This window comes from Ranitomeya imitator, chromosome 1 (genome assembly GCF_032444005.1).
Source record: "Ranitomeya imitator isolate aRanImi1 chromosome 1, aRanImi1.pri, whole genome shotgun sequence".
Lineage (NCBI taxonomy): Eukaryota > Metazoa > Chordata > Amphibia > Anura > Dendrobatidae > Ranitomeya > Ranitomeya imitator.
The window spans coordinates 832,494,812-832,566,900 of NC_091282.1; the positions used below are offsets into that span (position 1 = coordinate 832,494,812).

The 72,089-nt window shown below is 46.5% G+C and overlaps 1 protein-coding gene across 1 annotated transcript; it reads right to left on the reverse strand.

The window, feature by feature from the left end:
* Nucleotides 1-17,659: 17,659 nt before the first annotated feature.
* Nucleotides 17,660-57,518, reverse strand: LOC138658149 (uncharacterized). The gene is made up of 8 exons (XM_069745684.1): nt 57,435-57,518; nt 44,444-44,530; nt 42,363-42,582; nt 42,144-42,292; nt 29,641-29,751; nt 28,230-28,334; nt 27,698-27,806; nt 17,660-17,785 (listed from the first exon to the last, which is right to left on the reverse strand). Exons 1-8 carry the CDS (start codon nt 57,474-57,476, stop codon nt 17,781-17,783), a joined length of 828 nt encoding a protein of 275 aa, XP_069601785.1. The 5' UTR covers nt 57,477-57,518; the 3' UTR covers nt 17,660-17,780.
* Between the last annotated feature and the right edge of the window lie 14,571 nt (nt 57,519-72,089).

Consider the following 72,089-nt stretch of genomic DNA (forward strand, 5'->3'; position numbering starts at 1 on the left):
ACTATTCTGAATGCCTTTTCCAATCTCGTAATTTTCTGCACCTGATTGTCCAGCATACGACATGTTTACACCTCACTAAATGGCCAAACTCCCCACACGGGGCCGTGGTATCGACACTTGGCGACAGCACCCGTGAGAGTGCAGTTTGTCTGAAGAGGTGGGTGAGCCCGCTTTTGGTCGACGGCACTGCCACTGGGTCCCTCCTAGTACAATAAAGTGTCTCTGGCGGTGGTGGTGCGCACCCAACGTCAGACACACCGTTGTAATATGAGGGGCCCTGGGCCTGTACCGCCGGCCACAAGACAGTTTCCCCCCACCCCAGCTCAAACAGTGCTCTACCACTTGCAAAATTATCTCACAGCTCCACCAATGTTTAGTCTATGCGCTGACATCCTTCAATGCCTGCCACTGACAATACCATTGTATTGACATTTTTGTTATGTTAGGCCTTCGATGCCTGTCTGTGGTCACTCCTTCCACTAGGCCTCCACTGACCACACCACTGCTGCCCGTGTACCCCTGTAACCAATTTAAAATTGCCTACAGCCATGTGTTATTATTTTAGGCCTTCGATGCCTGTCTGCGGTGACTCCTTCCACTAGGCCTCCACTGACCACACCACTCCTGCCCGTGTACCCCTGGAACCAATTTAAAATTGCCTACAGCCATGTGTTATTATTTTAGGCCTTCGATGCCTGTCTGCGGTCACTCCTTCCACTAGGCCTCCACTGACCACACCACTGCTGCCCGTGTACCCCTGTAACCAATTTAAAATTGCCTACAGCCATGTGTTATTATTTTAGGCCTTCGATGCCTGTCTGCGGTGACTCCTTCCACTAGGCCTCCACTGACCACACCACTGCTGCCCGTGTACCCCTGGAACCAATTTAAAATTGCCTACAGCCATGTGTTATTATTTTAGGCCTTCGATGCCTGTCTGCGGTCACTCCTTCCACTAGGCCTCCACTGACCACACCACTGCTGCCCGTGTACCCCTGTAACCAATTTAAAATTGCCTACAGCCATGTGTTATTATTTTAGGCCTTCGATGCCTGTCTGTGGTCACTCCTTCCACTAGGCCTCCACTGACCACACCACTGCTGCCCGTGTACCCCTGGAACCAATTTAAAATTGCCTACAGCCATGTGTTATTATTTTAGGCCTTCGATGCCTGTCTGCGGTCACTTCTTCCACTAGGCCTCCACTGACCACACCACTGCTGCCCGTGTACCCCTGTATCCAATTTAAAATTGCCTACAGCCATGTGTTATTATTTTAGGCCTTTGATGCCTGTCTGCGGTCACTCCTTCCACTAGGCCTCCACTGACCACACCACTGCTGCCCGTGTACCCCTGGAACCAACATCAGAAAATATAAAAATAAGTATTTTGCTTATAAAAAAGAAAATACTGGAGAGATATCAAATGCAGACATTTTAACATTAAAAACAAACACATACAACAAAAATCTGGTACAGTACTAAAAATGGCCACCAGCTACAATAACTTTCTCCTGCAAGTAGTTAACTGAAAGGTTTTTTCAATTTTAAACACAGATATGGCATCCACCGAGTGTTGTCCTGTCGCGTCTTCTTTATATTATTGCCAAGAAGATGCAAAACAATGAAAATAATAAAATCATTATTTACCAAAAAAATAGAGTAAGTCAAAACCACATTGCAAATAAACATTCATTACAAATAAAGAAGCAGGGCGCGTCCGAGGGTGAGTATATACCTAATAAGAATATAATCACCCTCGGACGCGCCCTGCTTCTTTCCGACAGCCTTCCTTCCTAAGAATCAGCCCTTCCGTGGTGTAGAGAGAGGGTTTGTTACACTCCAAGGTGTTCCCCAGGTTGCCTTTCCTGAGCTTCGATCTTCCGGCTCTCGTTTAGTAGTTGTTGGAAACTACGCTGCATTAGGCCTACAAATTGGGTATGGGGTGTAGAGAGATGGTGTGTTCCACTCCAAGGTGTTCCCCAGGTTTCCTCGCCAATGCTTCGATCATCATGCTCTCGTTTAGTAGTTGTTGGAAACTACGCTGCATTAGACCTACAAATTGGGTATGGGGTGTAGAGAGATGGTGTGTTCCACTCCAAGGTGTTCTCCAGGTTGCCTTTCCTGAACTTCTATCTTCAGGCTCTCATTAAATTGTGGTTAAACGGAACAACTGCATTTGGCGTACTAGTTGGTTTGGGGCCTACTATCGGTGTCTGCCGCTCCTTGCTGTTCTCCTGGTTTCCTGTCCTGAAATTCCGTTTTCAGGCGCTCGTTAAGTAGTTGTTAATGTTAGACTGCATTTGGCCTACTAGTTGGGTTGGGGCCTACTATCGGTGTCTGCCACTCCTTGCTGTTCTCCTCCACTGAACAAAGCTGTGCCGCCTGTTTACTACTGTTGCCAATTTTGAACTGCATTTCGACTACTTACTGATTTGGGCCTACTCTCTGTGTCAGCCTCTCATTCCAGTTGTCCTCCACTGCAATGCCCCCTGGTTAGTCCTGTGTTACCAATTTTGAACTGCATTTAGCCCACTTTATTCTTTGGGCCTATATCTGTGTTTCCTCCTCATCCTGCCCATTGCCCAGCCAGTGATGGATGAGTCTGCTGGTACATTGACCCATAACGCAACATTTCCCGTGCACGCTACACTGCAAGATTGTGACCCTGCTGAAAGTCAGGTCCCCCTTCCCGCATACCATACCACCTTACACGGGGACAAACAGGAAGGTGCAGATGAAAGTGCAGGTTCCTTCATCAGGTGGGGGGAGGAATACTAGTTGGCGACGTCACTGGCACAGGGCCTCTCATGGTACGCAAAAGTGTTGCTGCCGGTGGGAGGCGCCCCCGCCGTGCAAACACACCGCTGTACTTTGAGGGGCCCTGTGCCAGTGCCAATGCCAACGAGTGGGCCCCCCCTGCTTGCTCAGGTTCACAGCACTTGCAAAGTTGAAATACTTACCTCTCCCTGCTCCACTGCCGTGACGTGGTCCAGATTTCCTGGGCCCACTAATTACTTGAACCAGCCCTACCCACCACAACTTTAGCCAAATGACCCCCAATTTCAAATGCCTTCCAATTATTATAAGGTAAATTACGCTTGACAAGCTTCATTAAGAAGAATGGATGGTTTTGACATTAAAATGGGCACTCTAGGTGTTTTCCTGGCCCCCACTCACTGCCGACTATGCTGCCCCATTGACTTGCATTGGGTTTCGTGTTTCGGTCGATCCCGACTTTACGTCATAATCGGCCGATTTCACTCGACCCGACTTTTGAGATAGTCGGGTTTCGCGAAACCCGGCTCGACTCTAAAAAGGTCAAGGTCGCTCAACTCTACTGATGATGGCTAACCATCTTAGTAGCAATTTCAAAACGATGCAGAAAGGTGAAGAGGTTTCTTAATCTGTGCCCACTCAGTAAATGTGATATGCGCCACGTCCATACTCTGTTGGCCCATGCCATACGACATGACATACTGCATCAGGGTTCATTGCTTCTGCCACAGTCGCTGTAACATGTGCAGAGTGGAATTCCACCATGTCGGCACATTGCATATCAACCTGTTATTTGGCATGGACAAAGAACTCTGTATTGATGCAAGTCGATAAGCAGAGGGGTGTGAATGGCCAAAATGAACACACCACTTACGCGCTTTCTGAAGCAGGTCAAGCAGGCCAGATAAGTGGCGGAAAAATTGCTGTACCACCAGGTTAACGACGTGAACCATGCAAGGTACGAGTGTGAGCTTGCCTCGCCGTAGGGCCGCCACCAGGTTCGCACCATTATCGGACACAGCCTTTCCTGGATGCAGGTTCAGTGCAGACAGCCATTGATCAAACTCAGCCTGGCGAGCAGTCCACAACTCTTCAGCTGTATGACTGCAATCTCCAAGGCATATCGGTTTGTCCTGCAAGCCTAGGGGATTCCAAGACTTGTAGAGCAGCACCTTCCCCGCCTGCCCCCACAGCCACCAGAGTCACACAGCGCCCAGTCAGTGAGATGTAATGCTCTTGGCAATGCTTACTCGTCCAAGTGTTTGTGATGAAATGCACCCTGGCAGACAGATTTAGTCAAGGAATGGGTGATGTTGTCTGCAACATGATGGTGTAGTACAGACATAGCATTTTTTGAGAAGTGTTGGCGACTGGGCTACTGGTATTGGGGGACTGCAACGGCCATCAGCTTTCGGCAACAGTCTGTATCTACCAGGTAAAGGCAGCATTTCTGTGGCCAAAAATTGGAGAAGGTGGAGTTCAACCTCTTAGCTTTGTCATGCATAGGAGGAAATAATCTTTTGCATGACCACAACTGCAGAATTGTGGGCTGGCTGCAGTGCTGAGATAGGGCGGAGTATGATGACCCGGAGAAACTGCTTGAAAGTGAGAGAGGTGCAGGCAGAGATGTTGTGATGGATTGATAAAGTTGTGGTGTGCTCGTTCTCTGAGATTGGTCAAAAACAGCAGGCTTCCATTACAGCTGGTGGTGGGCTCTCAGTCAGCATGTCTGGAGCAGGTAAAGAACCCGAGGTTCTGCGGTCGAAGACCTGCGTCTCAATAATTGGCATGGTAACAAAGGAGGAGTAAGAGGCAGCAGATGCGATTGATGGGATGGCTGATGGTTGATGAGGTCCGCTGGTCCGCATTTTTGCAAATTGGGATTCCCATAGTAACACATGTTGATTGCGCATGTAAAGGTTCATACATGTAGTAGTCAAATTATTGCACTTTTTACCTCGAGTCAGGTTTTTTGTGCAAAGTTGGCAGATTCCATGAGTTGGCTCATCCTTTGCACTGTCAAAAAAGGCCCAGGCTAAGTAACCCTTACCACCCCTATGAGCTGCAGACCTGCGGACGCTGCTGGTCAGAGGCACAGTTGTGGCTCAGGATGCATCGCACGTCGTGGCTACATCACTACTTGTCTTCGACGTATGGCACAACGTAACCGTCATGATGCAAGCCGGGGTTTACTTTCTGCCTTCCTTCTCCTGCCTCTCTTTGATTTTTGGGTGGCTATTTATTGGTGCTGTTGCTAGCAGCCTTTGTCAGCGATAATTCTGGTCCTTGACTTGAGAAACACACCAGTGATCCTTTTGCTTCTAACTTCCGGTATTGGTGTCTGACCTGTTCCCTATCCCTGACTTAGCGCTCGTTTGGTGATTTCCCTATAGTGTATGACTCAGCTTGAACATTGAACCCCACTTTCTGTTTCCCATTTTTGATACTATGCTCTCTGACCGGCTTTTGACTTACTGGCTCTTAATCTGACTCCTCTTCCCGTCTTTCGTTTTGGATGTCATCCTCCTTGTCCGGCTTTGACTCTCTGGCTAGTACCCTAACTCCGCTTTCCGTCACCTGTCTCTGGCACCGCACTCTCGACTGTTAACGACCTGGTTAGTTTTACGTCTCTCCAGCCGTCTCGTGGTGGCGCCCATCGCTGCACCTGTACTCCTCTGGAGGTGAGCTATGGTCATCTTCCAGTGGTTGCCGGTGGTACTGCACCCTTGGCAACATGATATTATCGCTGACCTTTCTCATTTATGGGGGATCCCTTCTTCTCCCCTTCACTGTGTGTTGTGGTATGGATCTGCTCCGTACTCTAGCAGACCAAGTGACCAACCTTACTCAGATGATGCAGGAATTATCTGTGGAGCACAGGGATTTGGCTACTTCTCAGAAGCAGGTGCAGAGGGAGCTGGCTGAAATAGATGAAATAGCCCGAGGGACTCTTTTTGTCAGCAAGGCTGGTGGGGTGACTGACATGTCTCTGTACACTCCTGAGTCTTCGGTGAAACTCCTTGACATTTTTTCTGGTGAGAAGGATAAGTTCCGCACGTTCAGGGATGGTTGCAGACTATTGTTTTCCCTTAGACCCTGATCTTCAGGGGATGAGAGTCAGCGGGTGGGGATAATTATATCTTTACTGAGGGAGGGTCAGCAGTCTTCGGCTTTTTCTTACCCCGACTAGGGTTGAGCGAAACGGATCGTTCATTTTCAAAAGTCGCCGACTTTTGGCAAAGTCGGGTTTCATGAAACCCGACCCGATCCCTGTGTGGGGTCGGCCATGCGGTACGCGACTTTCGCGCCAAAGTCGCGTTTCGTATGACGCGCTTGGCGCCATTTTTTTCAGCCAATGAAGGGGCGTGGGCAGAGTGATGACATAGGCGTCCACGCCCCTAAGACCTATCGCCATGTTGTCGCTTGTGCGCTGTAGCGATTTGCACTGTGTAACACCAGCTTTTCAGGAGAGAGAGTGTGAGTGAGTGAGTGAGTGAGTGAGTGAGTGAGTGAGAGAGAGAGAGAGAGAGAGAGAGAGAGAAAAAAAATCCCATTGGCTTTGCATTGGGTTTCGTGTTTCGGTCGATCCTCGACTTTTCGCCATAATCGGCCGATTTCACTCGACTCGACTTTTGAGATAGTCGGGTTTCGCGAAACCCGGCTCGACCCTAAAAAAGTCAAGGTCGCTCAACCCTAACCCCGTCCGCTCCGGAGATAATGTCTGTTGATAATTTCTTTGAGGCTCTGGGCCTCATCTATGTCAAACCAGACCAAGTCAGATTGGCAGAGGACACTATTATGGGTCTATCTCAAGGAAAGTGGCGATGGTCCCCAGAGGTGTCCAGGAAAGACTTGGCACTCAGGTGTCAGTTCTGGAGGCGACGGTATGATCATTTGAAGGACACTCTGGTTCTTCATCCTCCTCCCCGCTCTCTGGAAGAGGCTATGACTCAGGCCATCTGAATGGATCAGAGGTTATGGGAGAGAGGAGTCATGCAACGGGTGACTATTTTCCTTCCGGTTGATTTTAAAGTCAAGTCCCCTACTGTATGAAGTTAATAACAGAAGAATTTTGTGTGGCCTCTGGATCAGGCCTCTATAACACACTAGATGCTACAAACTATTTTAAAGTCAGGTGCCTTACTGTATGACGTTAATAATAGAAGACTTTTGTGGCCTATGGATCAGGCCTCTACAGCTTAATTTCAACCCAACCAAATGACAAAGTGTGATATGGTGGGTTGTCCATCTTTTTTTTTCAAATTTAAAAATCTTAACTTTTTTAATGTGCCTTAGGTCTGCAGACAGTTTTATAATCACCACAGCACTAAATGACAAGGTGGGATAAAGCAGGCTGTTTAATATATTTTCACTAGCTACATCTGAATTAGAATGCTATACTCATGCAAGGATCACAAAAGAAGCTGTGCACAACACGTGCCATGCTGGCTTTCTTTGTGGACCTCAGTAATGTCCAAAAAAAAAAATGCTGGAAGGCAAGTTTAACAGCCACACTGGACAGTAGCTCCCTACATTATCTGCCTCATATACAACCACCTATCTAACTAGCTAAAATGTGGGATACGACTTTTTCACATTTAGCTGCTGAAAAAATATTATTTAGAATGCTACACTCATGCATGGAGCTCAATAGAAGTTGTGCACAACACGCTTGTAGGACATGTGCCCTGCTGGCTTTGTCTGTGGACCTCAGTAATGGCCCACCACCCTAAAAAAAAAAAAATTCCGGAAGATAAATTTTACAGCCACACTGGACACTAGCTACACTATCTGACTGATATGTAACTGCCCAACTAACTAGCTAAAATCTTGCTTTTAACAGTGTCAGCGTCAGGAGCAGCCTCTGTGCTGTTACAGTGTCAAAATGGCACTAAAACAAGATGTCTACTATTTTCATGGAGAGGGACATGTGATTTTAGCAGCCAATGACAAGCCATAGTGTCAGGACATTGTGGGTGTTTCCTGTGCCCTGATTAGATAGCCACAATGTGCACGCATAAAGTTAGGGGGAAAAAAAATGAGTTCGGCAAACCCCCTCTCCTCAAACACATGTCAAACGCTCATGATATACCACCATTATCGTTGCTAAAGTGCTGAAAATATTTTTGTTGCAACACAAATATTTTCCCACACTTTTACCAAATGTTACCGATTTTTTGCCGATTTTGTAAAATTTTGCTTGGGTTTCCGATCGTGAATCCGAATGTGTCATATTTTTGCCGAATTTATGTTTGACGATAGGTTTCTGAACAAATTCGCTCATCACTATCCATGGCCCCCATTGATCACTGTAAACCACCCTTTTATGGCACCTGCCTATACAGTCCGGAACATAGATATATTGTTATCCCTTCCGCATCCTCCTGTGCTTCCATCATGTAGATGACTGGAATAGTTATGCTGATGATGACATCATCAACTCTAACCATCTTCAGCCATTTAGAAACTGTGCTTTAGGGTGCAGAGGTCCTTCATCTGTGCCCAGTCCACAAGCGTGATTTGCACCACGTCTGGACTGCATTGGCCCAGGCTATGCAAAAAGACATAATGCACCAGGGTTTCTGCTGCCACAGTCTCTGCAGAGTGGAATTATACCATGTCGGCACATCTCATATCAACCGGTTAAATGGTAGGTCAAAAGACCTCTGTAGCGATGCAAATTGATTACCTTCGGGGGTACGAATGGCGTAAGTGAACACACAGCGAGCGTGCTATCTGCAGCAATGCATCCAGGACAGAATAGTAGAAATTGCTGTGCCACCAGGTTGAGGACGTTAGCCATGCAAGGCATGTGTGTGGTTGCTCCGGCATAAGACCGCCACCAGGTTTGCACCGTTATCGCACACTGCCTGCCCTGGATACAGGTTAATTGAAGACAGCCATTGCTCAAACTCGGCCTGGATAGCGGTCCACAACTCTTGAGCTGTGTGACTATGATATCCAAGGCATATTAATTCAAACAGTGCCTGATTGTGGTGAGCCAGGGCTGCAGAGTATGGAGGTGGGGTGGGAACTCTCTCTGCACTATTGTAACACGTTTCATTAAGGGAGAGTTTGAGGGCACATGTGGAGAAGGAAGAAGATCTGGAGGAAGTGTTGGATGCAGAGGTTAACCACGCAAACCTTTGGGATTCCATGACTTGTAGAGCAGCCACTTGACCACCACTACCACAGCCACCAGAGTCACCCAATGCCCAGTCAGTGAGATGTAGCGCCCCTTCCCATGTTTGCTCATCCAGGTGTCAGTGATGAAATTCACCATGGCAGACATAGATTATTTTTCAGGGAAAAGGTGATGTCTGCGACATGCTGGTGTAACACAGGTACAGCTTTCTTAAAGAAGAAATGGAAACTGGTACTGGGAGACTGCAACGGCCATCAACGTTTGGAAACCGACTGTATCCACCAGACAGAAAAGCAGCATTTTCATGGCCCACAAATTGGAGATGGTGGAGTTCAAGCTCTTAGCTTTCTCATGTGTTGGAGGAATCATTTTATGTGACCACAACTACAGGAACGAGGGCTAGCTGCTGTGCTGAGTGAGGGTGGAGTACAGAAAACAGGAAAAACCTCTGGACTGAGTACGGTGCAGGCATTGATGTTCTAGTGATATGAGAAAGATGTGTTGTGCTAGGTGACACAAAAAAGCTGGCATCTCCACTTCCATAACAGCTGAAGGGGCTCTCACTCACCCCAACTGTAGTGAGTAAAGAAGTGGACTTTTTACTGCTGGAGACCTGTGTAAGAATACTTGGCACGGTAACCGAGGAGAAAGCAGCAGCAGATTGCAAAGCACATTAGTCAGCATTTTAGCCCAGTGAGACTCCCAGACTAAGGCATGTTTTTTCATGCATGTATGTATTTGTCAAGTTATCAAAATTTTTTACTTTTTGCAAATTTGGCAGATAATGTGGGTTGGTCATCCTTTCCAGTCTTCATAAAAAAAAAAAAACACCCCTGCAAACTGCACACTTACAACCGATACTCTCCACAGCCCGAGTTGTGGCTGAGGATGCAGGGGTTGTATTACTTTGTGTCTGTGTGGGAGGCCGCAATGTAATCTCCTCATCTTCCTCCTCCTCTGCCGAGTTACTCAGCTGCATACTTCTGGGTTCACATCAGGTAGGATCTACAACCTAATTGTCTTTCTCTGTCTTCTCACCATCACCCTTCTCTTTCTGCCATGACATCACAGTACAGTGCACTTGTGTCACTGGACTCAGTCTCTTTATTATAATTGCCAGACCTGAAATAAGCACTTTTCACCTATTGTGTCCCCCCATTTCCTTGTAGATTGTAAGCTTGCGAGCAGGGACCACACTCCTAATGTCACTGTTTAAATTGTCTTAAAGGGACACTGTCACCTGAATTTGGAGGGAACAATCTTCAGCCATGGAGGCGGGGTTTTTGGGTGTTTGATTCACCCTGTCCTTACCCGCTGGCTGCAATATTGGATTGAAGTTAATTCTCGGTCCTCCATAGTACATGCCTGCACAAGGCAAATTCAGGAGACAGTGTCCCTTTAACTCGCACAGAATTTGTCTGTACATGTCCCCGCTTATTTGTAAAGTGCTGCGGAATATGTTGGCGCTATATAAATAAAAATTATTATTAAATAAAAAAACAAAACAAAGACAACTGACATCTGTTTCTGAACGGTTTACTTGACTCCTTTTCTTTAGCAGCCGCACAGCGGTATGCCTCGTAGATGAGGGCCAGAACGAGCGTGTGCTACATCAAGTGGCCTTTCCTCCACCTTAATGTCATACACAGTACAATCCTCAGAGGTGGCACCCCAATCACCCTTATTCCCCCCCACCCCTTCACTCTGGTCACAAGGTTTTCAACCTCCCAACTGATCGTTGGGAACCACGGATGGGCCAATCTGCAGAACTGCTCACAGATTATATTCCATGGGCTTCTAAGGTCTGCTGCAAAGATTCACAGAATCCAGAGGAAAGCATCTGCATCAATGCCCAAAATATCTTTGTGTTGGTTCTGGACAAAATGGTTTTCCGGCAGAATCCAGACCCTCGTAAACAGACGTTAACCACCAGGGACGGAGGGGATCCTAAATAGGGATTTTCATACACAGCTTCATGATCCGGTCATTAGTGCGTGTGTTTAAGTGCAATAGTCAAGTATCAAGTGCAGTTATCATGTGTATCGAGGGTGTGGAGACAGATGAATAGTAGGGTGCAGATTCAGAGTAATATTTGGAAGGAGGGAACAGGGCAAAGTTAGTTTACTGAGTAGTTGAAGGTAGGCTTGTTTGAAGGGATGGGTTTTCAAAGCGTGCTTGAATAGGTCAGGGCTAGGTATCAGTCTGATCATCTGGGGAAATGCAATCCAGAGAGCTGGCGCAGCATGAGAGAAGTCTTTTGGACGGAGGTGTAAGGTTCAGAGTACAGGGGATGTTAGTCTTAAGTCATTTGTAGAACGGAGGGCTTGTGTAGGGCGATAGAGATGAGAGAGGAGATACAAGCTGGTGCAGAACTGTGGAGAGCTTTGTGGGTGAGAGATGAGTTTATACTGGACCCTGTAGCGAATGGGTAGCCAGTGTAATGACTGGCACAAGATGGAGGCATCGGTGAAGTGGCTGGACAGAAATATGACTGGCTGCAGCATTCAAGATGGATTGGAGAGGAGAAAGTTAGGTAAGAGGGAGACTGATCAGAAGAGAGTTGCAGTAGTCCAGACAGGAATGAATGAGAGCGACAGTAAGGGTATGTGCACACGTCCGGATCTTTAGCGTTTTTTGCAGAATTTCGCAGTAAAAACGCTATAAAATCACTAAAAAAAAAAAAAAAAAAGCCAACATTACGCATCCTATCATTTAGAATGCATTCCGCATTTTTTGTGCATATGTTTGCATTTTTTTCCGCAAAAAAAAAAAAAAATGCATACTGCAAAAAAACGGACATGTTATTTTTGTGGATTTTTTGCAGATTTCCCATCAAATTAGAGTGTCCGAAAAAAAAAAAGTCAAAAATGCGCAAATTACGCACAAAATCCACGCGGATTTCTGGCAGAATTCTCAGGATTTTGTCAGGAAAAAATCCTGACGTGTGCACATAGCCTAAGAGTCTTAGCAGTTTCAACGGTGAGTAAAGGTCGGATTCTGGAGAGGTTTTGGGTCATATGAGCGGAGTTTTCAGGTGTTTGATTCACCCTTTCCTTACTCGCTGGCTGCATTCTGGCCGCAATATTGGGTTGAAGTTCATGCTGTGTCCTCCGTAGTACGCGCCTGCGCAAGGCAAGATTGCCTTGCGCAGGCATGTACTACGGAGGACATAGAATGAACTTCAATCCAATATTGCAGCCAGCAGGTAAGGAAAGTGTGAATCAAACACCTGAAAACTCCGCCCATATGACCCAAAACCGGTCCCGCCAAATTCAGGTGACAGGTTCCCTTTAAGATGCAGGTGATAAGAGCGAGTGAGTGATCGGATATAGGGAGTAAAGGAAAGTTCGGTGTCGAATATGACCCCAAGACAGCGGGCATGCTGCTTGGGAGTTATGGTTGAACCCTCCAGGGTAATTTGGATGTTGGGTAGAGTGAGGTTAGTAGAAGGGAGAAACACAAGAAGTTCCGTTTTGGAGAGATTAAGTTTCAGGTAGAGGGAGGACATGATGTTAGAGACCGCAGACAGACAATCCTTGGTATTTTGAATTAGGGTAGGGGTGATGTCGGGGGAAGAAGTGTATAATTGGGTGTCATCAGCATAGAGATGATACTGGAACCCAAATCTGCTGTTTGTCCAATAGGAGCTGTGTAAAGAGAGAAGAGGAGGGGGCCTAGGACTGAGCCTTGCGGAACCCCGATAGTAAAAGGGACGAGGAGAGTAAGAGGAGCCAGCAAAAGATACAGTGAATGAGCGGTCAGAGAGGTAGGAGGAGAACCAGGAGAGGGCTGTGTCCTTGAGGCCTATAGAGCGGAGCATAGTGAGGAGGAGCTGGTGATCCACAGTGTCAAATGCGGCAGAGAGATCCAGGAGAATCAGCAGAGAGCAATGACCTTTGGATTTAGCTGTTATTAGATCATTAGAGACTTTAGTGAGGGCAGTTTCAGTGGAGTGTGAAGAGCGGAAACCAGATTTTAAGGGGTTAAGAAGAGTTATCCGAGAGATAGCGGATTAGACGGGAGTGGACCAAGCGTTCCAGTTTTTTTAGATGAAGGAAAGGTTACAGACAGGTCTGTAGTTAGCAGTGCAGTTCTGGTCCAGGGATGGCTTTTTAAGTAAAGGGGGTTATGATGGCATGTTTAAACGAGAAGGGAAAGATACCTGAAGAAAGAGAAAGGTTAAATATTTTAGTCAGGTGAGTGGTGACCACTGGTGAGAGACTGCAAGATATGTGAAGGAATGGGGTCACTGTTGCAGGTTGTAGGCCGAGCAGAAGCGAGGAGCTTGGAAACATCTTCTTCTGAAACAGGCTCAAAGATGTCTAGTGAGCTTGAGGTGCGGCAGAGAAGGGGATCCAGGCACTGAGGGGATTGCGCTGAGATATTCTGATGGATGTGGTTGATTTTTTCTGAGAAATAAGTGGCCAGATCCTCACCGCTGAGGTTGGTGATGGGGGCCTGTACTTTAGGTTTCAGGAGGGAGTTTAAGGTTTCAAAAAGTCGTTTTGGGTTGTTGGATAGTGAGGTGATGAGGGTGGTGAAGTAGGATTGTTTGGCCAGAGAAAGGGCAGAGTTATAGGTTTTGAGCATGAATTTAACACCTAACCTACATATATGGTGAACACCAAGCCTATTCCCCTTCTGCCACAACCTCGCTTTCCCCTCCCGCCAATGCTCCATGTAGCCTTCCCCCCCTTGTAAGCTGCTTCACAACCTTAAGCCCACATTGTCAGTAAATGAATAATCACTATTTTCTTAGGTATAAACCGTGTCCTTCAGGCACGGGAAGTGAACATGTGGCCTTCTGATTTCTCACTAAAAACAGTTTTATGACAAGCAATCTGTATTAGCTAATGAGGCCTCCACTGTTTTAGAACAATCTAGTTAGATGCTGGAAGATCAATTTCATACAGGACAGGAGTCTATGAAGCTAACTGACAAGTTATTTCAGCAGCACTAGCAACCTCTCTGCACTGTGACACTGAGAAACTGGCACCAGCATAACAAGATGTCCACTTTTTATATGGCCAGAGACATATGACTTTAGGAATATACACATTAAGTGAGAAAAAAAAATAAAAATAAAAAAAGTACATGCAGCGCCCCAGAGTCCTGGTCATTGCAGTAGTGTCGTTCTTCCACCAGGGGGAGTGATGTTGCATCTGAAGGCAATAAAGGAGATCACCTTACCAGGTATCACTAACCACACAACACTTCACACTCCAGGTCGCCAGGGGGTGCCATGCTTCTATCTATTAGGGCACTCCTCACAATTAGGCAAAACTGGTAGTCTGGACAGAAAGTTAGGCAGATGCAACCTGAAGCTGAAGCTGGCTGGAGTGAGGGAGCCAGATGCAGACTGAGGTCTGCGGAGAATGAGGGTTCACAGAGCTACGCCTGCCCCACGTGCAGCAGCATCCAAAGAAAGACATTTGAAGGGAATTGTCTTGTAGTGAGTGAGAAACGAAGTCATAGCAAAGGAGAGGAATATCAGAGGGAGACCAGCCAGGAGCAGGCTGCTTCCTTCTGGAGCCGGTAGCCAGAACACCGAGGGAGTAAGGATCTCTATGCTTTACTTCAGAGACTGGCAGGACAGTTGACTCCACGTTGGCTGCCGACCTTAGACCCAGGAGGCACGGTGGCAACTTGTGGGGCTGGGGCGTTGTAGCGTCCCTGTAAAAAGCCCCAGGCCATCAGTCATACGGGTTTGTCCTATCCATCAGAGGGACAGAGAGAAAGAGAATAACCACACAGTTGGACAGGGTTTGGATTCGCAAGTGGGAATGTGCCTGTAACACCCCAGGTAACCGGTTGTTAGTGATGTTTCCTTCCTTTTGGGGAGGGCGATAAAATTCTTGGAGGCAAGGAGGATTCCCTTTACCAGGTAACGCACCTACATACAACACATTCTGAATCCAGGCCAGAAGGGGGAGCTCTGAACCCAGATTCAGGGGAGCTTCCCCAGCTTTAAGTGTTCTGGTCTGGAGGAGGAGTTCGTTTAGTCTGGAGCAGACCAAGGAAGTGAGAGGATGGAAAAGTAGAGGGGCCGTGCATGCACGAGAAAGTGGTGCAGTCCCTGGAAAGAAAGTTGGACAGAGATTGCCAGAGAGGAGCTTGTCTGGGAACATCAGCTAGCTGGAGCTGGTAAGAGAAGTGTGCAGCTGAGCAGACGTGAGAGTCTGCAACTCCTGGCAGAAAGTGGAAGAGAGCAGTGAGAACAGATGGGGCCGTGCAGCAGATGTGTGAGCTGCAACTCCAGGAAAGGAAGATAACTTGAAGGGTTGCATGGTAGTGAGCATCTGAGGAATGAGCCACAGGCAGCAGGAACCTCTCATACTGCACGTGAGAAGTAAGGCTTATGGACCTCACCTGGGAGAAGGATCTACCTTTGCCTCCAGGCCGGCCGGACCACATCACCATCTGTTCCTGGTACCCTGACTGGACTGCTACCATCAGTAAGCCAAGTAAAGATGTTACAACTCTGTCCGTTTATTTGCTGGCATACACCATCTCTGACCAGCACACTGGGTTCCTTTAAGCAGCATTGGTCCCCTCTGACCGAGAACCACAGGTGGCGCCACAAACAAACTTTATTACAAATCTCTTTAAAAAGACCTTTCCCTTTTATTTGGCGCCCAGGGCAATGGACTGGGTTGCAACCACCGTGACATCCCTTTAAGTGTGATCAAACCCATTACAGAGTGCCCCAGGCCCTGAAGGGCGACTCACACCCAAATACAACTGATCTAAGCACCAAACAGCTCAACTTCTCTTGGCTCCTATCTGCAGGACATCATTCCTTGTAGTTCTCATAACAAAAATGAGGATGCTCTCTCCCCTTCGTGACTTCATCCCTCATAAGATCAGCCCTATTTCAGACATCACCCAGGGCATAGCCATGTTGCAAGCCATCCGAGAGCAACAAAACATACTCAAGAGCAGTGGACCTACACCAGGATGCCTTTAATGGCAACTAGGAGGTAACCTAGGACTAGAGTTCTCCTTTTTGAGGGCAGTTTTGTGCCACTATAGCAGTTCATATGCAATTCATAACTGAAAATAATGTGGCATAAGATCACATTTTGATTTTGGGAATAAGCCTTTAATCCAAATGCAAGTCAAGTTGAAAATTGATTTGTGCAGGTTAATAAAACTGGGGCAGGAGGAAAAAATAAATAGCAAGATGCGCCACAACTAGGGATGTGCAGATATGTGAATGTTAGTGTTTGGTCGAACTTGAGTTTAAAACTTTGTTTCAGGTACCCCATACAAGTCAGTGGGGACCCAAACTTTGGTGTGGTAAAATGGTCGAAGTAAGTAGTGATGAGCTAGCATGTGCTGATATATCATTATCTGAGCATGCTCAGGCGTTAGAGCATCTTGGGTGTGCAGGAGTAATATGCTAGTCCCCATGGCTGCATGATTTGCAGCTGTTAGACAGGCACACGTGGGGGTTGTCCAACATCCACAGAGAGTCAAACATTTTACTTGAGCATGCTTGAGATTCTAAGATATCTGAGCACTCTCGCTCATCACTAGTAATTAAGGGAGCAAAGCCGAAAAGCATTTCTGCGCATGCGCACTATGTCCCGGAAGTATTTTGCTGTGTTCCAGGACATAGTATGCGGGCGCATGCGCAGTAATGCTTTTTGGCTTTGCCTGCAGCAGGGCAAAGTATACTGCGCATGCGCCACTGAAGGCTGCATGGCACATGCGCCAACTATGGCGCACACACACTCTTATTTACTAAAACATTGCAGAAAACCGTGACGGAGTGGAGAAATGACGAGGATATGCCGCCCATCTGACCAGTAAAAACTCATTTTAATATCCCACCAATTTGAGGCGACAGGTTCCCTTTAAGACTGGGCACTTCAGCACCATCAGTCATGCCAGGTAATGACATGGCTGTAACTAGCCAGCACACCACATGACCTGACCTGTCATTGTAAAAACTTGCAGTCCCCTATTCTAACCAACCAAGGGAAAGCCTACAGCTGTGAGCTGGTCTTATTCTGCAGGGAAGGGGCCAATATTCATGGCCTTTCCCAGCCTACTAATATCAACTGGAAGACATGCGCTTTGCTTTAGCTGAAAAAAAATAGGGTTGAATATCATTATTATTATCAAGCAAAGCAGACGTTTGCAGGCTTATACTAATAGGAAGGTCCATGGATATTGGCCCCTTCCCAGTATAACTCATGGATGCATGCTTTCCCTTAGCTTGTTAGAATAAGCTGACAGCACGTCAGTTTTTTTTTTTTTTTTTTTTTTTTTTTTTAACATAGTGAGGGTGGGTCACATGGTATACTGGCCAATCACAGCCATGCAATTACTTGGCATGACTGATGGGGTTACAAGTGCCAAAAGTCTTTAAGCTTGCTGACAAGGCTGCAGTTTAGCCTTTCAACAAGCTTTATTAGGCTGCCAAACCTGGACAGTATCATGATATACAGCAAGAAGTCAGTGTTCAGTATACTTGTGTCTGGTACAAACCCTGACCTTTAGTTTGGATTTGCTCATACCCATCCACAACATTGAGAACTTCAGAACATTTACGCACAACATCCATAAAACACTTGATGGCAGCATATGGATTATGCATGAGCAAAACTTAATGTCAAAATATGCATGTAAGCGTTTCAGTAATAGCAACTAAAAACAGACTTACAACTGCATAAAATAATAAGGCCTGATTTACTTTACCCACCAGTATGCAATGATGCAACAAAAACATGATCATTGAAAAATATTTTATTGTGAAAAAAAGAGGTTTGTTGCAGGCAAGTAAGAACACGCATGTAATTAGGTAGCGAACTAGATCCAAATATAGGGTTGATTCATTTCCAAGGGAAAATATCAATCTGTTAGGTAGAGAAAAGAAATTGCATTAACAGTATGAAAAAAACAAATATAATTAAAAAGAAAAATCTATTATATGCATACATTGAAAAAGTTTCAGGAATAAGATGCTGAACAGAGAATCCTTTCATAGACTGTTGGAGTTGGCTGGTCCAAATCGATAAGTCTGCAGTCACTATAGATTTATAATCCCCAGTGCACTATGGGGATTCAGCAGTTTCTGACCTGGGACCAGAGGGCATGTATGAGTTCTACATCATCCTGGCCAGGATCCATCTTGTGGGTGTGGCATCACTCAATACAATTGTATAGAGTGAGGCAGTGCCACGTCTAGCGATGAGGCTGACCAGTGGGCATGGCTGAATTAAGGGCACAGCCTCGCTCCATACAAGGTGTGTGGAAGCAAGGCCACGACCACTGACCATGGGTGTATGTTGTATTGCATAGAGTTTTCACAAAAGGAAAATGAAGTAACACCATCTCCTTCCCCCATACACATAGTTAGTTTAGCAGAGTACAGGTAGTATCAGTGGAGAGAATAAAGCAAGTCACTGCAAGACTTCTGGAAGTCAGTAGTCACCCTTTCCTGAAAGCCGTTAACAGGGTGTGCTCATAAATCCCACATTGGGCTGTGCAGGGTGGACTGAGCAGTAGTGAAGCAAATGCCCCCCAGCAGCTGTATAGTGCCAGACGAGTGATTAACATGGCCGCAGTAAACTTCACACGGCCGGGTCTACTGTACTGTGATGCAGCTGGCGGTAGATAGAAGCCGCGGTCTGCAGTATGAGACACTGATGCACGTGGCCCTGAGACATCAGCATGATCACACAGCCGGCACAACAACGTCATTGTCTCATGCCACTACGTCTGTAGAAATAACAAAGACACATTTGACTTCATACATAGTATGAAGGTCCCCACTGTCCCATATAGTAGGATGGCCCCTACATATTTATATATTGAGGCCATCCTACTATATCTGTGGGACAGTGAGCACCTTCATACTGTTATATATGTGAAGTCAAATGTGTGTTGTAATTTCTGCAGACAAGTTGTGGCTGGAGAAGGTATCAACATGGTCTGGGCCAGATGGAAAAGACAGGAAAGGTGAATGACCCGTATCAGAAAGAACATCAACTGCAAGTTAGTGTGTACTGTAATCACATGTTCTGCAGGACTGGTATCTACCAATATGCAGTTATTGTAAGGTGGCAAAATTGCCCTTTACTAGAGTTTTTTTTATTTAGCAAAAACTTAATGTATTTCAGTCATAGTAGAAGGTGTATGGTGGCATCATTGGTCTGTGTAAAGTTATGTAGAGGTAATAGTGATATATTATGTATTCACTGTGTAGTGGACCTTGTGTAGCTTTACTGTTTTGGTCTTGTAGTAGTTTTGATAATATTGGTCTTTGCCTTGGATTTTTGTTAGCAACAGTGGTATACTGTAATTACACATGTATAGATGCCATTTTAAATTACCAAGGGATTGTATGGGGGAGACATGCACTTTAGGGCTTGGGCCCCTGATTTTAGGACATGAGCAATGCCTCTGCTGTACTGTGCATTTACAGGTCAGTGTTTCTGGAGTTGTATGTAAAAAAAGCTCAGTTATGGTAACCCCATCTAAGCAGTAAGCTTGGTTCTGTTGCTGTAGCTATGTAATAGACTTAGTAAGCTCCATGCTGCTCCCTTATCTCTGTAGTAAGCTTGATTCTGCTCCCTCATCTTTCAATTCCCATATCTATGTAGTAATCTTGGTTCTGTTAGTGTCTATGTAGTCAGCTTGCTTCTGTTGCTGTATCCATGTAGTATATTTAGTAAGCTTGGTTCTGCTCCTATAGCTCTATGGTAAGCTCTCTTCAGTTCCTGTATCTGTAGTAATCCTGGTTCCATTATTGTGTCTGTGCAAAGAGTTTCCTTCTGTTGCAATATCTCTAGGCAGTAAGCTTGGTTCTGCTCACATATCCATGCTGCAAGCTCTGTTCTGTTACCATATCTATGTACCAGCCTGTTTTTTGTGCCGCTTTAAAGCAGTGGCCAAAGGTGGGCCACCACCTTGCGATTGCCCCCATGCAGAAACGGGACTGCTAGGAAATTAATTGATTGGGGAGAACATTAATATTTTTAGTTTGACTAGAGAGATTTTCCTTGTGGATAACTTAGATGGGTTGTCTGGTCCAAACTGGTACGTCTGCAGATTTATGAATTTCCTCAGCCCCACTGCTGCAGGGATTTCAGACCCAGGAACCGAGAGCATGTACGAGTTCTACATGCCAGTCGGGGCAGCATTGCTCCATACACTTGTATTGCGCAAGGCCATCTAGCTGGCGCAGTCTTGCTGTATACAAGTGTATGGTAGCATGGCCACGACCACTGGCCAGGAGAATGTACAACTCATCTTCTGTTCCCAGGTCTGAAACCAGTGAATCCCTGCAGCATTGTGTGCTTGGGGATTAATAAGTCTACAGTCAGAGTGACTCGAGACAAAGCTTTGGACCAGACAAGCTCCTTTAAATGTATATTTTTATATCAAATATGCAAAGTGAGAAATCAAAATGATAGTTTGCCGTGACCATCCAAGCATTAATTCTTTAGTACACAGTTCGGTGCTTTCTCTCCAAGATGTTTGGAACACCCCTCCTACAGAGTTCTTAAAAAAACAAAAACAAATATTTGCTGTATGTTTGGGGTAGTTGACCTGCTGCAGAAGAAGTTTGGGGCCGGATGTCTCAAGAAAATTTAGTCCAGCAGATGAAAGACCTCATGCTTACTTCCCTTTGATATTGGAAGATGTCCAAAAGGGTAGTCAGCTCAGATCTCACAGTAACCAATGGGACACATCTAGAAGTTGAAGATTAGCCAGAAAATGTGCTCCTGAAAGAGTTGAGGCTGAAAACATTTGACGTTGAAAAAAAGATCTAAGTGACTCAACCATGCAGAAAAACTGAGGTGCAGAAAAGTGGCTGCAGGTGCTCTGGACAAGTCAAAATGTGAAATATTTGGCTGTAAGAGAAGACAGTTTGCAGAATGTCAGGAGAGTGATTTGATATTCTGTGCAGTAAGTGAGGCATGGAGGAGATTACTTGGAAGCTTGGGACAGTTTCTACAAATTGAGATTTCGATTTGGTCAAGATTCAAGATGGGGGCTGGAACAAAGTGCAGCTGGGAGGAGGCCCCCCCATGACTGCTTTGAGCCGGGCGGTCTTTTTAAATGATGCTCCAGCTGGGGATAGGAGAATGGAAAGGGGGGAGGGGTTTAGAAGGGGGAGGTAGTAGGGAAAGTGCGGGAAAACCGCCATTCCCTACCTTAATCCAGAAGAAGGAAGAAGCGCAGGATGGCGTCGGCGGAGTCCATGCTGGCCCAGCTCCAAGAGATGGCCAGATCCAGAAGAGGGGGCTGGCTTGAGGCCCAGCTGGCCTCCATCATTGGTGCCGCAGGAGGATCCGGGCAGAGCTCCAGGCCCCCAGAGAGACTATCTCCGGATCTCCCGGCGCGTGGCAGGCGCAGGCTCCGGAGCCCCTCCAGGGACCCTGCGGGCGGCGAGTCCAGCAGCGCTGCCTCCCCCGGCCGCTCCCGCTCCGGCAGGAATCCAGGCACCCGGCCTGCACGCGCCGGGCGTCAGACTCAGGACACCGCCGCTGCTGCCGGGAGCGCCGGACCGGAAGTGCGGCCTGCGCGATCCAGGCAGAGCGCAGCCGCAGCTTCCTCCGCTCCTGGCAGGTCCCCAGCTAGCAGCGGGCGTGCGGCCGCCGCTCCACCAGCTCCATCCGGTGTCCCGGCGTCCAGGGGCAGAGCGGCTGCCGCTTCCCCTGCCCCCACCAGATCCACAGCGCCCAGGGGGCGCGCGGCGGCAGGAAGAGGGAGAACAATGCTGCCAGGAAGAGCAGCCCAGCCAGGCAGAGCGACACAGCCAGGAGGAGCAGCAAGAGGAGCAGCAAGTCCAGGAGGAGCAGCACGGCCAGGACGAGCAGCGGCAGCAACAACCAGGAATCCGGCCCCTTTACCTGCGGCAGGCACCCACAGCCCATCACCTTCCAGGGTGCCTGCTGGGATGAACACAAGGAGTACACAGGCGGCGGACGGTCAGCGGTCAGGAGATCTTCTACGTCCCGCCTGTACGGAACGGCGCAGCGGAGGGAGAGATGCAGGCAGCAGTGTCGAGCTGCCTGCTATGGAGCGAAGATCGTTACACGACCAGGCGGGCTCGCCCGGGTTGGAACGCGGGGACCGGTCGCCCAGGAGATCTCCGGAACATAGAGCAGCGTTTACCCGTTACCCATCGGACGGTGAGGTGGCGGGGGATACTGACGGCGGACGGAGGAGTGGATCGGTACGGCAGCTACAGTACGCTCGGGTCCCCCCTGGTGACGAGGAGGCCAGGGGCGCGGGCCCAGGGCATCGACGCGGTGAGGAGGTGTCGGAGTCCAGCGGTGATCGTCAAGGGAGGTCGGAGCGACAGGGATCCGGAGGTCTGGCTGGTGGGGACACAGCACCCGCGCAGCGTTGTGAGTATGAGTCTACGTCTGGTTTGTCGCCCGCAGGGGCCGGGTTGCAGGAAGCTAGGGGAGGTCGGGTGGCGGTGTGTGAGGAACGGCAGAGGAGTGGGCCGATTGTGGCAGAGGTGCCAGGTATGCAGGATATGTCGCAAATTTTGCGTAGATTGGAGGGGGGGGGGGTTGGCAACTGGGGTTGCCGCATCGCCGGTGGAGGCGTGGTTGGCTGGGCGAGGGGTGGTACCCCCGTCGGGAAGTGGGTTGGTAAGCCCTAGTCGGGTATTGGAGGTGGCATCGGCAGGTGTATCAGTTTTGGTTCAGACAGAGAAGGAGAAAGGCGATACGGTCAAGTTAGATGACAGAGCGAAAGGGGAAGTTTATGTGTGCTTTGAAGGGCCGTTGGGAGCGCATTAAAAAAAGGAGGTGAAGGAGAAGATTTGGAGAGACGAGTATGTGGAAATTTTTTCCTTGCTCCCGTTGGAGAAGTTTAACTTGGATAAAGGGAAAAAAAGACGATAGCAGAAAGGAGGAGGAAGAAAAGCGGAGGTGGCAGTTAATCCCGCAGACATTTGTGAATTGGTTACAGGCATTCGCAATATTGGCGAGCGTAGTGGGGGAGAAGGCGCCCGAGAATTGCTCGGGTTTGTTTTGCTATCTAGACTCGATTGGGGAGGCGCATCGTACATACGGCGGTCAGACGTGGCTGCGGTATGATGAGCAGTTTAGGCAGAGAAAAGCGGTGAGGCCAGAAATTAGGTGGGACCAGAAGGATATAGGCCTTTGGCTGAAGGTTATGGCCCCAGCTAGACATGGGCAGTCCTTTCATGGGTCCGGGGGTGGTGGCAGCCAGCAGGCGGGACATGGAAGCAGTAGTCAGGGTGCACAGGGAGCAAAGGAAAAATCTGGAACCTGCTGGCAGTTTAATGACGGGCAGTGTAAATACGGTAACACCTGTAAATTTAAGCATGTGTGTTCCCACTGTAACGGAAGTTCACACGGGGCTTCAAAGTGTTTCAGGAAGGGAAAAGGAAAGCCAGTTGTGGGTGCCGGTCAAGGGGGAGAGCCCGGTGAGGCTTCACGAGATGGCCCCCTATCTAAATAGGTACCCTGATCAGGTGAAGGCAGGTTTTTTTTAATGGTTTTGCAGATGGTTTTAGGATTCCTCCCCCGAGTCACGAGGTTCCTTTTTCAATTAAGAATTTGCGGTCGGCAATGTTGCATGCCGAAGTCGTTGATGTTAAACTCAAGAAAGAAGTGGAGTTGGGAAGGATGTCTGGGCCGTTTTTGAACCCGCCGATGGAGGGTATGGTGGTTTCCCCCTTGGGGGTGGTGCCTAAGAAAGAGCCGAATAAGTTTCGGTTGATTCAACATTTGTCGTATCCAAAGGGTCGGTCGGTAAATGATGGTATCGCCCAAGAGCTGTGCTCTGTTGAATATACATCATTCGATGCAGCGGTGCAGTGGGTGAGAAGGCATGGCCCGGGGGCGCTGTTGGCAAAGACGGATATTGAATCGGCCTTCCGTTTGCTTCCGGTGCATCCGGACAGTGTTCCGTTATTAGGTTGTTTTTGGAATGGTGGTTACTATTTGGACAGATGTTTGCCAATGGGCTGCGCCATTTCTTGTTCGTGGTTTGAGACATTTAGTATGTTTCTTGAGTGGGTGATTAGGGACGTGGCGGGAGTTCAGTCGGTTATCCATTATTTGGATGATTTTTTGTTTATTGGGCCGCCTGATTCTGCAGTGTGTCGTAATACGTTAACGGCTATGTTTTGGGTCGCAGAGCTTTTTGGAGTTCCATTAGCGGCGGATAAGACAGAAGGTCCCAGCACGGCGTTGAGTTTTTTGGGAATTTTAATTGACTCCGAAAAAATGGAGTGTCGGTTGCCGGAGGATAAGTTGGCCATGCTGCAGCAGGAGGTTGAAAGAGCTAGAAGAAAGCGGAAGTTGACTTTGAAAGAGTTGCAGTCTCTTTTGGGTAGATTGAATTTTGCATGTCGGATCATACCCATGGGCAGGATATTTTGTCGCAGGTTGTCGGTTGCGACGGCAGGCGTGAAGGAGCCGCACCATTTTATTCGCCTGAGCAAAGAACACAAAGATGACTTGCTAGTGTGGCAACGTTTCCTGTGCAATTACAACGGGCGGTCATTGATTCAGCAGGAGGTCTTGACAAACTGATTGCGAGATATTCACGGATGCAGCCGGTTCGGCTGGTTAAGGGGCCTATTGCGGTGGTCGTTGGTGTGCTGGACGGTGGCCAAGCCAGTGGAGAGACTTGGGCCTTACAAAAAACCTGGTCCTGTTGGAATTGTTTCCTATTGTGGTAGCGGTTTCCATTTGGGGTGAAATGTTTGCTAACAGAAGGATTCGTTTTCATTGCGATAACATGACCGTTGTGTCGGTAATTAACAGTTTGTCGGCCTCATCTCCCCCGGTGATTAAGTTGGTGAGGGAGTTGGTTTTTCGGTGCTTGGAGCTGAACGCTTGTATTTCGGCGGTGCATGTGCCGGGTGTGCAGAACTCAATAGCAGATGCATTGTCTCGTTTCCAGTGGGACCGTTTTCGGGAATTGGCGCCGGACGCGGAGATCTCGGGAGAGGAATGCCCTTTGCATCTCTGGAACGTGATTATGGACGAGCGGGCCGGTTGATTCAGGAGTCTGTTACGAGCCAAACATGGGCATCATATGAAGCATCTTGGCGGGTATGGCAAAGTTGGGTGTCGGTGTGGGGCCAGTTGGTGTCTGAAGACAGGATGTTGGCAGTATTATTCTTGATCGGGAAGGCGGCTGAAGAAGGTTGGTCAGTTTCGAGGGTTAATAAATTTGTTGCTGGATTGGCTTTTGCTTTTAAGTTGCAGGGGTTGGTGGACGCGACAAAACATTTTTTGGTCAGACAGGCACTTAGGGGTTTTAGGAGAGGTAATCAGACGATTGACCGCCGCCGCCCCATTTCGTTTAGCCTTTTAGAACGGTTGGGTGGAGTCTTGGAGATTATTTGTGGTTCGGGTTTTGAGTTGGCGTTGTTCCGCCTTGCCTTTTCATTAGCATTTTTTGGGGCCATGCGCGTTGGGGAACTGGTGTCTGCGTCCAAAGTTAGAGCTGGGGGTTTGTTGGCGGAGGATGTGGAAGTTTGGACGGGGGGTATCGTTTTTTGGATTCGGCGTTCAAAGACTGACCAAATTGGGAGAGGGAGATGTGTCGTGCTGGGGAGGGTTAACGGGTCTCTGATGTGTCCTAGAGGTTGTCTGGAAGCATACTGGCAGTTCTGGTCAGGCAGATCTGGCCCTTTGTTGTGTCACGCAGAGGGGTCATTTTTGTCACGCTTTCAGTTCATTGCAGTGTTAAGAAGGGGCTTGCAGGAGTTGGGCCTTTCTCCGGATAGGTTTGGGTCGCATTCATTTCGTATCGGGGCGGCATCAGAAGCTGATAGTTTGGGTTTGGGCGCGGAAGATATTTGTAGAATTGGCAGGTGGACTTCCAATCGTTACTTAAGTTACGTCCGTCATTAATTCAGTGGTGTGATTATGATTTTGTATTTGACCCCAGTGTTTTTTCTTCATGCATCTTGTTGCAGGTATGTCCCCTTACTTAGCCTGGATCTTCGGACATTCGTTCGTTCATTGTGGGGCGCTGCGGGCCGAGGTCAGGCTGGACGGTAGGCAACTGGGCTTTAGTAGGCGTCAAGTTGTCATTCGGTGGTTGGGATATAGGGGGATGGTGTGGGGCAGGGCCCTTCCTGAATTTTCTAAGGCGGTTCGGTTAGACAGACAACCTGACATTTTAATTGTGCATTTGGGGGGGAATGACTTGGGTGTGCGGCCTGTTAGGGAATTGATTAGGGACATACGGTTCGATTTGTTGAGGTTGCAGGTATCATTTCCTGGGGTGTTGATTGTGTGGTCAGATATTGTGCCTAGAAAACGGTGGAGCTGGGCTAGATCTTTGAAGGGTATTAATAGGGCTAGGGTCAAGTTGAACAGGGCAATAACGGGTTTTGTTTCTAGGAACGGGGGGATTAGTGTTAGACATTTTGAATTGGAGTCAGGGCTTGGTAACTACTGGTTGGAAGACGGAGTCCACTTAAACGCGATTGGGATTGATTTGTGGACTTTAGCATTGCAAGAAGGAGTTGAACGGGCGTTGGTGGCGTTGGGGCACTCACGAGCCTGAGGTGGTCAGAGCTGTTCGTGTGTGGTGGGGGGGTGGGGGTTCTTGGAGTTGACGCTGATTGGTTGGGGGGAAGGAATTGGAGCATAATTACAGGCAATTTAAAATGTGGTGGGGTTGGATCTGGCATTTTGGTATGGGCTCTGGACGGGGTTTTACCCTGGGAGCTGTTGGTGGTTTTTTCTCTTCCCGGAACGGGATGTACGGTGCCCTCGAGCTGGTTTTCACGGCTGAGGGTAATATGGTGGTCGATCTTATCTTGTGGGTTTTGCCAGATCTTTTTAGCTCCAAGAACCCTCCCCTCGAATTTATACTGTTGTATTTATGTTATGTTAATTTTGTTAATAAAAGTTGGCTGCTGTGGCCAAAATATCCAAAAGAATAATTGGTTATGTTTTATTTAAGGAAAGGTTGGGTCGGTGGGCAGTTTTTGGTGGTTAGGTTACATACGTAGGAAAAGACCGTACTCGGCATACGCGGTCATGTAGTCTTAAATGCTGAGAAACACACTTATCCCATTAAGTAATATCAGGAAGGTGGCAGACTGGCTTCAAATTTATTCTGCAGAAGGACACCAAATTTAATCAAGAACCATCTTCAGTCAAGGATTCCTGGAAGTGATATGGCCTCCAGCGTTCTGATCTTGAAGCAAGTTTTAATTTTGTTTTAATATATTGCAATTATATGGCTCTTTTTTTTTAAAGAATAAAAACGGATGGGAGCACCAATTGTGTTAGCTTACACGGAGAGGCTTGTGCAACTACTTCTACATCCACAGAAGATCTTTGGTTGGTCAGTTTTCAGATGTTTGGACAATCTCCTTGATGGAGATCCTTCAAAAAACTAAGTACACAGAAATGATTTGATGCAGTGTTCAAGGCAAGAGTTTGGTCACACTAAATATTGATTATATTAGTTCACCCACCTGAAGTTGTTAATTGATAGAACCATTAACACTTTTACATTTTAACCCCACTACACCTGCTGAAGCCTGTCAGTAAATATTAATGGTAATAAGCAAATATTCAGAAGTAAAACCAACCCACCCCCCTTATAGGATAGGTCACCAGTATCTTGAGGGGATAACCTTTAAACAGATCAGTTTCTAGACACAGCCAGTAAGCTATCCAATTGTGGGGTAAGAGCAATTTCCAATAAATTATATTTAGAGGTTCCAGCATGTGGAAAGATGGCTGTTGACAGATACCCTTTATTTTGACCAATTGCCAGAGAAAGGGGACACTAACCTGTTGGGACAGAGTCCTTATGCCCTTCACGATCCATGTTTGGTTCTTGGCCATCAGGTTCTTTGCTGTCTGATGCATCCAGTTGCTCTCCATTGGTTTGTGTATCCTCCTATGCAGTGTGGGAAGATAGGTTAATTCTAGTGTTACCTTATAGTTCACATTGAGTTGTCACTTAGATGGAAAAAAAAAAAAATGCAGCAGAGGAGAGAAAGTGATCAGAGTTCACATAGCTATTGACCACATGCCCATACACATTCTCAGTTTAGCAGAGTGAAGGTGTTCTCAGTGGAGAGAATAGAGTTAGTCTCTGCCAGACTTCTGGGAGTCAGTTGTTGCCCCTTCCTGAAAACCGTTGACTGAGTGTGCATAAATTCCACATTGGGAAATGCATAGAAAGCCCATTAGTAGTCGATATGTGCCTCCACTGTGCTAGGATTATTAATGGAATGGGGAGAGCATGAATATTTTTAATTTGACTTAAGACTTTTCCTTGTGGAAAACCTAAGGCAATAAGAAGTCAGATAACTGTTACCCGTGTAGTTTCTTTCAGCACCACATTCTTCTCTTCTACTTCCAGATCAATTTCAGTGTTGGTCTTCGGCTTATTTTCTTCACCATGAGATTCTGAAATACTGGGCTGGAAAAAAAAAAAAAAAAATTCAACCCATCACCTCTAGAATGATTTTGAGCATCACGTTTTAGAGCAGAAGTGATTGATCCTGCAGATTCTACTCATGAGATTTTAGGACATCTCATGCAGATGTGTCAAATCAGCAACAGCCACAACTTTGAGGCTCACAGACAGTTTAGGCAAGTGCGAATATCCACACACTTTGTATATACCACTGCTGAAGAAACAAGGCCCCACACAAAGCAACCTACAAAATTTTTTTTTTTCTTTTCTTCTTTTTAAATGAATTGAAGTCTTCCTTTTTGCCATTCTTTGGATACTTAATGCGGGGGCAGATATTACTGCAGCAGAATAGAATGGTTTTATTTTTTTTTTTTAATGTGCTGCAGACCACCACACAGTACCCCAGGAAGGAGCCTTTTATACCAAGACTAGATGGTGGCCCGATTCTAACGCATCGGGTATTCTAGAATATGCATGTCCACGTAGTATATTGCAATGTGGGCATCAGATCCCTGTTAAAAAAAAAATAAATTATATACTCCCCTTCTGGAGCCCCTGGATCCAAGCGAAGCGGTTACCAACGCTCCTCGCGCACTCCAGTCTCAACAGTGCATTGCGGTCTCACGAGATGATGTAGCGGTCTCGCGAGACTGCTACGTCATCTCGCAAGATTGCAGCATGGACCAGTTACCGGAGCATCGCAAGCAGGAAAGGCCTGTTGTGGATCCGAGGGGCCAACGGACGGTGAGTATATAACAATTTTTTATTTTTTTAAATTATTTAACATTAGATCTTTTTACTATTGATGCCGCATAGGCAGCATCAATAGTAAAACGTTGGTCACACAGGGTTAATAGCAGCGTTAACCGAGTGCTTTACACCACGGTCAGTTAGTGCTGCCATTAACCATGTGAGCGCTGGAGGAGTGTATGGTGGGGGCACTGACTGCGGGGAGGAAGGAGCGGCCATGTTGCCGCCGGACTGTGCCCATCGCTGATTTTGCCACGACCAATCAGCGACTTGGATTTCCATGACAGAGGCCGCGACCAATGAATATCCGTGACAGACAGAAAGGAGGAAGTGACCCTTAGACAATTATATAGTAGATGGAGGCCTGGTTGGGAAACCTCTCACGAAGGTGCATAGAGTGTGGGACATTACTGGAAGCCCGATTACATCCTATCCCACCCCTCTATATCATGAGATGCATTAGTTAGTACAATATGGGGAGAGCATGAATATTTTTATAGTTTGACTTGAGATTTTTCCTCTTGGATAACTTAAGGCAATGAGAATCCAGATAACCTACCTGTGCAGCTTCTTTCAGCATCATGAAACCATTTTTCTCTTCTACTTCCAAATCAGATTCAGTATCATTCTTGGACTTATTTTCTTCACTGTCTGATTCTGAAATACTAGGCTGGAGAGGGAAAAAAAAAAAAAAAAAAAAAAAAAAAAAGAAAAAAAGTCAACCAGTATCTAGAATAGACATTTGAGCATCATGTTGTAGAGCACAAGTGATAGAAAATCTGTTTTATTCTACTCAATATTTTATTACATCTCATGCAAATGGGGAGACATTACTGGTGAGCTGCTCCTGGGACTGCGCCAGAATAAGCAGCAATTTCAGCTGGATTTACATCCACATTCAGCTGAAACACCGGATTACTTACCGGGAATGCTCTTTTATAGAGCCACGACAGCACCCACGAGAGGGGGGGGGGGGGGGGGGATCTGCCCCTTAGGAACAGGAAACCCTATGGAGAGAATAAAAGGGGTGGTCCCCCTCGCTCCCACAGTTGGGTTACAGAGAATGTGAGGAACCGCCCACCAGTATTAGTAGGCAATCCAATATTATTGTTTCTTTAGTTAACATAAATATAGCTAACTACAAGAACCATTCACCCTCATCAGTGCATCTATGAAAGAATAATTATTAGGGAGGAAAGTGAAGGGCTGCTGTCGTGGCTCTATAAAAGAGCATTACCGGTAAGTAATCCAGTGTTTTCTTGCCACGACAGCACCCACTTGAGAGACTTACAGAGATAGTCATTTGGGAGGGATCACCGTGTTAAGAACTGATCTACCGAAGGACAAGTCAGATGAGGAAGACAAGTCCAATCTATAGCGAGTATAGAAAGTAGGAGAATACCAGGTTGCAGCCTTACATATCAGTTCTATTGGAACCTCCGCTCTCAGCCCAGGAAGAAGACATCGCCCGGGTAGAGTGTGCCTTTACAGTCTCAGTTGGGTTCTCTCCTTTTACTAGATAGGTCAAGCAAATCGCATCCCGAATCCACAGAGATAACGTGTTCTTTACACCAGAACCTTTCTTGTGGCCCTGGAAGGAAATAAAAAGAGCCCTGCTCTTCCTCCAGAGACTAGTTTAATCTAGGTATGCTATTACAGCCCTTTTTACATCCCAAGTATGGTAGCTTTCCTCTTCCTGATTTGTAGGGTTACTATAGAAGGAAGGAAGATTTCTTGGGATCTGTGGAATTTAGTCCCTACTTTAGGTAAGTAGGAAGGGTCTGTCTTTAAAACAATCCTATCCTGGAATATTGACAGAAAAGGAGGGTCTACCGATAATGCTTGAATATCGCTTACTCTTCTGGCTGATACTAAAGCGACAAGAAAAAGTCTTAGTTACTCACCGGTTAACGGTGTTTTTCGGAGTCCATGACAGCACTACGGAGAGAGGGGATCCGCCCTTCAGGAACAGGAAACCTACAGATACATAAGGGCGGCACCTCTCCCACGCATCAGTTGGTTTACAGAGCACAAGAGGACCACCAAGGTTAATAGCATTCATAATAAACAATAATACAATAACTAACTATTCACTACCCGTGAATTATATATATAAATAAAGGAAGAGGTGAACACCCAGAACTTAAGAAGACGGGAGGGTATGTACAGGTGCTGTCATGGACTCCGAAAAACACCGTTAACCGGTGAGTAACTAAGACTTTATTCGGTCGTCCATGACAGCACTACGGAGAGAATTACAGAGAGTAACTAACTAGGGAGGGACTACAGCTTGCAGCACCCTTACACCAAAAGAGAGGTCAGAGGAGGCACCCAGGTTCAATCTATAATGGTTATAGAAAGTGTTTGGAGAAGACCAAGTAGCAGCCTTACAAATCTGGTCGATCGACACCTCCAATCTTTCCGCCCACGAAGCCGCCATAGCTCTAGTGGAATGCGCTTTAAGACCTTCAGGCGCCGGCTTGCCCTTTGAGATGTATGCCAGCGAGATAGCCTCCCTGATCCATCTAGCTAGAGTAGATTTCGATGCTCTATGCCCTTTCCTACTACCCTGATAGGACACGAATAGGGCATTATCTAACTTCCAGGGATCAGTTACCGCTAGATATTCCAGGATACATTTTCTTACATCTAGAGTGTGTAACTTCCTTTCCTTATCGTTAGTAGGATTGGGGAGGAAAGATGGAAGAACTATTTCCTGTGTTCTGTGGAAACTGGACACTACCTTAGGAAGATATGCTGGATCAGGGGACAGTATCACTCTATCATCCCTAAGCTGCATGTAAGGGGGAACCCTGGATAATGCTTGTATGTCACCTATCCTACGCGCCGATGTTATGGCCACCAGGAAGGCTACTTTAAGGGATAGATGTTTAATAGAGGCTGAAGTAATTGGCTCAAATGGGGCCTCTGTCATGGCTGAGAGGACTAGGTTCAGGTCCCACTATGTAATTCCTCCGGTGCTACCGCTATATAGTATCCCATTCAACTATTTCCTACCGTCTGCCGCACACACGACTGACAAAGTCTTTTAGGGTAGGCGTCTGGCAAAGGGCAAGCGCATAGCGCGCACTCCTTGTTTTTTGATTTACCAGCGCTTTTTTTCCCCTACGGAAATAAACATAGGAAAAGACTGCATCAGGGTACATTCACGAAGATCTCTTACCCAGGCAGTAGCGGTAGGTACCGGATCACTGGGGGGGGGGTCGGTCCAGATCCTTCTGTCTAGATCTGCGACTGGGCTGATTACTGCGTCCGCGGGTCTTCGGCTGGGGGTTTGCATGGGACTTCTCCGAGGATCTGTCCTGCTCCTGCTCCAGCAGACCAACGGCAGCTTCCGGCTCATCCATAGCTGCAGATGGGCACACAAGCAGCCCTGCAGCGTTCTGTTCGGCTATAAATAGCCCTTCCCCCGGATCCGGAACATGTGCAGCTGTGTGGCCGAATCAACCCCCCCCACATGCAGGACGCTCCCCCACCCCCAATCGCCCCTCCCCCGCCGGACAGCGGCGCTGCAAGCAAAAAACCGGCCGGCGTTTCACTTCCGGTTTAGGCCCCGCCCCCTGCGCGTCACTTCCGGTTTCGGGCAGAGAGCTCAGGGACGCACCCTGAAGCCGGGGACGGCTCCGCCGGACCCCCCAGCCACCCGCCGCTACACTACCGCCGCAGCACAGCGGCGATCGCGGCAGAAGCCAGCGCCCGACCCCCGGCTCCGGTCCCGCCCCCCCCCGAACCGAAAGGAGCGCACAGGGCGCTCCCGGAAAGCTTGCCCCGCACTGCATCGACGGGGGCCAGAGGCGGGGAAGACAGAGGCCCAGGGAGAACCGCCCTGTGGGGGGATATACTCACCTTGCTGCCACTGGGGATGGACCTCCTCCGGACGTCGCTCCAGCCTGCACCGCTCACTGTCGTGGAGTCCTACCCGGACCCACCGTGGCGCTTCCAGGGACCCGCACTGCCCGAGGTAGGAGACCCCCTCGCTACCTGGGTCGGACAGCCGGCCTGGGTGCTTGATAGGTGAACGAAGTCGTATCTGAAGGGAATCCTGTCCTCCAGGAACAGGAAACCAACTGATGCGTGGGAGAGGTGCCGCCCTTATGTATCTGTAGGTTTCCTGTTCCTGAAGGGCGGATCCCCTCTCTCCGTAGTGCTGTCATGGACGACCGAATAAAAGCTGTTTTAAGAGATACAAATTTTATGTGGGCCGAGTGCATGGGCTCGAATGGTTCCCCTGTTAGGGCTTCTAGGACTAAATTTAGATCCTATGGTGGTATGTGGGGAATTTGGATCGGTTCTGCCCCTTTGGCATGCTGAAATGAACCGTGCTACCCATCTGTCTCCCGCAATGTCATGACTATATAGGGCTCCTAGAGCCGAAACCTGTACTTTTAGCGTACTGACTGGCAGGAAAAGTCACACCCCTTCTGGAGAAATTCCAAAATAGCAGAAATAGGAACTTCCTGACAGAGCTATAGGGTAGAAAGTTAGAAATTTTTTCCATACTCTTACATATATGGTTGTTGTACACCTCTTCCTACTAAGTAAAAGGGCATCAACCTCTCTGAAAAACCTCTCAGTATTAATAGTTGCCTTTCAAACATCAGGCTGTAAACCATAGGCCCTTCACATGAGGGTGGTTGAAAGGACCTTGAGAGAGAGAAGGTCCCGAGTCTCTGGAAGAATCCACGGATCTGAGACAGACATGGCTCTGAGGCAGGAAAACCATGGTCTCTTGGGCCAGAATGGTGCTATTAGGATTATGTTCGCCTTGTCTTCTCTTATCTTCCTGATCACAGTTGGGAGTATTAATGGAGGAAAGGCGTAAGCTTGCCGGAATGTCCATGGAACTTTAAGAGCATCCAGGATATCGGGGTTGTCGGAGAGGAACAATGAAGCGAACTTTTTGACCTGTCTGTGGTCTCTTCTTGCTAAAAGGTCTATGTCGGGAGTGCCCCACCTCTTGGCCATCATGAAGATACGCCGACTGAGAACCCACTCCCCCTGATGGAGTGTGACGGCTGAGGAAATCTGCCTTTGAATTGTCCACTTCTCTGACGTGTAGTGCGGACAATGAAAGGAGAGGCCTTTCGGCTATAGAAAGAATGTCGTTTGAGATAGACATGAGAGCTCCTGATCTCGTTCCTCCTTGATGGTTTATATATGCCACAGAAGTCATGTTGTCTGATAGTATTCTTGTGAGAGTTCCGTGTAATTGCGGGAGGAATTTACATATGGCATAATAAACTGCTTTTAGTTCCCTTTCGTTAGATGAATCATCTGACTCACTAACAGACCATTGGCCTTGAACTATCTGGTCCTCTAGATGTGCCCCCCCCCCCCCAACCAGTAGGACTGGCGTCAGTAAAAATTATCTTCAAAGGTTTAATTACCCAAGGGACTCCCCCAACCAGATGATCCGGCTCCAGCCACCAATAGAGGGACTCTGTTACATTTGATGGGAGGTTTAAACGACTACTTAAATGGCTTTGAAATTTACCTTCCTCCTGTAATATTAAATATTGTAACCGCCTGCCGGAATGCACGACGTAAAGGAACCTAAAAAGGGACATACCATCCCTAAGGGAGATTACAGGGTTATTAATTACCGACTGTACTTTTCTTATTATGGACTGTTTGGATTCCAGAAGGAAACATCTTTGACATTCAGAGTCTAGGATAAGACCCAAGAAGGTTTGTTGGAGATAATCTGGATTTTTCCCAGTTAATCAACCATCCTATTTCCTGCAGGGATGAGATTGTGTTAAGGTACCTTCACACTAAACGATATCGCTAGCGATCCGTGACGTTGCAGCGTCCTCGCTAGCGATATCGTTCAGTTTGACACGCAGCAGCGATCAGAATCCTGCTGTGATGTCGTTGGTCAGGGCTAGAAGGCCAGAAATTTATTTGGTCGCTGGCATCGCTGAATCTGCGTGTGTGACATCGATTCAGCGATGTCTTCACTGGTAACCAGGGTAAACATCGGGTTACTAAGCGCAGGGCCGCGCTTAGTAACCTGATGGTTACCATCCTAAGAGTAAAAACAAAACAAACAAACACTTCATACTTACCTTCCGCTGTCTGTCCTCCGGTGCTGTGCTTTCCTGCACTCACTGAGCACAGCAGCCGGAAAGCAGAGCGGTGACGTCACCGCTGTGCTTTCCGGCCGCTGTGCTCACAGCCAGTACAGAGAAGCAGAGCGCCGAGAACAGACAGCGGAAGGTAAGTATGAAGCTTTTTTTTACTTTTAGGATGGTAACCAGGGTAAACATTGGGTTACTAAGCGTGGCCCTGCGCTTAGTAACTGATGTTTACCCTGGTTACCGGCATCGTTGGTCGCTGGGGAGCTGTCTGTGTGACAGCTCTTCAGCGACGCTGCAGCAATCCGGATCGTTGTCTGGATCGCTGCAGCGTCGTTTAGTGTGAAGGTACCTTTTAGATAGACGCTGTTTACACTGAGGGGGAGTTTCCAGCTACCAGAAGGTCATATAGATATGGAATTATGAGTATCTTTTAATCTTAAAAATGACATCACCTCCGACATTAATTTAGTAACAACGCTGGGAGCTATTGACAGTCCGAAGGGCATGACCGTGTATTGAAAACTAGGAGTTAGTCATACCGGTAATGGTATTTCCAGGAGTCCATCATGACAGCACCACAGGAGGTTGCTCTTCATATCCTTGATAGGGACAGGAACACAGAAGAGGTTAAATAGCCCCTCCCAACCTCCACCCCTCAGTGATTTTACAAAGTACCACATCAGGATGGATACAACACAATTTTATTGAACTTCCTCTCTACATGTTCGTATCACATATTAGACAAGAGTTCAAGGGGGGGCAAATAATGGGTGCCGTCATGATGGACTCCTGGAAATACCATTACCGGTATGACTAACTCCTAGTTTCCAGGTCGTCCACATGACAGCACCACAGGAGAAATACCAAATAACTCCTATTAGGGCGGGATTACAGCTTGGAGGACTTTTCTCCCAAAGCTAGTCTGCTGCTTTGAGAGAACGTCCAGCTTGTAGTGCTTGCAAAAGGTATTTGAGCTAGACCAAGTTGCCGCCCGGCAAATTTGATCCATGGATGCACCCGCACTCGGAAACAACCGGCGCCGCCGACCCCCGGAATCCGGCCACGCCCCCCGGAAGTTGTCACCCCCGGCTGGAGCGCCGGACCGGAAGTTAGGGGAGCGATGCCAGCACCGGCCGCACGTGGAGCCTGAGGGAGCGCCGGACACCGCCGCCGCAGCCTCAGCGCCCCCTTTGATGAGGGGATGAGGCAGCGCATGGGAGCAGACAGCTCGACCTAGTCGCAGAGGGACCTCCAGCGGTATCGTGCGACTTCAGGAGTCGCCAGACTCACGGCCAGAGCCCCCTCCAGGAGGATGGACCGCACTCCAGAGCTCCTGCTCCAAGACCTGACCTCGGATCAGGTAAAGAGAAAACCTAATCTTCTGGAGAACTCTCTCCTGCGTCTGTCCCTGATAGGGACAGGAAAAACACTGAGGGGTGGAGGTTGGGAGGGGCTATTTAACCTCTTCTGTGTTCCTGTTCCTATCAAGGATATGAAGAGCAACCTCCTGTGGTGCTGTCATGTGGACGACCTGGAAATGATGCATTTGCCCATTAATCATTATCGCCACACGCAGATACTGCTGGTGTTCAATATAAATTGGCAGATGATAGTATGCATCTTTTATGTCGACGACTGCCATAATGCACCCCAGGAATAGAAGTTTAATCGCGGACCTGATAGATTCCATCTTGAAGGTTTGGTTTTCCAGAAATATGTTCAGCTTTTTTAGATATATTATAGTTCTATATGATCGGTCAGGTTTTGGGATCAAAAATAAAGGGGAGTAAAAACCTTTCCCCCTCTGATGATACGGGACTTCAACTAATACTTTTTTGGAAAGGAGATTAATTATTTCCTGTTCCAAAAACTGTTGTTGAGATTGAGACTTCACAGAAGTCAACAGGAATGAGTCCGGAGGGACTCAGGCAAATCTTAATTTTAAGCCTGAGGTTATGAGGCTAGTTGCCCAAGAGTTGGAGGTTACTGCACGCCACTGTGGTGCGAAAAAAAAAAAAAAAAAAAAAAAAAAGAGTCTACCACCCACTGGTAGATCTGTATTAACGCGGTTTCTTCCATTTTAAATGGACGTTTCCTGAAAAAGGAGCCTCTGTTATCCTTATTTGCCCAGCTGTCTTGGTTTTTGAAATCCCTTATTAAAGATAGGCTTCCAGAAGGCTCTCCTATAGGATGGAAAATAGTTATTAGGGAACCCCTTTTTTCTTTCGCCCGCTTTGGTGAGGATCTCATCTAACTTTGTACCAAAAAGGTACTCACCCTGGCAAGGAAGCCCACATAATTTTGTTTGTCTGGCCATCCCCCTTCCAGCCTTTTAGCCACAGGGCTCGACAAGCCGCGTTAGTTTGGCTGCCAATCTAATCAAGTCAGCAGATGAGTCCGCAAAAAATGCCGTAGCGCCTCTGATTAGGGGTAAGGAAGAGATCAATTTTTCTCTGGATAGTCCTCCTTTTAAACCCTCTTCCAGGTCATTAAGCCAGACTAACATGGATCTTGCAGTGCATGTAGCCGATATAGCCGGTCTAAATGCCCCAGAACATGATTCCCATGCTCGTTTTAACAAAGTATCGGCCTAACGATCCAGTGGGTCTTGTGTGGAACCTAAATCTTCAACAGGGAGTAAGGATTTTTGGATGTGGATGTAACCGCTGCATCTACCTTCGGGGGTTTGGCCCAGATAGACATGTCGTCATCCTTAAAGGGATAACGTCTTTTTGAGGAAGATGGTAATCCCTTCTGCCCTTGGCTCTCCCATTCTTTTTTAATTAAATCTTTGATTGGAGTTATTACAGGAAAGGTAGGCCTCTTTTTCTGACAATCCTGCAAACATATCCTGCGGTGTTTTAGGATCTTTACTGCTTTTAATACCCATGGTGTTACATACAGCTTTCACCAGATTATCTATGCTCTCCGTTGGAAAACACATATCTTGCTCCCCTTCTGAGGAAATATATTCCAGAGAGGCATCCGTATCTGCTTTATCAGAAGAATGATCTGACCTTGGCGAACTATACTTCCTGCTCCTAGAATCAGGAATACTTTCTGCACTATGGAAAGCCCGTAACTCGTCCCTAATCATCTGTCTGATGTCTTCGGATCTTACAGAGGCTTCCTCCCGTACAGTTTTCTCATGACTTTTGGATATGGGATGGACCCAACTCCTTCTTAAAACCACCATAACTACTGTAAACCTAGGTACTAAAATAAATACACAAAACACATTATTTTGGTTGTCAAAATGGCCACAGCTTTTATTCAAATCACAGGATTAAATAATCACAGTAGGAGTCAGGTGGAGTGCTAGTACATTGGGATTCACAAGTACTGCGATATCCCCAGCTGTCTGACATACAGCACCAGGACAGACAGCCATAAAGGGGCGGCACGCACTGGCTTGCCATTCAAGCAGAGCCAGTAAACTTTCAGGGCACCAATGACCCCATTATCCTCACTCCTGTGCTTAACCACTGTGCCCGCCCCTGATTGATGTTACCATTACAACGTCCTTGAGGCTGGCCACCAAAGCCGAGCCTGCTCACCACCATGAGGTTTTACATCCTCTATTAGTTAAAATGAGTCCACCTTAACTTGTCTGCAACTTCCACCTGACTCCTAAACCGCAAAGCCGTGACAGGTTATAAATTCCAAGTCTCATTTGACACTTTTTTTTTTATAATTAAATCATTTTTGCAAACTTAAAAATTAGGAGTCCCTGCAAAAGCATTAATGGGACTAAACTTGGCAAACCCCCGACTCACAAAGTCATCCTACAGCGCTCAGGAGAGGAAAAACCCCCTGTGGAGGAAACCTCCAGGGAACCATGGCTGAAGGATTGCCCTTCCCTTGGGCTTAGAAGGTTGCCACAAATAATAACTCTTTATAGCCAATATACAATTGAACCTGGTACAAGATATACAATGACAAATTCAAAAATACAATAAAGCATTTATCATTATACAAGCAATAATTAAAAAGTTTAAGGACAGAGATTATAAACAGGGCGGGAGGGCGGGTAATGTTTCCTCCTGTCCATCGTGTGAGAGAAAGAGGGAGAGCCAGAGTTGCCTCCCCTATATAAGCCCCACCCTCCTCACAGTAATACACCAGGCACAAACATCTAAACTCCTTCCTCTTAAAGCAACATCACTCTTGTTTAAAATCTACACTGCAATACAAACAAAGGCTGCAGGAGTTCTCAGTCCACCCATCCCCAAGTCATGTCCACCTCCGTCTAGTCTCTGGTGGTTTCTATACAGACAACACATTTTCTTTGTGTAATTATCCGGGAGGGGCTGGGTACATAAGACATTGTTTGTGCTTTGATTTTTCCGATCTTTTTGCCTAGGGTATATAAATAAGAGGGGCCATAATCAGCTTAATAGGGGGGTACACACTCACCCCAGTGAAGCAGATGATCAAGGTACTGGCTGTAGAGGAGGAGATGCAGGCACAGGCTGAGATGAAGATCGGTCAGATCTCTTCTTTAGCGCTCTTTGTGTAGGATTTTCGTCAGCTGCTTGTGCTGCTGCGAGGGAAATTAGCTGCTCTGAAGGCACCGCTGAGTCCTGAGGTGGCGTTGCCATGCTTGGACGCTGAGGAATCAGCGCTGGAGCCTTTTAATGCTGGGTGCCGCCATCTTCTTCCTGTTGAACCTGGAAGTCCTCACCACTTCCGGGTCACAGCCATCTTGGATCTCGTGCACACTGCCCGGCGTCATCTCTCCTCTGCTCCCACTCTGGACGCTTCCACATTACCTCCAGGGAAGCGAAATGGCAGCTACACACCCGCGCATACCGCCAGCAGCGGCGCCACACTCTGGGGCATAATTAACTGCTGCAGGCCCGCTGATGCGTCCTCTTGCCCGTGATCCATGCGACCTACTGCCCTGGCCTCACGGAGCCTGCCAGCGGAGGGGGGGAAACTGATACCAGGACCCCCAACGCTGCTTCCAGCACAGGAGCCCCTGCAGTCCTCACAGGTAAACCGCACAGGCGGCATCCAGGCTACGTATCCTCTTCCATGGATTCCCTTAGGAACAGTAAACCAACTGTAGGAGCGAGGGGGACTGCCCCTTTTATTCTCTCCATAGGGTTTCCTGTTCCTAAGGGGCGGATCCCCTCAAGTGGGTGCTGTCGTGGTGAGGAGAAAAATGGAATTTCTGCAGAGGGGACCCGACAGCTCCCTGCAATGCAATACACGTCAGTCAGGAGCTGGTAGCTGACAGCATGCACGTGATGTCATGTGCCATGGTGCACACACACACACACACACACACACACACGTGTCAGCTGCTGGCCCCTGCGCCCAGTAAAGGACAATGTGGCAATGACAGTAGGGTAGTTATTTTGCAGAACAGGGCACGGTACCCAAGGAATGGGCTCAGGATGAGGTACACTGCCCCAGGAAAAGGCACATTACAGGAAAACCAATTATCTCATGGCATCCTCCCACCCTCATTTCATCGTTGGACCCCAATAGTATCATGATCAATTGGGTGGGAGATGTTATTAGGGCCTTATAGTGAACTAGATGGTGGCCCGATTCTAACACATCGGGTATTCTAGAATATGTATGTAGTTTATTTATGAAGTTTAGAATAATGCAATTTATACACAGGATTCGGCCGACTAGGCAAGCGACCAATTAGCGAAGTGTGGTTCAAATTCCGTGCCAATTTGCGGCCAGACTGCGCCTGTCGTTGATTGTTCGCGGCCGGCTGGGCATGACCAGTGAAGCCAGGCCCTGCTCCAGATTTGAGGGCCCCAGGCAAATGTCTCAGTGGGCCCCCCTCTTTAACATACCACGATTCATGATGCAGATACAGCAGAGAAATCTAGCCTAGCCCACGTAGCATATAGCAATGTGGGCACCATATCCCTGCTAAAAATAAAAAATTGTTATACACTCCCATTCCGGCGGCCCCTGGATCCAGCTCAGGTGTTTAGCGATGCTCCGGTCCCAAGAATGCATTGCGGTCTCATGAGACAGCTACATCATCGCGTGAGACCGCAATACATGGACCGAAGCGTCGTGAGGAGCGGGAAAGGCACAGGATGGTAAAAATTACAAAAATAAAAAAAATTATTTTCAACATTAGATCTTTTTACTATTGATGCTGCATAGGCAGCATCAATAGTAAAAGGTTGGTCACACAGGGTTAACAGCAGCATTAACAGACTGCATTACACCGCAGCATAACGTGGTGTAACGCAGCCATTAACCCTGTGTGAGCACTGACAGTAGGAAGGGGCAAATTCTCGGCTGGACTGTGCCAGTCGCTGATGGCTGTGACCAATCAGCGATGCGGGATTTCCGTGACACAGACGAACAGATGGAGTGGACCTTAGACGATTATATAGATAGATGTGTGGGAAGTCGACACAGAACAAAGACCAAGAATATCTGCACATGTTCAGAATAAATGCTTCAGGTTTCTAAAGATGCAAAGCGGTTAAAGAAGCCTGACCTGGCAGGTGTTTTTTGCTCTAAAAATGCTCTACACGTCAAAAAGGGAACAAGAGACACCTGGGCATCATCGTCAGTTTTGGAAGCACTTAAAAGGGAAGTTATGGCCACTGGAACAGAACAGTGAAAAATAAATAGCTTTGGCAGGATGGGGTTAAGGTTATGACTGGACAACACTGTGTACACAACATCAACCTGAAATAATGCCCTATAAAATGTACTCCATTCCCCAACAGTGAAAACATTGATGTACACATGTTCTGTCTCACCTTTTAACCACTTCAGTATAAAGAACAAGCCACTGCAAGTGCAGGAAGACTGTCAGCATTTTCCTGCAGCTGTGTCACCTGGGAAAACTTAAGGGCTGCGATAAAGTCTAAAAGCTCATCATGTGCACATACCCTTGACATCCTTTTCAATAAAGGAACAAAGCACAAGACCTCACTTCAAAGTCTCTGAAACCATGCATAGATTATACCTCATATGTAGGATCATCATCTTGGTCTTCATAAGGAAGATCTTCAGACGCAAGTGCCGCCACCCAGCTAAGCTGCTCTTCCATATCCAAGTCATCCTGCTTTCGTTTGCTGCCTTTCCCACATGGCTTCAAAGGAGACTTCCTGATGTCTAAGCAGCAACACATTTTATCACTATAGTCATCTCAAAAACAAGGATATTAATTTTTGTTATTAATTACCATCAACAGTGGTCTTCCCTATGCTCTCTTCAGCACGATAACCCAATGCATACTGTATTCTATAGGGAGTAACCAGAAGAATAAGCCTGGTCAAACGCCCAATCCTCTTCTTGCCACTCACAAAACGACGTTTGCTTGGGGATATCTGCTCAGCAGTTCCAATATTCTCTACCTCTTCTAAAAGACCAGTGAACACAGCAATCTGTTTAAGAATTTTAACCTGAGAAAGAAAAAAATAAATATATTATATACATATACACAGCCAACATACTCAATTTCGGTGACCATTTACTTAGAAATATTACAGCTCAGAATCCCTTAAAGAGCTTTAGATTGCCTGCTAAAACAAGAACTATAGGTTGAGAAGCTTCCTGCATATAATTTTGGCACAAAACTCAAATATACGGCAGACACCTTTTAGTAGTGTTTGGGACTGGGGCTACTGGAAACATACCAATAAATCAGTACAAGATGTTTGACATGCATAGTGACCAAAAAGGCAGATCTCATCTTAAGGCTTTTGCCAGCATTTTCTTTCAAGCCAGAGAAAATACTGTAAAATTACTTATTGTCAATTGATTTTTACATCCTCCAAGCAAGGATTGGCATTGTTAGGTCCTGGTGAACGAGAAATGCCTTATCGTGGCTACCAGGTACACATGAATTAGTCAATTTATGTGCTAAACTCAATTTTTCATATTTCTAGTGCAGTAGTGCAATTCAATTTTCATATTTCATGTTTTGCAAATTTTGGCACTACAGAGTGCTGCCTTAGGCTACTTTCACACATCAGCTTTTGCTGTTAGGCAGGATTTGGCAAGTATGTAAAAAAAAAAAAAAAATGGATCCATTGCAAATTGTGAAAAACTGATGCAACGGATCAGTTTAGTATGGATTGTATGGAGATTGCATAGAAAACCGGATTCATCATTTCACATGTCAGTTTCCTCTGTTTATTAGTGGAACTGTCACTTGGCAGACAAAACATTCCTATGAACGTTTGCCGAAAAAAATTTAGACGGACCCAGCAAAAGACGGATGAAACGTGTGGCCATCAGGCGCTAATACAACTGAGGGAAAAAATAAAAAAATAAAAAAATATGGATCTGTTTTTTTTGCAAGACTCGCCGGATTGTGCCTCATGGCAAAAACCTGATGTGTGAAAGTAGCACTATTTCATAGAACCTAGACAGTAACACGGACTTTCGGGTGAAGTCAGTGTTCAGTATGGACACTGAACTCTGTTCACAAATGTAAAAATGTATCTTGCAAAGGCTAGAACTTCATGCCCTATATAGTACCACAAGAAATTAATCTCTGAAAGTTTGTACCTAGCTCAGTGGTTCTGGGCCAAGAGGCAATGGAAGTCCTGATATACAATGCAACAGGAAGTGTCAAAAGCGAAACAAGAGGCATGGGCAACTGGTGGCAGAATACATAGTCAGCTCCAAGCTAATTACATCCTAGGGCCCATTACAAGTATGGCTTCAGAGTAGTGATGAGTATAGTTGATACTCTGGTTTCCCCGATCATGCTCGGGTGGTCTCCAAGTATTTCGGCATGCTTGGAGACTTAGGTTTCCTCGCCACACCTGCATGATTTGCGACTGCTAGATAGCCTGAATACATATGGGGGTTGCCCGTTTGTTAGGGAATTTCCACATGTATTCAGCATGTCTAGCAGCAGAAAATCATGCAGCTACAGAGAAATTAAATCTCCAAGCACACCAAAATACTTGGAGACCACCCGAGCAACGAGTATACTTGCTCATCACTACAGAGCACTCCAAAGATATTACATTATTCACAGTGGCTCCTCTATCCAAAGGATCGCTAGACCACCGAGTGAGGAAGTGGAAGGTGTCTGACTAGGCTTTCTGCCCAGTGATATGGCAGGGCTTTCTCAGATTCAGTTATACTTGACAGACCACATCCCATCAGCAGGAAAAAGGCCAAAAGTGTCCACTGGTCCCTTTTAATTTTAACAGTTTTAAGAGACTTGAGTCAAAAGCAAATATCACTTAAAATCCACATAGCAATTTCACATAATGTTTGAAGGTAGCCTAAACCTGGTTTCCTTACCACATATTTGAGAGGCCAGATATGTGCAATTCTTGAAATGAGTGACTTCATGTATCCACAATTTTCAGCTGGCATAATGCTCTTTACCTGTGGAAAATTAGTGTTAGACCATGAGGAAACATCAGGCAATCTGCAATTACAGAGACCAATGTATACCCGATTGAGGTGAAGAAATGCCCTGGTCTCCGCAAACATGGAACGTTTGTGGTCTACATTTGTGCTGCAAGTTTGTGAAGAAACATGAAATTACTTGTTTTAAGAGGCAATTTCAAGTCTCAGACAGAGTATGGGAATTTAAACTGATGACGGCCTTTTACATACAGTGCAGGAATGAATGTTTTGCATGGATTTATGCCTTTTTACATCAATTAAGGCATTTGCTCTTCAAACCTTCTGGGGTCAGCACAGCATAGAACCAGACCCATTCAGAGGACCATAAAACATTAACCCCTTAATCCCATATGACGTACTATCCCGTCGAGGTGGGGTGGGCCTTAATTCCCACCGACGAGATAGTACGTCATAGCGATCGGCCGCGCTCTCGGGGGGAGCGCAGCTGAGTGTCAGCTGCCTATCGCAGCTGACATCCAGCACTATGTGCCAGGAGCGGTCACGGACCGCCCCGGCACATTAACCCCTGGCACACCGCAATCAAACATGATCACGGTGTGCCGGCAGTATAGAGAAGCATCGCTCAAGAAGGGGGCTCCCTGCGGGCTTCCCAGAGCCCCCCGCAGCAACGCGATGTGATCGAGTTGTTGCGAGGGTCTCCCTACCTCCCTGCTCCAGGCCCGGATCCAAGATGGCCGCGGCATCCGGGTCCTGCAGGGAGGGAGGTGGCTTCACAGCGCCTGCTTAGAGCAGGCACCATGAAGCCTGCAGCACTGTAAGTCAGATCGGTGATCTGACAGAGTGCTGTGCAAACTGTCAGATCGATCTGTGATGTCCCCCCCCCGGGACAAAGTAAAAAATAAAAAAAAAAAAATTGCCATAAATACATTTTATCTAAATAAAAACACAAAATAAAATTACACATTTAGTATCGCCGCGTCCTTAACGACCCGACCTATAAAACTAGCCCACTAGTTAACCCCTTCAGTAAACACCGTAAGAGGGGAAAAAAAAAAAAAAAAAAAAACACGAGGCAAGAGACAACGCTTTATTATCATACCGCCGAACAAAAAGTGGAATAACACGCGATCAAAAAGACAGATAAATAACCATGGTATTGCTGAAAACGTCATCTTGTCCCGCAAAAGACGAGCCACCATACGTAATCATCAGCAAAAAAAATAAGTTAGTCCTGAGAATAATGCGATGCAAAAATAATTATTTTTTCTATAAAATAGTTTATATGGTATAAAAGCGCCAAAACATAAAAAAATGATATAAATGAGGCATCGCTGTAATCGTACTGACCTGAAGAATAAAACTGCTTTATCAATTTTACCAAACGCAGAACGGTATAAACGCCTCCCCCAAAAGAAATTCATGAATAGCTGGTTTTTGGTCATTCTGCCTCACAAAAATTGGAATAAAAAGCGATCAAAGAATGTCACGTGCCCGAAAATGTTACCAATAAAAACGTCAACTCGTCCCGCAAAAAACAAGACCTCACATGACAGCTATAATTTTTCCATATTTTGGTCCAAAATGTGGTAACGCAAAAAATATTTTTTGCAATAAAAAGTCTGTGTGTGACGGCTGCCAATCATAAAAATCTGCTAAAAAACCCGCTATAAAAGTAAATTAAACCCCCCTTCATCACCCCCTTAGTTAGGGAAAAAAAAAAAAAAAAAAAAAAAAAAGGTATTATTTCCATTTTCCCATTAGGGTTAGGGCTAGGACTAGAGTTAGGGTTTAGATTACATTTACGGTTGGGAATAGGGTTGGGATTAGGGTTGGGGGTGTGTCTGGGTTAGAGGTGTGGTTAGGGTTACCGTTGGGATTAGGGTTTCCACTGTTTAGGCACATCAGGGGCTCTCCAAACGCGACATGGCGTCCGATCTCAATTCCAGCCAATTTTGCGTTGAAAAAGTAAAACCGTGCTCCTTCTTTTCAGAGCTCTCCCGTGTTCCCAAACAGGGGTTTACCCCAACATATGGGGTATTAGCGTACTCAGGACAAATAGGACAACAACTTTTGGGGTCCAATTTCTCCTATTACCCTTGGGAAAATACAGAACTGGGGGCTAAAAAATAATTTATGTGGGAAAAAAAATTTGTTTTATTTTTATGGCTCTGCATTATAAACTTCTGTGAAGCCCTTGGTGGGTCAAAGCGCTCACCACACATCTAGATAAGTTCCTTAGGGGGGGGGGGTCTACTTTCCAAAATGGTGTCACCTGTGGGGGGTTTCTACTGTTTAGGTACATTAGGGGCTCTGCAAACGCAACATGGCGTCCCATCTCAATTCCTGTCAATTTTGCATTGAAAAGTCAAACGGCGCTCCTTCCCTTCCGAGCTCTCCCATGCGCCCAAACAGTGGTTTACCCCCACATATGGGGTATCAGCGTAAATCGTACAACAACTTTTGGGGTCCATTTTCTTTTGTTACCCTTGGGAAAATGAAACAAATTGGAGCTGAAGTAAATTTTTGGTGAAAAAAGTTAAATGTTTATTTAAACATTCCAAAAATTCGTGTGAAGCACAAGAAGGGTTAATAAACTTCTTGAATATGGTTTTGAGCACCTTGAGGGGTACAGTTTTTAGAATGGTGTCACACTTGGGTATTTTCTATCATATAGACCCCTCAAAATGACTTCAAATGAGATGTGGTCCCCAAAAAAAAAAAAAAAAAAAAAAAAAAAGTTGTAAAAATGAGAAATTGCTGGTCAGCTTTTAACCCTTATAACTCCCTAAGAAAAAAAATTTTGGTTCCAAAATTGTGCTGATGTAAAGTAGACATGTGGGAAATGTTACTTATTAAGTATTTTGTGTGACATCTGATTTAATTGCATAAAAATTAAAAGTTGGAAAATTGCAAATTTTTCAAAAGTTTTGCCAAATTTCCATTTTTTTCAGAAATAACGCAGGTAATATTAAACAAATTAAGTACAATATGTCATGAGAAAACTGTCAGAATCACCGGGATCTGTTGAAGCGTTCCAGAGTTATAACCTCATAAAGGGACAGTGTTCAGAATTGTAAAAATTGGCCTGGTCATTAATGTGCAAACCACCCTTGGGGGGTAAAGGGGTTAAGACTTGTTCCAATATCTATATGTATCCCTCTCACATAAGGATAATTCTGCTTCATGTCACTTGTCTTACTTAGGACATTATTTCTGTGCTGTGTATAAATGTGATTCTCCATAATTTCAATTAGTCTTGGCCTGATGAAGGGACCTGCGTAGTCTCAAAAGCTTGCAATTTGTTACCTTTTAACAGCTAACTGAAAACATGGTATCAACCACTGAGGACCCACATCTAAATTTTTTTTTTCCACCTTATGAAAATATGGAGTTCAAGTTGAGAAACACCACAGTTGCTTACTGGTGGCTGTTTTTTGCAGAACCCATGACTGCACACCTGAGCGAGGGATCTGGCAAGCCAGGGCAGGAAATCCACTTAAAGTTAAAGGGTGGTACCACTACCTCACTTCAGTTGGTTTACAGAGCATGAGAGGTTTCCCCCAGTTAGTCGACATGGCAAACCATCACCACATTATAATCAACAATTAGCACCCAACTATAGGGCACACCAAAAGAGTGAAAAAGGGGGCAGGGAGAATGAAAACACCTTAGGGAGGTACCACCCTTCTACCAAAGGTTAGATCAGTTGAGAAGAACAGATTCAGTCGGTCAGTGTTTAACCCCTTACCGGCATCGGACGTACTATACCGTCCGATGCCGGCTCCCCTGCTTTGATGCAGGGCTCCGCGGTGAGCCCGCACCAAAGCCGGGACATGTCAGCTGTTTTGAACAGCTGACATGTGCCCGTAATAGGCGCGGGCAGAATCGTGATCTGCCCGCACCTATTAACTAGTTAAATGCCGCTGTCAAACGCAGACAGCGGCATTTAACTACCGCTTCCGGCCGGGCGGACGGAAATGACGTCATCGCCGACCCCCGTCACATGATCGGGGGTCGGCGATGCTTGTGAATGGTAACCATAGAGGTCCTTGAGACCTCTATGGTTACTGATTGCCCGTCGCTGTGAGCGCCACCCTGTGGTCGGCGCTCACAGCACACGTGCAATTCTGCTACATAGCAGCGATCAGCAAATCGCTGCTATGTAGCAGAGCCGATCGTGCTATGCCAGCTTCTAGCCTCTCATGGAGGCTATTGAAGCATTGCAAAAGTTAAAAAAAAAAAAAGTTTAAAAAAAGTGAAAAAAATAAAAAAAATATAAAAGTTTAAATCACCCCCCTTTCGCCCCAACCAAAATAAATCAATAAAAAAAATCTCAAATCTACGCATATTTGGTATCGCCGCGCTCAGAATCGCCCGATCTATCAATTAAAAAAAATTATTAACCTGATCGCTAAACAGCGTAGCGGGAAAAAAATTTGAAACGCCAGAATTACGTTTTTTTGGGTCAACGCGACATTGCATTAAAATGCAATAACGGGCGATCAAAAGAACGTATCTGCACCGAAATGCTATCATTAAAAACGTAATCTCGGCACGCAAAAAATAAGCCCTCAACCAACCCCAGATGATGAAAAATGGAGACGCTACGAGTATCGGAAAATGGCGCAATTTTTTTTTTTTTTTTTTTTAAGCAAAGTTTGGAATTTTTTTTCACCACTTAGATAAAAAATAACCTAGTCATGTTTGGTGTCTATGAACTCGTAATGACCTGGAGAATCATAATGGCAGGTCAGTTTTAGCATTTAGTGAACCTAGCAAAAAACCAATGTGGGATTGCACTTTTTTTGCAATTTCACCGCACTTGGAATTTTTTTCCCATTTTCTAGTACACGACATGCTAAAACCAATGATGTCGTTCAAAAGTACAACTCGTCCCGCAAAAAATAAGCCCTCACATGGCCAAATTGACAGAAAAATAAAAAAGTTATGGCTCTGGGAAGGAGGGGAGCGAAAAACGAACATGGAAAAACGAAAAATCCCCCGGTCATGAAGGGGTTAAAGGTAACAGCCTTACATATCTGATCAAAATTGATACCTCTGCCTTTTCTGCCCAGAAAGTAGCCATGGCTCTGGTGGTGTGAGCCTTTTGCCTTCAGGAACCAGAGCACCACACCAAGCATAGGACAAGCTAATGACCTCCCTGATCCATCTGGCAATGGTACCTTTGGATACCCTGTATTCCCTTCTGCTACCCTTGAAGGCTACAAATAGGAACGGATATTTCCTCCATTGACTAGTCATGGACATGTATTGTAACAAGGACCTCCTCATGTCTAAAGTATGGATTTATTCCTCCCCTGTATCTCTAGGGTTATCACAGAATGAGGGCAATGTGATCTCCTGGCTCCCATGGAACTTGTGAACTATCTTGGGGTGATAAGACCAGATCCGGCCTAGAACCACCCTGTCCTCAAAACACCTGTGTTTATGGGGGGCATATAGACAGGGTTTGTATGTCACTCACCCTACGGGCTGATATTAATGCCACTAGTAACTCTTTTAAGTGAGGAATTTTGCTGACAACTCCGGTAAGGGCTCAAATTGATTACTATTTAGTGCCTCTAAAACTAGGTTCAGGTCCCATGAATACCCGATGCGTTAATATAGGCCACGCAGTATGTCACACAGCCCACGCAGTATCTAACAGTGGCCATGTAGTACGTAGCACGCAGTATAGAACACAGCCATATAGTATATACCCCTTCCATGCAGTATATAACACTGGCCACGTAATATATAGCACAGCCCACGCAATATAGAACACAGCCCGCATAGTATCTAACACTGGCAAGGTAGTATATAGCAGCCACGCAGTATCTAACACAGCCTATGTAGTATTTAGCAGTGTGGGCATCATATCCCTGTTAAAAATAAAAAATAATTAATAAAAAATAGTTATATACTCACTGGGCAGGATCCAGCGAACCTCTGGCGATGCGCGCTGTTGCCGCCGTCTTGCATTCTCAGGATGCATTGCAAAATTACCTGGATCACTTAGCAGTCTCGCGAGACTGCGAAATTACCCAGAAGACTTAGCGATGCATCTCTGGGACCAGAAGCTGGCGGCAGGCGCATCGGACTACTGAAGGCAAGAATAGCAGGTGTTTTTTTTTTTTTTTAACCCCTTAATCCCATATGACGTACTATCCCGTCCAGTGACCTGGGACTTAATTCCCAGTGACGGGATAGTACATCATATGCGATCGGCCGCGCTCCCCCCGATCGCGGCTGGTTGTCAGCTGACTATCGCATCTGACATCCGACACTATGTGTCAGGAGCGGTCACAGACCACTCCCGGCACATTAACCCCCGGCACACCGCGATCAAACATGATCGCGATGTGCCGGCGGTACAGGGAAGCATCGCGCAGGGAGGGGGCTCCCTGCGTGCTTCCCTGAGACGATCGGTACACGGTGATGTACTCACCGTGTACTGAGCGTCTTCTCCCTGCAGTCCCCGGATCCAAAATGGCCGCGGGGCTGCATCCGGGTCGCCTGCAGGCACTTGGTAACGCTGCAGCGATGAATGAGATCGCCGATCTTACAGAGTGCTGTGCAAACTGTAAGATCGGCGATCTGTGATGTCCCCCCCTGGGACAAAGTAAAAAAAATTAATAAATTTCCACATGTGTAAGAAAAAAAAAAAAAATTACTAAATAAAAAAAATATATTATTCCCATAAATACATTTCTTTATCAAAAAAAAAAAAAAAAAAATAATAAAAGTACACATATTTACTATAGCCGCGTCCGTAACGACCCGACCTATAAAACTGTCCCACTAGTTAACCCCTTCAGTGAACACCGTAAGAAAAAAAAAAAAAAAACGAGCCAAAAAACGCTTTATTATCATACCGCCGAACAAAAAGTGGAATAACACGCGATCAAAAAGACGGATATAAATAACCATGATACCGCTGAAAACGTCATCTTGTCCCGCAAAAAACGAGCCGCCACAAAAGCATAATAAGCAAAAAAATAAGTTATAGTCCTGAGAATAAAGCGATGCCAAAATAATAATTTTTTCTATAAAATAGCTTTTATCGTATAAAAGCGCCAAAACACAAAAAAAGATATAAATGAGGTATCGCTGTAATCGTACTGACCCGACGAATAAAACTGCTTCATCCACTTTACCAAATGCGGAACGGTATAAACGCCTCCCCCAAAAGAAATTCATGAATAGCTGGTTTTTGGTCATTCTGCCTCTCAAAAATCGGAATAAAAAGTGATCAAAAACTGTCATGTGTCCAAAAATGTTACCAATAAAAACATCAACTCGTCTCGCAAAAAACAAGACCTCACATGACGGAACCAAAATATGGAAAAATTATATGTCTCAAAATGTGGAGACGCAAAAACTTTTTTGCTATAAAAAAGCGTATTTTAGTGTGTGACGGCTGCCAATCATAAAAATCCGATATAAAAAAACGCTATAAAAGTAAATCAAACCCCTCTTCATCACCCCCTTAGTTAGGGAAAAATAATAAAATTAAAAAAAAATGTATCTATGTTAGGGCTGGGGTTACAATTAGGGGTGTGTCAGGGTTAGGGGTGTGATTAGGGTTACCGTTGGGATTAGGGTTAGGGGTGTGTTTGGATTAGGGTTTCAGTTATAATTGGGGGGTTTCCACTGTTTAGGCACATCAGGGTCTCTCCAAACGCGACATGGCGTCCGATCTCAATTCCAGCCAATTCTGCGTTGAAAAAGTAAAACAGTGCTCCTTCCCTTCCGAGCTCTCTGGTGCGCCCAAACAGGGGTTTACCCCAACATATGGGGTATCAGTGTACTCAGGACAAATTAGACAACAACTTTTGGGGTCCAAGTTCTCTTGTTATCCTTGGGAAAATAAAAATGTGGGGGGCTAAAAATAATTTGTGGGAAAAATAAGGTTTTTTTTATTTTTGCAGCTCTGCGTTGTAAACTGCAGTGAAACACTTGGGGGTTCAAAGTTCTCACAACACATCTAGATAAATTCCTTGGGGGGGTCTAGTTTCCAATATGGGGTCACTTGTGGGGGGTTTCTATTGTTTGGGTACATCAGGGGCTCTTCAAATGCAACGTGACGCCTGCAGACCAATCCATCTAAGTCTGTATTCCAAATGGCGCTCCTTCCCTTCCGAGCTCTGCCATGCGCCCAAACAGTGCTTCCCCCCCACATATAGGGTATCAGCGTACTCAGGACAAATTGGACAACAACGTTTGGGGTCCAATTTATCCTGTTACCCTTGTGAAAATACAAAACTGGGGACTAAAAAATCATTTTTGTGAAAGAAAAAAAGAATTTTATTTTCACGGCTCTGCGTTATAAACTGTAGTGAAACACTTGGGGGCTCAAAGCTCTCAAAACACATCTAGATAAGTTCCTTAGGGGGTCTACTTTCCAAAATGGTGTCACTTTTGGGTGGTTTCAATGTTTAGGCACATCAGGGGCTCTCCAAACGCAACATGGCGTCCCATCTCAATTCCAGTCAATTTTGCATTGAAAAGTCAAATGGCACTCCTTCCCTTCCGAGCTCTGCCATGCGCCCAAACAATGGTTTACATCCACATATGGGGTATCAGCGTACTCAGGACAAATTGCACAACAACTTTTGTGGTCTAATTTCTTCTCTGACCCTTGGGAAAATAAAAAATTGGGGGCAAAAAGATCATTTTTGTGAAAAAATATGATTTTTTTATTTTTACAGCTCTGCATTATAAACTTCTATGAAGCACTTGGTGGGTCAAAGTGCTCACCACACATCTAGATAAGTTCCTTAAGGGGTCTACTTTCCAAAATGGTGTCACTTCTGGGGGGTTTCAATGTTTAGCCACATCAGGGGCTCTCCAAACTAAACATGGCGTCCCATCTCAATTCCAGTCAATTTTGCATTGAAAAGTCAAATGGCGCTCCATTCCTTCCGAGCTCTGCCATGCGCCCAAACAGTGGTTTATCCCCACATATGGGGTATCAACGTACTCAGGACAAATTGTCCAACAAATTTTGGGGTCCATTTTCTCCTGTTACCCTTGGTAAAATAAAACAAATTGGAGCTGAAATAAATTTTGTGTGAAAAAAGTTAAATGTTTATTTTTATTTAAACATTCCAAAAATTCCTGTAAAACACCTGAAGGGTTAATAAACTTCTTGAATGTGATTTTGAGCACCTTGAGGGGTGCAGTTTTTAGAATGGTGTCACACTTGGGTATTTTCTATCATATAGACCCCTCAAAATGACTTCAAATGAGATGTGGTCCCTAAAAAAAAAAAAAAATGGTGTTGCAAAAATGAGAAATTGCTGGTCAACTTTTAACCCTTATAACTCCCTAAAAAAAAATTTTGGCTCCAAAATTGTACTGATGTAAAGTAGACATGTGGGAAATGTTACTTATTAAGTATTTTGTGTGACATATCTCTGTGATTTAAGGGTATAAAAATTCAAAGTTGGAAAATTGCGAAATTTTCGCCAAATTTTTATTTTTTTCACAAATAAACGCAAGTTATATCGAATAAATTTTACCACGATCATGAAGTACAATACGTCACGAGAAAACAATGTCAGAATTGCCAAGATCCGTTGAAGCGTTCCAGAGTTATAACCTCATAAAGGGACAGTGGTCAGAATTGTAAAAATTGGCCCGGTCATTAACATGCAAACCACCCTCGGGGCTTAAGGGGTTAATATTTTTAACATTAGATCTTTTTACTATTGATGCTGCATAGGCAGCATCAATAGTAAAAACTTGATCACAGGGTTAATAGCGGCGGTAACGGAGTGAGTTACCCACGGCATAACGTGGTCCATTACCGCTGGCATTAACCCTGTGTGAGCGGTGACCGGAGGGGAGTATGGAGTGGCCGCTGACTGGGGAGTATGGAGCGGGCGCCGGGCACTGACTGCAGGGGAGTGGGGAGGGACTAATCGGACTGTGGCCATAGCTGATTTGTCGCGGCAGCCATGACAGGCAGCTGGCGAGACCAATCAGCGACTTGGATTTCCATCACAGACAGGCTGCGACCAATGAATATCCTGGACAGACAGACGGAAGTGACCCTTAGACAATTATATAGTAGATACTTTATTCTGCATGTGTTTTATTAACCCTTTACCAACTATAGGATTAGTAGTGGTAGGCATCTTATTGACGCCTCTCCATTACTAAGCCGGCTTAATGTCACCTTACAAAGGTGACAATTACCCCTTATTACCCCCATATGCCACTGCTACAGGGCAGTGGGAAGAGAGGCTAAGCGCCAGAATTGGCCATTTCTGGGGCATCTGGTATTTGTAGCCGGGCCGGAACCCCCCCCCCCCCCCCCCCAATATTTATGGCCCCTCTAGGCTATGAATATCAGTCCGCAGCTGTCTGCATAGCCTTTCTGGCTATAAATTATAGGGGGACCACCATGTCTTTTTGGGGAGTCCCCCTATTTTAATAGGCAGTAAAGGCTAAATAAACCGCTGCGGGCTGATGTTCATAGACGGGAAGCTCCATGGGTATTAACCCCTTCCCAGAGTGTCGCATCTTAATACCCGGCATTGCCACCATCACTCGGGACTGGAGTGTGTGGCTGCATGCATTTCTATGCAGCTGAAAGCTCCGGTCCGAGTGCTGGTGGCACTGCCAGGCATTTAGGTGCGAGACTCGTGCGACTTTCTCACATGTGTGATCCCAGCCCAATTTTTCATGTACCATTTTATTACTAAACATCGGGCTTTGCATTATCTATACATTATATTTATTCTTCAATGGAGTATGTAAGAAGAGGTTCGACAAGGAGACTACATCCATTTTTTTTTTTTTGTATATCTTTAGCTTACAAAAACAATTCCGCATGAAAAACGCAGGTGACCCGCCAGATGCAGATTTTACCTGCGTCAAATCTTGAGCCATTCCTGAGCATGGAAACATACCTTTACCCCTTAGACCTGTGTATTTAGTCCTCCTTGCGCTTTAGCCTCATACAGCTCTGCCAGCCACTAGATGGCGTACCCAACCCTACTAGTTTTTGATTTACAGCATTAATACAGGTTACCAGGGAGTATCAAGAATAGGACAAACATTTAATAAGGCATTTTAGACAGCAGTAAAATGTTAGTCATGTTCTGTAGCTGGTGGAATTTTTAGGGTATATTCAATTTTTTCACTTTAAGCAAATTCCCTTACAATACTCAGTAATGAGCACTACTACAGCACAGTTAAAGCTAGAACAGTGGCCAATTTACCAAGCTACGTTAACCAGAAATTCATTTTATATCACACAAAAACTTTGTTAGCCTTGCACTGTGCTGGCTATCTAGCGAGTCTATGCTTGCGGGAATGAAAATTCATACTAATCATCTGAGTGGATGGTCCCTTATGGATGACATTCTGGAAGTCACATTACTGGCCATATATTGGTACAAATAACCCATGGTGTATGGAGGAGGGAGATTACAGGCTGCAAGGCACATTTGCTATATCAGGAGCAAGATTAGCAATAGACAGATTTTAAAGGAAGCCTGTCACCTCTAAAACATTATTTGCCTGCAGACATAGTGACAATCTGCAGTTAAGGCTAGGTTCACACTACGTTAGTGCAGTCCGTTCAACATATCCGTTAAACGGACTGCACTAACGCAAGTGTCGGCGCTTGCACAGCGCTAGTGCTGATTGAGCTTCTGCTAGCTCCATCTGCACTAGCAGTGATGGACCCGGAAACGCTGCAGGCGGCGTCTCGGGTCCATCACTCAATGACAGCACATCGCTAGCGCACGCCCATTGTGGGCATGCGCTAGCGATGTGCTCGCCATTGCTTGTAATGACGGCATTAACGACTACCTTACACCGCATTATGCTGCGGTGTAACGTTGTCCGTTAAACGGGTTCACACAACGCAGTGTGAACCCAGCCTAAGGGTATGTGCACACGTTGCGGATTCTCAGCGTTTTTTGAGGTGCAGAAACGCTGCAGATCCGCAAGTGATTTACAATACAATGTGAAAAAAAAAAAAAAAAAAAATAGTAAGAAAAACAATATATATTTTAGTTTCTTATCTTTATTTGTCCAAGTCATGCTGGGTGGGAAAAAAAAAAAAAGTCTGCAGCCTCTTCTAAAAAGATAACTCGTTTCACTGAATGCATGTTATGATAAACAGCCTTGATCACTGCAAGTGGTTTACAGCAGAGCTGAGTAACTAAACACCTCCAGCTTTCATCTCCCAGCAGTCAGTGTTGGGAGTTTAGGGGGTAAGAGCCTGTAGGGGAGGGAAGGAAGCACACAGGTGTTTGTAATTAAGCGCACCACAGAAGAATCTCTGGGAATGCAAGTCATCCATTAACGTTTAGGCTGTCACAGCATGAGAAATTGAACATTTAAAGCCATTTTAGTCAGCCCTGAATTCACTATTCCATGATGCAGCCGGGTTAACATGCATAAATTGGTGAGAGACCCCCCAAAAAAAAAAAAAAGTTAGAAAGCATGTTAGGCTGGTTTACTGGAAGCATGGCTACAGGGAGACAATGCAGTTATACACTCCCTGCAATTACAGGCTCATTGTTAGTCCTTAATTCACAGGTTGCTCATGGGCCTCCTGACCTGAGCTGGCTCATAGGTATATTTGAGGCAGTGATGAACAGGTCAGGAGGCCCAGAGATGACTTCATTGTGCTGTCCAAATCTCCTCAAAAGGAAGTTAGACTTGTATTGCTGTACTCACAAAAAAATAAAAAAAATAAAAAATTTTTTTATATATATATATAAGTCATAAGTCATATACAAGTCATTTCCCATCTACCGCCTACAAAGCCTAGTCAAAATGTAAATATGGTTAAAATAGTCGGACCCATATTACATGAAGCCACCCCTGCCCATTAAAGAATAATGCAATGAACCCATCAAACATTGGCAGCTACCCACTGCCTCTGGGTACTTACCGGTACAACAGCACGACTCTGATCATTCCCAGTCTCACCCATTGCACTGCCTGGTATACACACACCCAGCTACCTCTGACCTTACCTCTAGAAAACTAAACTAAAATAAGCAATGTGGCTAGGGGGCCACATGTGCTTTAAATGAATGCTGCATCATTACCTCAATTACATCCATTAACCCCTTCCTATACAAAAGCTTTTACCATTCACTAGTATACAAATATTTGGCCTTGTTCTCACGTGTAAAAAAACACAGATTTTTTTTTTGCTGCTGATTTTATTTCTGCTAATATCTGCACCAAAATATTCAAAAGCAATCTGCTCTGTATATTTGCTGCATTTTTTATGCGGTTTTCTTATTTTAATGATGAGATTTTGGAGCAGACTTGAAATAGCATTTTTTATTGCATTTTTCTTTTAAGAAACCCTGTGATTAAAAAGTGCACCGTTCAACTGTGTCTTCCATCGCACTATTGGCATGAGTTTTCATAAAAACGCATCCACTCTGCACAAAAAAACCCGCAGCAGAAATAACGCAGCATTTTTGCTGTGCAGTGTGTGTGTGGGGGGCTTTACTGCTTGGTCAGCTATTTGAATTTTGCACTAAGCACTTTTATAGCCATCTGATTTTTTTCAATCCTGTGATATATTAATTATGGACTTTTTCTTGCTACATATGTTTTACTTAATCATATAGTTATAAAATATATTTTTGAGCACTGGCACTTTATTATTCCATAAACTACATTGTTTAATATTTACAGATAGATATGGTATGTGCCTTACTCATGAATTTATGTGGTTATAACACCTCTATATAGTAACAGAATTTGGATGAACATACCATTGATCGACTATACCATTGTATGATGCACTAATTGTGTTTAATGTATTGGTAATTGCACCAGTTTATTTGGCCTGTTCGGTTGCTTCTTACGCTCTTCAATATTCATATATAATTTTTTTTATATTACTTATTTCCAGGGCTGGTTTTAGGCAAAGTGGGGCCCTATGCAAAGTTTAAAATGGGGCCCCAAATGCTAACATATTGCACATCACACAGAAGCATTTCAGTTGTATTTACATGCGCTGATCTCAGGCTGCTAAACGAGTGTGATCAACAATACTGAAGTCGATGGATGCTTGTTTCCCGGCCTCTTTCCACCGTCTGAGAAAGAATGATGGGGACAGAACGAACACTAACACACTAATAGATCACTAACAGATCACCATACAGTATCATCGTTATCAGCAGCACATCTACAGTTTACAACGGCGATGTGCTGCTGAGAACAATGATTTTTATTCCGCAAAAACAATCCAATCACCCAATGAATATGCAGCATTTTGCTTGTTTAGTATAATACACCCCATACTCCTCCATATATTATAATGTGCACCTCAGACCTCCGTATTGTAAAATGCACACCCCATAGTCCTCCACATAATATAATGTGCCCCATAGTCCTCCGTATAGTATAATACACTCCTCATAGTCCTCCATATAGTAATATACACTTCCCATAGTCCTCCATATAGTATAATACACTCCTCATCGTCCTCCATATATTAAAATATACTCCTCAGTCCTCCATATAGCATAATACACTCCTCACAGTGCTCCAAATACTTTCCCCACAGAGGATAATGTAACCCCCCCCACAGAGTATAATGTAACCTCCCCATAGAATATGATGCAGCCCCCCATATAGTATAATGTAGCCCCCTCATAGAGTATGATGCAATCACCTCTCATAGAATATAAATATAATACAGTCCCCCCATAGAATATAATGTAGCCCCAAACAGGATATAATACCTCCCACCTCCCCATAAAAAATAATGTAGCCCCATCAAAGAGTATGATGCAATCATCCCTCATAAAATCTAATAAAGCCCCCCACAGAATATAATACAGCCCCCCATAGTGTATAACACAGCCTCCTCCATAAAATATAATGTATAATGTACCCCCCAAATATATAACACAGCCACATAGTATATAACACAGCCTCCCCCATAGAATATAATATACCCCCATAGTATATAGCACAGCCCACATAGTAGTATATAGCACAGCCCACATAGTAGTATATAGCACAGCCCACACAGTAGTATATAGAAAAGCCCACACAGTAGTATACAGCACTGCCCACACAGCAGTACAAAGCACTGCCCACACAGCAGTACAAAGCACTGCCCACACAGTAGTATACAGCACTGCCCACACAGTAGTATACAGCACTGCCCACACAGTAGTATACAGCACTGCCCACACAGAATGGCCCCACAGTCCAGTAAAAAAAACAAGCTCCTCACCTCTCCTCGTGCCCGCGCTGCTCCCTGCTCCTGTGATGGCGGCTGCCACCGCACTGCCTGGCACACAGTGAGTGCGTGATGACGTGCACCCGCAGTGTCAGAGGCAGAGCGGGGAATGATGGGAGAGGGGGTGTTGTTATGATCTGGTGGTTTAGGAGCAACATGGAACGAGCTCAGAAGGAAGTGGTATCTGTACTGACCGCAGTCCCTAAGCTCAACACAACACCAGAAGTAGCCGTGGGATGCTCCTAACTCTCCCTAGGCACCTCGTCACAGCCTAAGAGCTAACTACCCCTAAAGATAGAAACAGGAAAGCTATCTTGCCTCAGAGAAAATCCCCAAAGGATAGATTAGCCCCCCACAAATAATGACTGTGAGAGGAGAGGGAAAAAGACATACACAGAATGAAACCAGGATGAGCACAGGAGGCCAGTCTAGCTTAATAGAAAGGACAGGATGGAATACTGTGCGGTCAGTATAAAACACTACAAAAGGTCCACACAGAGTTTACAAAAATCTCCACACCTGACTAAAGGTGTGGAGGGTAAATCTGTTTCCCAGAGCTTCCAGCAACACAGAATTAATCCATACTGATAAGCTGGACAGACATTGAATGCACAGAATGGATCTGTGGACAGAAAAGAGCAAGCAAGGACTTAGCTTTGCAGAACTGGTCAGGATAACAGGGAAATCCAAAGAGATGTGAATCCAACCAGGAACCATTTACAAGTGGCACTGGCTGAAGGAAAGAGCCAGGCATAAATAGCCGAGCAGAAAAGACAATCAGTGGAAGCAGCTGCTGACAGCTAAATCCAAGGAGCAGCCATACCACTTGAAACTACAAGAGGGAGCCCAAGAGCAGAACTCACAAAAGTGCCACTTACAACCACCGGAGGGAGCCCAAGAGCGGAATTCACAACAGGGTGTCAGGTGATGCTCTCTCCTCCCTCATTGCTTTGAACTATACCGGCATTATTGGGGTGATATGGGGTATCTAGATAGAGGTAGCACCTCTGGTGGAGTGCTTGCCATGTCCTTTTTGGACAGCTCTTCCATCTTTGGTCCTCATCTGATACTCAACTCTCACCTGTACCTCCAAGTAGCTGCTAGCATGCGGCAGCGGGTACACCCTCGGCAGGCGGGCCAAACCTGGTGAGGGTAGCTGTTGGGTTTTTTTTTAAACCTACAGTGATTTTTCAAGGGTTGCCTACCCATGCATGTGAAGAGTGGATATGGCAGACTGTGTGGAAGAAACCAAGATTCAACGGACAGACAAGCGATTTCCAGCACAGCGTTGTGGAGCGCTGAGAGGACGCAGCGAGGCACATACAGGACACTGCTGGCCATCCACTGCACCCTGACCTATCACCAGTTGTCTCGCCTAGTTCTTGCCACTGGGGCACGATAGGTACGGGCGAGAGAGTGAGGTTGATGACTTTGCAACTCTTCCTCACTTTAATCCAAGTCAAGCGCAAGTCATGACTTGAACCACTGCTTATCAAAGTCCTGTGGCGATTGGAGAGTGGCAAAGCAGCAGATGTGGAGTCACTGGAAGCTGTAGTCACGGACCTGCACGCAGGAGGCCCAGGCCATATGGTCGCTCTCCACTGGACCGAAGCAGCAGTGGAGTTCGGCAGCCTCCTGGGTGTCTGAGCAGTCCTGTTCAGTGTTACTCTATGGGACAACTCAGATCTGCGATTATTTTCTCATGCCAAACCAGCATATGAGATCAATCGCAGCATACTGCGATAGGCAGTGAGATTCAGCTCACTCGCACCCATATACCGTTGAAACCAGAAGTGTACAGTCATGGCCAAAAGTTTTGAGAATGAGACAAATATTAATTTTTCCAAAGTCTACTGCTTCATTTTTTCTAATGGCAATTTGCATATACTCCTGAATGTCAGAGTGATCAGTTTAACAGCAATTACTGTACTTGCAAAGTCAATATTTGCCCAGAAAATGAACTTTAACCCCAAAAACACATTTCAACATCATTGCAGTCCTGCCTTAAAAGGAGCAGCTAACATCGTTTTAGTGATTGATCCATTAACACAGGTGTGGGTGTTGATGAGGACAGGGCTAGCGATCAATCAGTCATGATTAAGTAAGAATGACATCACTGGACACTTTAAAAGGAGGCTGGTGCTTGGTATCATTGTTTCTCTTCAGTTAACCATGGTTATCTCTAAAGAAACACGTGCAGCCATCATTGCACTGCACAAAAATAGCCTAACAGTCAAGGGTATCGCAGCTACAAAATTGCACCTCAGTCAACAATCTTTCGCATCATCAAGAACTTCAAGGAAAGAGCTTCCATTGTTGTCAAAAAGGCTCCAGGACGCCCAAGAAAGACCAGAAAGCGCCAGGACCGTATCTTAAAACTGTTTCAGCTGCGGGATCGGACTACCAGCAGTGCCGAGCTTGCTCAGGAATGGCAGCAGGCTGGTGTGAGTGCTTCTGCACGCACTGTGAGGCGGAGACTCTTTGAGCAAGGCCTGGTTTCAAGGAGGGCAGCAAAGAAGCCACTTCTCTCCAGAAAAAACATCAGGGACCGACTGATATTCTGCAAAAGGTACAGGGAGTGGACTGCTGAGGACTGGGGCAAAGTCATTTTCTCTGATGAATCCCCTTTTCGATTGTTTGTGACATCTGGAAAACAGCTTATTCGGAGAAGAGGTGAGCGCTACCACCAGTCTTGTCTCATGCCAACTGTTAAGCATCCTGAAACCATTCATGTGTGGGGTTGCTTCTCAGCCAAGGGAATCGGCTCACTCACAGTCTTGCCTAAAAACACAGCCATGAATAAAGAATGGTACCAGAATGTCCTCCAAGAGCAACTTCTCCCAACCGTCCAAGAGCAGTTTGGCGCCCAACAATGCCTTTTCCAGCATGATGGAGCACCTTGCCATAAAGCAAAGGTGATAACTAAATGGCTCATGGAACAAAACATAGAGATTTTGGGTCCATGGCCTGGAAACTCCCCAGATCTTAATCCCATTGAGAACTTGTGGTCAATCATCAAGAGACGGGTGGACAAAAAAAAACCCAACAAATTCTGGCAAAATGCAAGCATTGATTATGCAAGAATGGACTGCTCTCAGTCAGGATTTTGTCCAGAAGTTGATTGAGAGCATGCCAGGGAGAATTGCAGAGGTCTTGAAGAAGAAGGGTCAACACTGCAAATATTGACTTGCTGCATTAACTCATTCTAACTGCCAATATAACCTATTGGTACTCATAATATGATTGTAATTATATTTCTGTATGTGATATAAACATCAGACAAACACTAATAAAAACCAGAGGGCAGCAGATGATGTGAAAATATAATTTTGGTGTCATTCTCAAAAATTTTCGCCATGACTGTACATACACTATATAAAAAGACTAGTGGTGAGCATTCCGATACCGCAAGTATCGGGTATCGGCCGATATTTGCGGTATCGGAATTCCGATACCGAGTTCCGATATTTTTGCGATATCGGGAATCGGTATCGGGATCCATATTCATGTGTAAAATAAAGAATAAAAAAAAAAATATTGATATACTCACCCTCGGACGCGCCCTGGTTGAAACCGCTGTAACCGGCAGTCTCCCCTCCTAAGAATGAGCGAGTGAAGGACCTGCGATGACGTCGCGGCTTGTGATTGGTCGCGTGAGCGGTCACATGAGCGGTCATGCGACCAATCACAAGCCGCGACGTCATCGAAGGTCCTTCACCCTGCATTCTTAGGAACAGAGGCTGCCGGTTACACCGCTTATAGCCAGGGGCCGTCGGAGGGGTGAGTATATCGATATTTTTTTATTTTTATTCTTTATTTTTTTACATGAATATGGATCCCAGGGCCTGAAGGAGAGTTTCCTCTCCTTCAGACCCTGGGAACCATTACAGGATACCTTCCGATATTTGCGTCCCATTGACTTGTATTGGTATCGGATATCGGTATCGGCGATATCCGATATTTCTCGGATATCGGCCGATACAATCCGATACCGATACTTTCAAATATCGGAAGGTATCGCTCAACACTAAAAAAGACACATATGAATGTTTTTCTCAATATCGGATATGAAATCAGAATAAACCTTTCCCATTTTAGGTCAATTAGAATTACCATAATTATTAATATTTGTTAAATGCCATAATTATGAGAGAGAGAATGTTTGAAGGCATTTTTATTATTTACTGTAAATGTAAGGAGGTTGCTTTTCCTGCTCCTTACCTGGAACCACTTAGTCAGACAGCTGGGTTGTCGGGGGGAAGACTTTCTGCCCTGGACAGAAGGGACCATGTGACGGCTGGGGCAGGGAGGAAGAGACGGGGTTGTGGTCAGAAAAGTGCGGGAGAGGAGAGCGCGCCAAACTGAGGGAAAAGCATGCCAGAGAGAAAGCAGGCTGCAGCGCCGCGCTCCCCATGACAGAGTGCTCCCCGTGAGGGCACTAAGGCTGGAGTGAGAGTGGGGACTTGGAAGGCTCCATAATCTGAGAAGATTCTTCCCCTGACAGTGCAGAGACAGTGACTTGACATTGGTATGGTTAATTTACGTAGGGTGCTTAACCTTTAAGGCCCCAGGCATGAAGCCCCCCTTTCCCAATGAACCATAAACGACACTAAAGCCATTGTTGGATAATTTTGGCCACAGCAGCCTTTATTAAACAAACAAATTAACATTACATAAATAACCAATCAATGAATAACCAATCAATAAATCGGGGTGGGTCCTTGAAGCTTGAAAATCTGGCGATTAAACAAAACCGTAACAAACAGTGGACGAACCAACCGTAACTTACTCCTAGCCATTACCCCCTGGCTCGGGAGCACCAAATCACCCCAAAGGGTGCCATCGTCCACTGAACCCCTGAGGATCAAGCCACCGCTGGCCAAATCCCCCCAAATCACCAGACCAAATAACCACCACATAAGACCAACTGAGGAATCCATATACCCACGGACCCCCAGCGCAATTTAGCACCAACTTCAAGGACCCCTCCCAACCGCTAGCCACTATGACCCGAAAATAAACTAACCCATGGAGAAAATAACAAACACAGGGCGGGCGGGTGGGACTTCTCGCTGCGCTTCAGAGCGGGAAAGTGCCCTGCTCCTCCCCCCTAACATTATAAACCCCCCACCCATTACCATAGCCACCCCCTCTAATGACTCATTACCCACTCCCACCCCTCTCCTTCACCAACCCCTGTCATGTCAGCTTCCGCTAAGCACCGCATGGGGGATGGGCGCCTGCTCCAGCCTGTGCTTGACATTGGTATGGTTAATTTACATAGGGTGCTTAACCTTTAAGGCCCCAGGCATGATGCCCCCGTTTCCCAATGAACCATAAACGACACTAAAGCCATTGTTGGATAATTTTGGGCACAGCAGCCTTTATTAAACAAACAAATTAGCATTACATAAATAACCAATCAATAAATAACCAATCAATAAATCGGGGTGGGTCCTTGAAGCTTGAAAATCTGGCGTGGCGCCAACACCTACGCGGCACGATATCCGACCACACGACAGTCAAGCCACTATACGCCAACCATAGGCGTAAAAGGTCGTGCTTAATGTTCCTCACCAGTTCCCATAGAGGCCGAACACCCAGATCGTTGCTTCCCGCGTGGAGCACCAAAATGTCTGGAGGCCTGTCAAGCTGGGCACTGTTGTGCACCTCCTGGCTGACCCTGCTCCACTCCATGCCTCGGAAACCTAACCACCAAATGAACGCCACGTCCCGATGAAACCCGAGCTGCCGTCCGCCTTGTCGCATATCGGCCCGTCGGGCGCCCCAATGGACATACGAGTGTCCCAATATCCAGACCAAGAAGGGTTTGGCACCTACAACGAAAAAGAAACTTAACATAGAAAAACACACTATAACTCTCTAACTTCGTAACGCCCCCCAGCCCCTCAGGGCCGAATGTAACTCCTGTACCGGTTCGACTCCCATCTACCAATTCTCTTCACCACCTCAGGCAACAAACCGCCCGACGCGGCCTCGGTCGCAGCCCCGATCCAAAAGGAATGTGAGGCAAAACGAGATGTATCCAAACCCATCAGCGCTAACCCCTGTCTAAAAACCACTATGAATTGAAATTTTGACAAAAATGACCCATCCGCGTGGCATAATAAAGGCCCAGACCTCACCGGATCAAAACTGAGAAACACCTGTAAACAACGAATGGGGCACATTAATGAATTAACCACTGCCCCAGCACAACCCTTCGACCCCTTCCCAGCTGATCCGTTTTAGACCGCCGAATCCAGAATTCCAAACGACCGTTAGCCAGCACAACATCCTTAGCCAGCAAACCTCCACAACTACTCCTGCTCGGAGCCACCAGCTCCCCGATCCGAAAAGCCCCAAAAAAGGCTAAGGAAAAAGCCAAACGGAAAAGTGCGATTTCAAAATCCGAAACACAAACTTCCGACAAACACCCCCCTAGAGATTCCAACATTTGGAAAGAAACCGGGCGTCTGCGGTCCCCCGCACCACTCTGTCGCCCAAACCCCTTAAACGCCTGCCGGATCAGAAACACTTTCGTCAGATCCCTGAACCCTCTAAGTTTAAAGCCAAAAGCCAAGCCTGCACAAATGCGCCCCGCCTTTGCCGAGGACCAACCCTCCTTAGCCCCTTTACTCAGCCACAACAATAAGGCACCCACCTGATCTTCCGCAGAACCTCCACCCTGGCAGGATTCCAACCACCCCTCCCAAGCGCCCCATACTGACTGATACGCGGCCCAAGTGCTGGGAGCCAATGAAGCCCTTATCAAATGATCTGCTGCCCTGAGACCACGCTCCAGAGTTCCGGTGGGCAATCCAGACCCCGTTCCTCCGCCGTCGGAGCCAGTACACGAAATCGATCCCACTGTCCCACTGTAAAAGAGACAATGAGTCAGCAATGGAATTCTGAACCCCGGGAACATGAGTGGCGGTAACATGTGCATTCAAAGACAAGCAAGACAACACTAGCTGCCGCAAAACCCGAATCACCGGAGGTGAGGATGCTGATAGGCTGTTGATAGCACACACCACACCCATATTGTCGCAATTAAAACGGATTCTCTTATTCCGAAACTCAGACTTCCACAAATGCACAGCCACCAAAATGGGAAAGATCTCCAACAGAGTCACATTTTTTACCAAGTCGTTCGCAAACCATTCAGCTGGCCACCTCGTCGCGCACCACTGTCCTCTGAAGTAGGCCCCAAAACCTACACCGCTGGAAGCATCCATAAACAAATCCAACCCTGCGTTAACCAAAACCTACCATTGTAATCCGCCAGAAAACGATCCCAAACCTCCAAATCGGCCCTGTGCTCAGCTGTTAGCCTTACAAAATGATGCGGCGCCCGAACTCCGCTCGTGGCGGCCGCTAGTCTACGGGAAAAAACTCCTCATCGGAACGATGCGGCACGCAAAATTTTATTTACCGAGTAAGGACTGAACCTCCCATAACTGCAACTTCTTCACACGCCTCGCCCTTGCGACCTCAAGCCGTAACGCGACCACCTTCTCCTCCGGTAAACGAAATTCCCAATTCACTGTGTTGATAACAATGCCCAAGAACGAAAGGCACGTACAGGGCCCCTCAGTCTTGCCCGGAGCCAACCGTACGCCAAAGAGATCAGCCACCCAACAAACTGAACGCAAAACAAGTTCACAGCACCTGGAATCAGCCGGACCAATGCATAAAAAGTCATCCAAGTAAATCAAAGCCCGACGAGTCACGTACGACCCATTCAATAAACGAACTAAACTTTTCAAAGTACGAACACGACAAGGAACAGCCCATCGGCAAACATCTGTCCACAAAAAACCCGCCGTTCCAAAAACACCCCAATAACTTTGAACTCTCCGGGTGCACCGGCAACAATCTAAAAGCGGATTCAATGTCCGTCTTCGCCAACAGCGCTCCCCTACCGCAACGCCGAACCCAACGGGCCGCCTCGTCAAACGATGTATAAACAACTGAGCAGAGTTCCGAATCAATCCCGTCATTGACGGAACGACCCCGATGGTACGACAAATGGTGAATCAGCCTGAACTTATTCGGTTCTTTTTTAGGCATGACACCCAACGGGGAAACCACCAAATCCAAAAAAGGGGGATCCTGAAACGGTCCCGACATTCTGCCCAAAGCAACCTCCTTTGACAATTTCTCAGTGACGACACCAGCATATTCCTCAGCAGACCTGAGGTTTTTACAAGACCGGGGGATGACAAATGGGGGGGGGGCCGTATCCTAAAACCATCCTGAAACCCGGATCGCAACAGTTCGGACCCCTTCCTATCAGGATATCTACTTAGATAGAGGGCCATCGCGCCCAGCTTCACCGGCGTCACCCCCTTTGGAATTACCAGACTCGGTCCTGGACTTGTTCTTTTTGAAACATCGTGCAGCACCATGTGAGGAACCACTGCAGTGCGAACACACGTGCTTAAACCTGCACGTAGCGCCGAATCTGCACTGGCCCTCGTTAAATTGCCAGCACAAGCCATGCTTCTGCCCTCCCGACTGACTCCCGGACCCCACAGCGGTCCCTTGGGATGCAGACTGGCCGGTCCCGCCGGCCCCACCCTGAAAGGGTTGTCCCAACCGAGTGGGTGCCATCACCCGAAGCCATAAGCCAATATCCTTTTGATCCCACCGTATAGCCGGCCGTATCGCTTTTCTCTGCCTGAACTGCTCATCATATCGGAGCCACGCCTGACCCCCATATACACAGTGCGCCTCCCCAATCGAGTCCATGTAACAGAAAAGGCCGGAACAATTCTCCGGCGCCTTCTCACCCACAACGCTGGCCAGGATTGCAAATGCCTGCAACCAAATTACGAAAGTCTGTGGTATAAGCCGCCACCTACGCTTCTCTTCCTCCTCCTTCTTGCTCTCATCTTTTTTCCCTTTGTCCAAGTTAAACTTTTCCAGAGGGAGAAGGGAAAAGATTTCAACGTATTCGTCTTTCCAAATCTTTTCCCTCACTTCCTTCTTCAAATGGACCCCCAACAGGCCCTCAAAGCACACAAACACTTCGCCATGCGCCCTGTCATCTAAATGAATCCTGCATTAGTTCTCTTTCTCGGTCTGTACTGATACAGACACCGGCTCAACAGCGCTGTTGTGCGCCACCAGGCCCCAACCCGGAAACACTCGCCCGGCTTCCCGCGGCCCTACCCACGCGGCCAACTGACCAGGCAAAGACACACCACTATCCAGCCGCGCGATCAACTCTCTAACATTACCCAGCAGTTCGCTAACGCCAGCTTCCCCCAAACCGGACGCCGCCGACGCGCTCTGACTAACTACGCCCGACGCCCCCACCGTACCGACCCCCACAGACTGAGATACCGCAATGGACGAACAAGACTTGGAGCTATACTCACCGGGCTGCGAGAGAGCTGTGATCCCTCCAGCCGCTGGGCGTGCGTCCATACCGTCGATCGATAATCTCGAAGCTCCTTCCGGACCCTCCGGGAGAGGAGGTCCACTGATGACCGACCTCACGGATCCCGCTGGCGACGCTGCAGAGGGCCCGGCCGCCCTGGAAACGGGGAGCCTGTTGCTTGCAGATGAGCCAGCGGGCCCCTGTACCGTGGCGTCCCTGCTGACTCCGGACCCGCTGCCCGATCCACGATGCGGGGAGTGAAGCGACGATCCACTGCCAGCACTCCAGTGCTGGCACGCGCCGAGAGCGCCATCAGCGCCATCTACTGGCAGGTCCAGCAACCCCGAAACCATTGGGGAGCCACCTGCCGCTGCATCCACTGCTGTGCTCCACTGCTGGGTCATTCCCGGCGACGAAGCAGGACGCCCGCCAGGTGAGTTACCCCGGCGGCCTGCTGTAACATATCCGGATCCTCCTGCAGCCCCAGCGAGCGCTGACACCACCCCAGGCACAGGGCGGGAAGGGCCGTGCGACGCTGTAGGCCTCAGCCCGGCCGGTGGATTCCTCCCAGCCCGGGGCCTGCTGGGGCGCTTGGATGCAGGCGCCCGGACTGGAGGGTCCCGGGAGGGGCTCCGGTGCCGGTGCTGAGGCCTAGACGGGACGTCGGGTGAAAGCCGCTCTGGGGGACGTACCCGGCGTGAACGACGCAGCGCTCCGGAATCCGACGCTGCAGCGCCGCTTCCACCGCCGATAATCCCCGCCACTTGTGCTTCTAGCCAGCCTGGCGGCTGGCTCTCCGCTGCTTGCCTAAGGGATTCCAGGGCCTGGGCCACGGACGCCATGGTGAGTGGAGGAGCGAGGGGACTTCTCGCTGCGCTTCAGAGCGGGAAAGTGCCCCGCTCTTCCCCCCTAACATTATAAACCCCCCACCCATTACCATAGCCACCCCCTCTAATGACTCATTACCCACCCCCACCCCTCTCCTTCACCAACCCCTGTCATGTCGGCTTCCACTAAGCGCCGCATGGGGGATGGGCGCCTGCTCCAGCCTGTGCTTGAGTGCAGCCCTGGTGACCGCAGTGACAAGCAAAGATCCCTGAGTGTGATAAGTAACTGCCCAGTGTGTGTGTGACATCTTTACTACAGAGAAGCTGCCAGGCTTACAGAAACTCCTGCAGCAGTGACAGACGAGACTGTGCTACTTCCTGATTTCAGTTTCACTTTGAGAAGAACAGGCTGCAGAGACTTAACCCCGGAGTTTCCAGGAGACAGAGAAGAGACTTCAGGATCTCAAGTGCTGCTGGTGTCTGTACCGTGTCCACTTCTTTTTCACTATTTGCTGGAGTGCTGCCAGCTTTTTACTTTAGAAAGATATATAGATAGAATAGAATAGAATACCTGAACCTGACGGTATGCCCACGGAGCTATATAAAAGATATTTAGACCAGTTGGGGTCAGTTCTGTTGCAGACCCTTTCTGAAGCACTTGCAGAACACTTGCTCCCCAAATCCTTTTATGATGCCACTATTGTGGTGCTACCAAAGCTTGACAATCCTGCTGAGGAATGTTGTTCTTATCGTCCCATATCCTTGCTCAATAGTGACAATAAAATTCTTACAAAACTTAATGCTAATAGACTGAAGGCAGTAATATGTGGGCATTATACAGTACATGAGGACCAAAATGGTTTTATGCCGGGAAGATCTACCTCCTCTAATATAAGAAGAGTGCAGATAGGCCATAAATATAACAGACCTTGGGCGATAGCCTCTTTAGATACTGCAAAGATTAGAATGGAAATTTCTGCAATGAGGGCTTCTGAAAATTGGAAACATTTAAAGTCAGTTTGAGGGGGTCTATATGGCTGAAAATACCCAAAAGTGACACCATTCTAAAAACTGCACCCCTCAAGGTGCTCAAAACGACATTCAAGAAGTTTATTAACCCTTCAGGTGTTTCACAGCAGCAGAAGCAACATTGAAGAAAAAAATGAACATTTTTTATTATTATTATTATTATTTATTGTTAGAGCGCCATTTATTCCATGGCACTTTACATGCGAGGAGGGGTATACATAATAAAAACAAGTACAATAATCTTAAACAATACAAGTCATAACTGGTACAGGAGGAGTGAGGACCCTGCCCGCGATGGCTCACAATCTACAAGACATTTTAGTCACAAAAACGATCTTTTAGCAACAATTGTTTTATTTTGCCAAGGGTAAAAGGAGAAAGTGGACCCCCCACAAGTGACCCCATTTTGGAAACTAGACCCTCCCAAGGAACTTATCTAGATGTGTGTTGAGAACTTTGAACCCCAAAAATCATGTTTGATAAATCTCCCCCTTCACAACCTTATTACACATACTGTCCACCTACTTTTGGACCACCCTGTATATTCCACCAATCCTTTTTAACCCCGAATAAACTACATAAATTCAGTAGAAGAGTAAATGATGAATGTCATAGATGTGGGGAGGAGGGAGCGGATTTTTGGCATCTCATTTGGGATATAAGAAGATATTGGAAGGATGTGATTTTTACACTAGAAAGCATACTTGGGATACCTGTTGAATGTAGTCCAGAGCTGTGTGTGTTGTGGATGAAGAAATGTGGACTCACTACGATATAAGGCCGGCCTCACACTAGCGAGTTTTACGGACGTAAGAGCGCAGAAACTACGTCCATAAAACTCGCATAAAATACGTCCCAATTATTCTCTATGCCCCTGCTCCTATCTGCCGTATTTTCCTGATCAGTATTATACGGCTTTCTACGGCAGTAGAAAATCGCAGCATGCTGCGTTTGTCACCGTATTGCGCAAATAAAACGTCAATGAAAGTCTATGGAAGCCCCAAAAATACGGATTACACACGGACCAGCAGTGTGACTTGCGAGGAATACGCAGCGGTGTTAGAGAGAAAAGCCGGCAATTCAGTG

What these genes read in the sequence shown, in the direction of transcription:
- LOC138658149 (XM_069745684.1), bottom strand. Translation starts at nt 57,476, where the DNA reads ATGGGTGAGACTGGGAATGATCAGAGTCGTGCTGTTGTACCG. An exon ending in AGAGTCGTGCTGTTGTACCG is followed by an intron (nt 44,531 to 57,434) that starts GTAAGTACCCAG and finishes AATTTTCCACAG; the next exon opens with GTAAAGAGCATTATGCCAGC. An exon ending in TGCTGAAAGAAGCTGCACAG is followed by an intron (nt 28,335 to 29,640) that starts GTAGGTTATCTG and finishes TTTTTTTTCCAG; the next exon opens with CCCAGTATTTCAGAATCTCA.